Source organism: Miscanthus floridulus, chromosome 1 (assembly GCF_019320115.1).
Source record: "Miscanthus floridulus cultivar M001 chromosome 1, ASM1932011v1, whole genome shotgun sequence".
NCBI lineage: Eukaryota > Viridiplantae > Streptophyta > Magnoliopsida > Poales > Poaceae > Miscanthus > Miscanthus floridulus.
The window spans coordinates 106,982,439-107,054,527 of NC_089580.1; the positions used below are offsets into that span (position 1 = coordinate 106,982,439).

General features: G+C 44.9%; 1 protein-coding gene, 2 long non-coding RNA genes and 1 other non-coding gene across 16 annotated transcripts; 1 reads left to right on the forward strand and 3 right to left on the reverse strand.

Annotated features, from left to right (window-relative positions):
* Nucleotides 1-27,818: 27,818 nt before the first annotated feature.
* Nucleotides 27,819-32,293, reverse strand: LOC136538562 (uncharacterized). Of its 13 annotated transcripts, XR_010779391.1 has the most exons (7): nt 31,747-32,293; nt 31,243-31,343; nt 30,875-31,141; nt 30,435-30,484; nt 30,008-30,082; nt 29,235-29,301; nt 28,068-29,071 (listed from the first exon to the last, which is right to left on the reverse strand). It is a non-coding gene; the product is annotated as an uncharacterized lncRNA (long non-coding RNA). The 13 variants fall into 13 exon arrangements; XR_010779392.1 differs by having other exon boundaries at nt 29,235-30,484; nt 30,875-30,964; nt 31,049-31,141; XR_010779394.1 differs by having other exon boundaries at nt 29,235-30,484; nt 30,866-30,964; nt 31,049-31,141.
* Nucleotides 32,294-32,648: 355 nt separating this feature from the next.
* LOC136461063 (uncharacterized) lies at nt 32,649-33,886 on the forward strand. The gene is made up of 3 exons (XM_066460526.1): nt 32,649-32,661; nt 32,753-33,125; nt 33,502-33,886. The coding sequence occupies exons 1-3, from the start codon at nt 32,649-32,651 to the stop codon at nt 33,884-33,886; spliced, it is 771 nt and encodes a 256-aa protein (XP_066316623.1).
* Nucleotides 33,887-47,131: 13,245 nt separating this feature from the next.
* On the reverse strand, nt 47,132-48,462 carry LOC136490692 (uncharacterized). Its single transcript, XR_010767841.1, has 3 exons — nt 48,192-48,462; nt 47,736-48,100; nt 47,132-47,430 (listed from the first exon to the last, which is right to left on the reverse strand). It is a non-coding gene; the product is annotated as an uncharacterized lncRNA (long non-coding RNA).
* A 4,399-nt stretch (nt 48,463-52,861) lies between these two features.
* Nucleotides 52,862-52,970, reverse strand: LOC136511978 (small nucleolar RNA R71). The gene has a single exon (XR_010772939.1). It is a non-coding gene; the product is annotated as a small nucleolar RNA R71 (small nucleolar RNA).
* Nucleotides 52,971-72,089: the final 19,119 nt, after the last annotated feature.

The window sequence follows — 72,089 nt, forward strand, 5'->3', positions numbered from 1 at the left end:
GAGAGGGAGAGAATAACCGCTTGGAAGGGACTGGGCTGAGTAAATGAGACGGTGAAATGGTGCGGCGCGGTCAAAACGGACGACATGACGGTCAAAACCCAGATCTGCGTCGGAACTCCCGGCTTACGTTGGGACTTTCAGCGGTCGGGAGTTCCGGCGTGAGCCGTGACTTCCGGACGTCGGAACTTCTGGCGTACGTCGGGACTTCCGACGCAGGGAAACAGAAAAACACCTCAACCGCACTCACTCTGCCATGTGGGGCAAAAAAATATATGATGGACACTAACATTTTCACAAGTGACTAGATTTCATTCAACCAACACAAAGCAATAGTCATTCATGAAAATTATAAAATAGATTTTAAAAGTGTCACACAATGTTTTTCTTAATTCTTTTCTCCTAACTAAATCAAACAAAATATGTGTGCAAGGGATCAAGCCACATTACGAGAATCAATGATATTTAGTTGACTCCTCAAAGCACAAAATCTTGACTTATGTAGGGGCTTTGTGAAGATATCGACTAATTGCTTTTCGGTGCTCACAAGATGAATGGAAATATCTCCTTTGGCTTCGTGGTCTCTCATAATGTCGAATGTCTATGTGCTTTGTTCAAGAGTGGTTTACAGGGATGTTTGCCAACTTAATGGCACTCTCGTTGTCACACAAAAGTGGAATCTTGGTTAACTCACATCCAAAGTCCTTTAGTATTTGCTTCATCCAAAGTAGTTGGGCACAGCAAGCGCCGACCGCCACATACTCGACTTCGACGGTGGACAAAGCAACAAAATTTTGCTTCTTAGAGCTCCAAGACACCAAGGATCAACCAATAAATTGGCAAGTCCTGGTAGTACTCTTTCGAGTTACTTTACAATCGGCATAGTCCGGATCGGAATAGTCAAGTAACTCAAAAGTGGAGCCCTTAGGATACCACAAGCCAAGATTAGGAATGTGCACTAAATACCAAAAAATTCTCTTAACAGCCATCAAATGACATTCTTTCAGATTAGCTTGAAATCTTGCATACATGCACACACTAAGTATAATATCGGGCCTAGATGCACAAAGGTAAAGAAGTGATCCAATCATGGAGCGATATACCTTTTGATCGACGTCCTTTCCTCCTTGATCAAGGTCAAGATGTCCATTGGTTGGCATGGGTGTCTAATGGGCTTGGCCTTGTCCAAGTTAAACTTGTTCAACATGTCGTTGGTGTAGTTGGTTTGACTTATAAATGTGCCATCCTTGAGTTGCTTGATTTGAAATCCAAGGAAAAATTTCAACTCTCCCATCATGGACATCTCAAATTTATTTGTCATAATCCTACTAAATTCCTCACAAAAAGCTACATTAGTACTACCAAATATTATGTCATCGATATATATTTGGTAAACAAAGATAACATTATTGACTTTGCGAGTAAACAAAGTAGCACCGGCCTTTCCTATCTCAAAATCTTGTTTGAGTAGGAAATCCTTCAAACAATCATACAAATCTCTAGGGGCTTGTTTGAGCCCATAGAGCGCCTTGTCGAGCTTGTAGACATGGTTTGGATACTTGGGGTCTTCAAAGCCCGGTGGTTGCTCTACATACATTAACTCGGATAGGGGGCCCTTGAGAAATACACTCTTCACATGCATTTGATAAAGCTTGAAATCATGATGGGCAGCATAGGCAAGTAGAATGAGAATTGATTATAGCCTAGCCACTGGTGCATAGGTCTTCTCAAAATCCAAGCCTTCAATTTAAGTGAATCCTTGAGCCACCAACCTTGCCTTGTTCCTTATTACCACGCCATGCTCATCTTGCTTGTTGCAAAAGACCCACTTGGTTCCAATAACATTTTTCTTGGGCCTTTCTACCAAGGACCAGACTTCATTTCGAGTGAAGTTGTTCAACTCCTCTTGCATGGCTATCATCCAATCCAGATCATCAAGTGCCTCTTCCACCCTACGAGGTTCCAAAGGATAAACAAACGAGTAATATTCACAAAAACTTGCTAAACAGGAACGTATAGTTACCCCTCGTCGAATGCTCCCCAATATGTTATCAACGGAATGATCCTATTGTATGGATTGATGCACTCTAGGATGTGGCACTTGAGTTGATCTTTGGATAGGGCCATCATCATCATCATCATGGTCATGATCGATTAGAGGATCATGATCATGAGCTTGTGGAGGGTTGACTTCACTTCTTTCTTTATTGTTGAGTTGAGGTTGAGCTTGCTCATTGTTGACACAATCTTCATGAGAATGACCTTGTGCTTCATTTGATCTACCATCTTGATTATTTCTTGTTGTAGAAGCTTCACCATGTTCATTGGATGAAACATGATGAATGGTTGGATCAAGATCATCATACACAACATTGTCTTCATCTTTGTCTTCGACGGGCTTTACTTCACCAATGGCAAGCTTCTTGATTGCTTTGTGTGTAGCTTCTTCATTACCTACAATCTCAACACTGACTTGCTCCTTTTGAGAGCCTTCGGTTTCATCAAAAGTCACGTCTACCATGATTTCAATCAAACCGGTGGTTTTATTGAAAACACGATATCCATGTTCGTTAGTACCATAACCAAGCATGAAACCTTCATCAACCTTTGGTGCAAACTTAGAGCTTTTGGATTTTTTGTTAAGTATGAAACACTTGGATCCAAAAACTCTAAAGTAGTGCACCTTAGGCTTTTTACCGGTTAGAAGTTTGTAGGTGGTCTTTTCTCTTTTCTTGTGAAGATATAAGCGGTTGATAGCATGGCATGCCGCGTTGAACGCTTCCGCCCAATAGTTGGTTGGAGTCTTGTACTCATCCAACATTGCTCTTGCGGCTTCTATGAGCGTTCGGTTCTTCCTCTCCACAACACCATTTTGTTGTGGAGTATATGGAACCAAAAACTCATGCTTGATTCCTTCTTCATCAAGAAACTCTTCAATGTTGGTGTCCTTGAACTCCGTCCCATTGTCACTTCTAACTCTCTTGATTTTGACTTCAAACTCATTTTGGGCTCTTCTTGCAAACTTCTTGAAGATACTTTGGACTTCACTCTTTTCACACAAAAAGAATACCTAAGTGAAACGAGAATAATCATCAACAATTACGAAACCATATTTGTTACCACCAATTCTTATATAAGCGACGAGTCCAAATATATCCATGTGAAGCAACTCCAATGGCCTTTCGATTGTCACAACATTCTTGATGGGATGTTTAGCTCCAACTTGTTTTTCCGCTTAGCATACGCTACAAATCCTATCTTTCTCAAAAGAAACATTTGTTAGTCCAAGGATGTGTTCGCCTTTTTAAAGTTTGGCCAAGTTCTTCATCCCAACATGGACAAGTCGACGATGCCATAACCAACCCACGCTAGATTTTGCCATTAGACAAGTCTCGGGATTTACTCTATTTGATGTGAAATCAACTAGATAGAGTTTTCCTTTTAAATGACCCGTAAATGCAATAGAGGAATCATCCCTTCTATAGACTTTCACACCATTATCCGTAAAGAGACAATTGTAACCCATCTCACAAAGGTGAGAGGCGAACAACAAATTGTATCTCAACAAATTCACAAGTAAAACATTTGAAATGGAATTATCATTTGATATAGCAATTTTACCCAAACTGAGGACTTCTTCTTTTCCATTGTCACCAAACACAATATTTTTCACTTTGATCATGACTTGTTGGAATGATGCGAACATGTCATCTCCGGTCATATGATTGGTGCATTCACTATCCAACACCCAACTTGTTCCACCAGAGGAATATTCCTACAAGGACAAATTAAGCTTTTGTTTTAGGTACCCAAAGATATTTGGGTCCTAGGGGGTTAGTCACATAAAGCTTGGGCACCCAAACACTCCTCATAATTTTCTTTCTTTTGGGCACCAACATACTTAACCATAATCTTACCATCCTTGCCCCAACAACACATATAGTCACTAGCATAGCACCGTGGAAGTGATGCTTGTGGCTTTAGGGACATCAGATTGCTTCATCTTGATTGTCTTGTTACTTATAGGTTGGATCTTTGGAATGTAGACCTTGTTTTTGGCCTTGCATATTAGTTCATCAAGAGAAACGCCCTTGTTGAACTTCACACAAGGCACACCATTGATCATGTTCCTTCCATTGGCCTTTCCATCATACCTATGGTAGCCAATGCCTTCCTTGATTGATGGGCGCCTTGATAACTTGTATATAGTCTTGTTGGATTACTCTTGACACTTGCACCCATTCTTCAATATCATCTTCAACCTATGAATCTCCTTGTCTTTCTTCTCTAACTCAATAAGGTTAGTTGTATATGCATTCACATCAATTTTATAGCATCTTTTACAACCATCACTAGTGGAGACATTAGAGTCTTCGGTTGCCTTAGGAGAAGTTGAAGTGCTAGCCCAAAGAGTACTATAGTTTAACTCAAGATTTTGGTATTTTTCTTCCAAGCTTATGAGGCTTTCTTGAGCTATACTCTTCTCATTCTTAAGGCTAGCTACTTAATCATTAACCGAGGAATATTCCTTAGTCAATTTTTCAATTGAGTTATTGGCTAAAGACAATTTTACGGTTAAATTCTCAACCTTCATCTTTTCCTCGGCAGTAGATGCTTCAAGTGCAAGGTTTTTCTCTCTCTTGAGTGATTATATCTCCTTGCATCTATAAGCATCTATCGATCTTCTCTAATTTCTTCATTAGCATTTTTATTTTAGTGAAGGCCTTTTTACAAAATTTCTTTATCATAGTTGCTTTAATTTCTTCTATGTTCTCATCACAACTATCATTCTCATCACTTGATGAAACAGGTGTAGTATGTACCTTCTCCCCTTTTGCCATGAGACAAGTTGGGGTGTAGTAGTCGTTGTCGATGAGGTTGGAGAAGAGCTTCGGTGGTAAAGATAGATTGGGAAAGAGTTTTGGTGGTGAAGTTGAGTCAAAGAAGATCATGGTCGGTGAAGAAGTGTGGTGAATGGCGATGTTTGCGGCTCCCTTCTTCTCATCATCACTTGAGTCACTATCACTTGAATCCCATTCTTACCTAAGATGAGCTTCACCTCTCTTCTTGCCTTTGTTCTTCTTGTCTTCATCCTTGTCGTGCTTGTGCTTATTTTTCTCATTAGGACAATCAGCTATGAAGTGACCGGTTTGACCACATCCATAGCAAAATCTCTTTTTGAATCTTCTCTTTCCATCACCATAGGTCTTGCAGTTGCTTTTCTTCTTCATAAATTTTCTAAGATTTCTAATCACAAATGCAACCTCCGCATCGAAATCTTCTTCTCCACTTGAGGAATCATCCTTCACTTTCTTCTTCTTTTCTTGACTTAAACCTTGACCTTCATGTTGTTGAGTTGCTTTAAGGGCTGTGGGGGATATACCCCCGGGTACCACAGGATGGTACATGGGCCGCACCATCCGAGGTGCCCTGGCCCGTAAGATCGAGGCGTGCATGGCAAGATTACAAGTTGTACTAGATATTGTAATAGTACCAAATAGGATACTTTACTTGTAACCCTCCTCCTCTAGAGTATACAAGGAGAGGCAGGGGTCCCCCTCAGAGATCACCTCAATCAATATAGAATAATGAGACACAGGACGTAGGTATTACGCCAACATGATGGCCGAACCTATATAAATCTTGTGTCTTATGCCTCTATAACCATCTGGTTCCTGATTACATGCACCGTCTACCGACAATCTACCATTATGGGCATACCCCTAGATGGACTGCCGACCATATTTCGTCGACAATGGCGCGCCAGGTAGGGGTCCCCTTTAGGGGTCATGCGTGCTGATCCTTTGGCAAGCCAGATGGGAAATTTCTCTTAACATCTGCTAAAAATCGGGTGAGTCGTTCTTAGCAACGTTGTTGATTAGATCCATCTGTTCTTCGAATATATAATACAGATTAATTGTTTCTGCATGTGCCAACCCGTCTCTCTCATCCGCGATCTGATTCATCTTCGTCGCTCGGCGGTGAGTGTTTTTTTCATGTCACACGCGGCAGCACGAGGAGACGGAACTTGACGCAACATGCACATGTCCATGGTGGACCGGTGGTTACTGCGTTGATGATCAGGCAGCATGGCTTCAGATCTCGTGGCCACTTCACGGTGGACAGCCAGATCGGCGCACCCGTCTTCGGCCTCACGGTGTTCGTGCAAGCGACAGACTCCTATTCTTGTACGGTTCGATCATGCATGCATGAAGATTTCAATCCGAACAGAAGAAGATTCGATAAGCCAACAAGCGAGGATGACGTACATCTTACATGCAAGATGATTAGCAAGGTACTACTAGTACGTGTTTATATGAGACTCGTCCGTATGGGATAATCTCCCTTGCCTGCTCGTTCGAGCCTTTTTTCGACCATGCCAAGACAACAAGCCGGAACCAAGCAACTACGTGAGCCGTACAAGCTATCTGGCGAGCCACGTCGAGAGCCATCAAGCCGTCTAGCGAGCCACATCAAGCCAAGCGGGCCGATTAAGCAAGCTGTCCGAGCCCACGTCGACCACGGACCACGTCGACCACGTCCTGAGCGGCTCCGCCGATCTCACGTCGACCACGTCCCAAATGGCTACACCGAGCTCCGACCACGTCGACCACAGACCAGGTCGACCACGTCCCAAGCGGCTCCACCGAGCTCACGTCGACCACGTCCCAAGCGGCTCCGCCGAGCTCCGACCACGTCGACCATAGACCACGCCAACCATGTCCCAAGTGGCTCCACATAACTCCGACCACGTTGACCACCAGACCACATCGCAATGATGATCGCCGCGAAGAACAGCGCTACAACAACCGCGACCACTGTCATGACGACAGGTCGAAAAGCTCAAGGACCGGACAACTTCATCACCGCCGACCAGATTTCTATCCAAAGATAAGTACACTTCTAATATTTATATTTAATATAATTTTTCATTATGACGTTTCTCCACAAACGTCCTCGTCATGATTATTCTTCAAATAACGTTTGTCCTTGTATACCATCTTAAAGATAACATACAGCTATACTTAACGCAAATCCTCGACTAGTCATGTTGACGCTCGATGTCTCCAAAAACGGCCCTGTCTACCGACTCTCTCTACACGTGTATGAGCGTCCGCCCTCTACGTTATGGGTCGTCGGTAGCGGCTCCTTAGCGACGCCTTCCTACACACACACAGCCTCCGCGCTCCACGCTACAGTGAAGCTAGCTAGGGCTAGAGGCTCAGCTACATACTAACTGGTCGAACGATTTATAGTAAGTATAAACACAAACTTCACATTAACACTGATGTTTACAAAGCACCAACTACTTTATCACATCATGCTCATTTACAAGTGACTGCTGAGCGTCATACACTATTTCTTCACCACTGATTTTTCTCCATAATTTATTATTTTATGCATCATGTACTACCATTCTACATATTTATATTGTAGGAATTTCGAGCTATGCTCGGGGACTTCGTCGCTCGCTTCTCAACCTACGCTCGGGGACTGCCTCGATCACTCTCCGACCACAGCTCAGGGACTTCATTGCTCGCTTCTCGACCTACGCACGGGGACTACCTCGATCACTCTTCAATCACAGCTCGGGGACTTCGTCGCTCGCTCCTCGACCTGTGCTCGGGGACTGCCTCGACCACTCTCCGACCACAGCTCGGGGACTTTGCGTCTCGACTACATGCGACTGGCAACTCGCATACAGTTGGGATATTTTTTCTCCTTTAGACCTTACTATAAGGCTCATACCTCACCTTCTAGCAAGCTCGGGGACTACATCGATACGATGCACCTGCCAGTGCATCTCGTATCGCCTGTACGATGATTGGATTCTCAACTTAACTGGGAATTCTTTTTAGACCCTGGCACCACGTGCCTATGTCACCTACTACTAGGCTCAGGAACCAAGTAGGTACACTTCACCTTGCGGTGAATGTGTTTGTTTTTCGACCCCTACTCCTCTGATGATCAAAGATGCTACGCTTCAAGACACCCTTATGTTTCTTCACAGAAACCCAAGTGGGCACACTTCCCAGGATAGAAATCTTTTTCTTTCTTCTTAAGAGCACCATACATTCTTCGGACAACCTACTTCTCTAGCGACAACGGTGGTTGGAGATGTCAAGAACTCAAGCCTCACTGTTCGGAGAAGGTTATAATGGCGTGTTGCATCAGAATACATGGCGCTCGGGGACTAGCTATGGGGGATATACCCCCAGGTACCACAGGATGGTGCATGGGCCGCACCATCCGAGGTGGCCCGGCCCATAAGATCGAGGCGTGCACGGCAAGATTACAAGTTGTACTAGATATTGTAATAGTACCAAATAGGATACTTTACTTGTAACCCTCCTCCTCCAGAGTATACAAGGAGAGGCAGGGGTCCCCCTCAGAGATCACCTCAATCAATACAAAATAATGAGACACAGGACGTAGGTATTACACCAACACGGTGGCCGAACCTGTATAAATCTTATGTCTTGTGCCTCTGTAACCATCTGGTTCCTGATTACACGCACCGTCTACCGATAATCTACCATCATGGGCATACCCCTAGATGGACTGCCGACCATATTTCGTCGATAAGGGCTGCACTCTTGTTGAATCCCATTGCATTAGAATTTTGATTATGAGTATTGATTGTATCTTCATCTAGACACTCATGATGCTTGAGTTTTGAAAGAACTTCTTGAGGTGTCATCTCATCATAACCGGGCCTTTCCATGATCACGGACGCTAGCATGTTGTTCTTGGCTCTATAGGTTCTCAACATCTTTCTAGCAACATTGTTGTCATCCCATTCGGTGCTTCCAAGAGCTCTTATGCGGTTGACCAATGCCATGAGCCTATCAAACATGGATTGTATTGTTTTATTTTCCAAGAATACAAATCTTTTCTAATTCACCATGAAGTAACTCAATATTGCCTTTTCTCACACTTTTATCTTCTTCAAATGACACTTTTAAAGTATCTCAAATTTGTTTTGCACTTTCCATTCCATTCACTTTTCTAAACTCATCCGAAGCTAGCCTTGACACAAGCAATGCTACGGCTTGCGTATTTTGATAGAGGTTGTGCACTTCTTCCAGAGTTATCTCTCTATCTTTATCGGTAGGAATCATCACACCAACATCCACAACTTTACAAAGTCTTGCGGCAATGAGATGCATCTTCATCTTGTAAGACCAATCGATGTATCTTGTTCCATCAAAGTGAGGTGGCTTGCCAATGTTGACAGACGGAGTATGTAGTGTTGAACCTTTTATGAGTTGTCCATAGTCAAAGCTCATGTTTGAATATATTCCCTTTCCATGAGCATGCTCACCGGCTCCAATATCACTAGCGACATCTTTGTTTGCTTCATTCTTGTCACTTGTATCATTCTTGCCACTTATTGCATCAACCTTCTTGCTCAATTCTTCCTTCATCTTGCTCATTTCACCTTGCATCTTTTTCATTTCATCTTGAAAGAACTTGACTTGAGCACCCATCAACTCTTCAGCTATTTTCTTGGCCATCTCGGTGGCAACGGCTTGCATTTTATCGGACTCCGACATTGTTTATTCTCACGCAGTGAAGCGCAAAGAGAAGACCTTGCTCTGATACCAATTGAAAGTATCTAACAATGCCTAGAGGGAGGATGAATATGCGTATCTAAAAATTAACTGCAAATGCTAAGTTCAAATTTGTCAGTCAATGTCGGAAGTCCCGTCGTTTGGGTCGAAACTCCCGACGTCGTCAGAAGTACCGACGCAAACATCAGCAGTTTCGACGCCTACGTAAACTACAAAAGCAGTGCCAAATTTAACTTTGTGGATAAATAATCTTACAACCTCACTTCCTAGTGATTCAGTGAAGATGTTTGTAACACCTCAGGTGTTAGCCTTGCATAACTTGACTTGCATAACATAAGCATGATCATCAAGCATTCATAAACAAGCAATTACAATTGAAACATTGGATTGAAACATCTGCAACGTTTGCTTGTTATCGCATGTTTCTTAAACATATGCAACTTTTCTTGTTATTTCCTGTCTCCATGTGTCTATGCATATGATCATGAGTGGATGCATGTACTTGGTGGATGTGAGTCACACAAACATATAGCAACACCTAGGTTAGCAAATAGGACTTTGTTCATGGTCACATTTCATGAACCAACACTTAAGCTTCATGTGATTACACTAACTAGCCCTATGAGTGACTACTACATGAAATGATTTAATGACCTTGCAAATTGCTTAAACATGTTTAGAGTATCATTATGAACAACTTTGATATTCATGGTTAGGGGTAAATAGGTCATTAAGCCATGCTTTGATGTGTATCATCATTTAAATGTGATATGTTTGACCAAGTTTGAACTAGGTGTTAGAGACCTTGCATGGAGGAGATCACTAAAGCAAAGTTGTAGTATTTGACATAAGGAACAACTTTTATTTTTGGGTCATTAACAGATTTAGCTTCTAACAGGCTTGAATTGGTATCACAAGAATCAGAAAAATCAACATCTCATGACATTAAAAAATTTTCTAAGTCGTGTTCACTGACCGACTGACAGGCTGACTTTGGGGGTGATTTTACTCAGTCTCGGTCGCGATTTAGCACAAGTTCACTGAAAGAAAATTGTAGCTGGTACATAGGGCTATGATTGTTGTTAAGACGGTTTACGAGTTGGAGCCAGGGATTAGCAGCTGCATCGCCATGAAAACTCGCTGTCAGGCTGTGATCGCATAACTGAATCGACTAATCGACGTCGTTCGGTGGCCGACCAAAGCAGAGTCCGCGCGCCACGTGGACGTCGTGGCTGGCCGCGCGTCGCCGGTGTCCTACCCCACGCGGCAAAGCCAGGCCATAGCGCGCCTTCAACTCCCCAGCGTCTGCCCGCACTCAGCCGCGCCCTCATTTTCAACCGTCTGCTTCCTCCTTCACCCGCCGAAGCACCACCGCAGCCATCGAGCACATCCTCGCCTCCGTCATCGCCATAGCCAGCTCAAGCTAGCGCTGAGCCGCCCATTTGTCACCACAGTAGCACCACCAGCTCCCTAGCAACCCACCACGTCCACCTGTGCCCGCTGATAGCAATCAGTAAGCCACCGCAATGCACAACGCCTCGCCGGAGCATCACCGCGAGCCCCGTCGTCGTGGCCACCTCGCGACCGTCCACCTCGCGCCACGCTAGTTGATGCGCTAGGTTCGCCATAGCCCGTAGATGCTCGGCATAGCATTTGATTGAGCCGCCGTAGCTTCCACCGGTGTCTCGCCGTTGGCCCGTACCTCCACCCCGCCATGGCCACCGCCGCCGTTGCTAGCACCGACGAGAAGTCCCACCAAGTAGAGCATTGTGTGCGCGAAGTCGAGTAGAACATCTGGTGATGATGTCACCGCCGGCAAGTTCGCCGTCGGCGAGCTTTGGCCGCGCCACCGTAGCGCAGCGTAGCTGCCCTGTTTCGAGTCAATGACATGTGGGGTCCCCTGACTGACGGGTCCCACCGGTCAGCGACTCCGTATTTGAAAGCTAGCTCATTTGATTCCAGTTTTTGAATTCTTTTGTGATTTTTATATCTTTAGTTTGGTAGCTTCAAAAATTGGGAAATAAATTTGGTTATGTTCCTTAGGAAGGGTAGTATTTAGGAAAAATATATTCTTGACATTTACAGTAGAAATTTTTGGAGATTTAAATAGAGATTTGAAATGTGTTTTTGAATGCATGCAAATTTGTTTATTTTATATCTAGAGTTCCTGTGCTCCAAAAATTATGAAATTTTTGTGGTAAGCTATTCTTGTCACGTATGAACTCTGGTAAAAATTTGAGGATCAGTGCATGTGTAGATTTATAGTTATAGATTTTTCTTTTATAAATAGTTAATCCTTGTATGAATTTTTATAAATTATTTATGAATCCAAAATTCATGAAATTTGTTGCAGATGGCATTGTGTATCATAGTTATTGCAAGAGTTGCTTCTATCCCGCCGTGGATGAAGAGTAAGCCTTGGGCAGGCTTCTTTATTAATCCCTATCCTTGCTTTTGTGGACCGTGATCCTACTTGGCACTGTATCAAACTATATTGGAAACTTTATTTTCAAACTTAATTGCTTCCGCTTTATCTATCAAACTTGGTTTGTAATAACTTTTATTCATACTCTGATGATGAAATATATCTGTGAACTTTATGTAATATGTGGCATGTATGTTGAATCATGTACGATCTTGGTTGTTGTAAATCATTTATCGAGACCCGTCGTGGTACTCGACAGACTACCAGGTTTATATGGGTTCAAGTATGACAGTGCGACCGCTTGCGGGCTGCCATTGTACTTGTACTCTTATAAATTGGTCGGTTCTACGACAGCTGGCATCAGAGCAAGATTCAACGTTAATTGTCACATGTGTATTTAAAACAAAAGTTTTTGTGTTTCAAAAACCCTTCTCTAGCAACTAATAGTTATATAATAGGTATTTGAAATCTAAAGTGTGCCAATGATCACTTTCCTTATGCCCAAATTAAGGACTACTAGGTGGCTATTTAAGTACTAACATGGGGGTTTTTACTTCGTCGTCCATACGGCATGCTATTGTATGGATGCCATTCACTTGAGTGGTAATGTATAGATCAAATGCCTCTACGCCAAGGTAAGATGAGAGTGTATGACTGCAAGATGTGAGCGTGCGGTCGGGGAGAGTTAGCTTTGGTATGGCTATGTATGCATGCTTGCATGTGTATATGGTATGTATTTAATTGTGGGTTTAAATTATTGGCGGGTAGATTGATACGGAAGTATATGTATGGGTATACATATATGGAAGTATTTACAATTACATTCTGCATATTTCATTATGGGTTTAGGGCTGAAATGAAATTCTTATGCAGGTACACTAACAATGAGACGTGTAGCTCAACTAGTTACGCTAATTATGAGAGAACGTATGTATGCCACCGTGTCTACCGTTAGAAACAAAATTTTCCTAAGTTTGTGAGGACGTACGGAACGAGCATGCATCATGATAATTACCATTCACATAATTACATTGTTCCTCCCCTTATAAAATTCTTACTCGGTTATGTAACTCTTATCCATTATGGCATTGTCTCACCAAGTGGTACATGTTAATGGTGCAGATGGCACGCACAAAGCAGACCACTCGTAAGTCCACCGGAGGCAGAGCTCCTAGCCGTCAGCTTGCTTCACGTACCCGTCAACGCCACACGTTTCTTGGAGAGTTTGGGATGCCTACACTCTTGTGGAGAGTGCTTAGCTATGTAGGCTATCCTGATGAAATGGAACCCCGCTACTTTTGGGCGAATGAGCAGTTGGGGGAAGGTCTCTTGGTTACTGTGGAGGCCGTTGTTCGTCCCCAAGGTGATGATTCTGAGTGGACAGGTTGGTGTTATGAATCAACTGGCAAGACTGCTGAAGAAGCAGCTAGCAGGGCAGCCTTTGGGATACTGAGGGATATCATGGATCGTTTTCCTCAGGAGCTGGCAGCCGCTTTGGTTGGAGTCTTTCCGAGGGGCAACCCCTCCACTGACTCATGGCAGCAAGCAAGAGTAAGATCTTTGGAGATTTGTGCAGCAGAAGGGCAGAACAGTGATAACTCTGCCATGAGCGCCATGTTCGCAGTGATGATGGTGTTAGATGGAGTAGAAGGTAGCCTCAGACATGTGTCTGGTGCTCTTGGTCATGCCCGCGAGGACCGACGTCAGCTTCAGAGGGAGCACGACGCCGAGATTGAGAGGCTCAATATAGAGATGGCTTAGTTAACTCACTAGAGGAATGCAGCCTGGTCCAGGGAAGATGTTCTGAGAGCTCGACAGTTTGAGCTAGAGCAGCAGCTGGCCAATGCGGAAGAATACAACGATAACCTACATGAAGAGGTTCATCAGCTGAATAACCAGCTCCACCCTTATGTTCCGCCTAGAGCCGCAGAGATGGATCCAGAGGAGGACGAGGAAGAGGAAGAAGTGGAGCCTGAGGAAGGAGATGATCCTACGTCTGACCTCGATAGTGATCATGATGAGGATTAGATCGCTTAGTACTTAGTGGAAGGACCAATGTATCACCTTTATTCATGTAATGGACCTATAGCTCAAATTTGGTAGTAGTAATCCGACTATCATGTAATGTTGTTAATCGCACGACTATCGCACGTTTGGTTGAACATCAATGCAATTACAGTCCTTTGTTGGTAATCACGATTTAAATTTGCATGCGTTATGAGCGCGATAAGTGGTCAAATTGGGGATGCCATGTTGCGAGAATGAATTGTTATGCCTCTATTTTTATTGTGATTTTGAGAATTTTCTCCAGTAATTTCAGTTTGGTATGAGTACATAATTCATCTGCAATCTCTTGATATCAACCAATAATCGCTTATTGTTGCAACTTCGCAGATAACGCGCACCTGTGCTGGAGCTGATGGCAGCCAGGATGGCAACCATGATGACTTGCCACCCCCACTGCCGCCGTCCGCTCAAGAGTTCTTTACCCAGTTCTTGGGGAGCCAAAGGACAATGGAAGAAGCTTTGCGCCTCATCGCGCAAAACACCGCTCGGGGCCACCCACATCAACCAGGGGCCGAGCCAAATCAGCACAGCACATTCAAGGAGTTTCTAGATACGAAGCCTTCAATCTTCAAGGTGGCTGAGGAACCACTGCAGGCTGACGAGTGGCTAAATACCATTGAGCAGAAATTTCGTCTGCTGAGGGTCACAGAGCATCTGAAAGCTGAGTATGTTTCTCATCAGCTGCAAGGACCAGCAGGGATCTGGTGGACACATTTCCTATCGTCTTTGCCTGCTAACGCGCGAGTGACCTAGGAATAGTTCAAGCTGGCTTTTAGGGGACATCATATTCCCCTGGGCCTGATGCACATGAAAGCGGCCGAATTTATGAGGCTCACTCAAGGAACAAAGACTCTCACAGAATATATGCAAACATTCAACAACCTATCCAGATATGCTCCAGGTTTTGTGGATACCAAGGAGAAAAAGATAGAGAGTTTCAAGCAAGGTCTGGGTACTAAACTGATGAAGACTATGGCAAATTCTAGGTGTGCCACGTACAATGAGTTTATTAGTGATGCCTTGACCCAAGAAAACCATAACAACATGCATGCCGTTGCTAAGGGTCGCAAGAGGGCATATGAGGCCGGTGCCTCCGGATCTTTCCAGTCCAAAGCGCCTATCACAGCTAGGCCACAATCCCGTCCACCTGCACCCAAGTTTAGGCCTCCACCACCTAAAGCTCAGAACGGCAGACCATAGAAACCATTTCGTAAGGCGTTCACTATTGCCTTACCAAAAGGGACTGGTAGTCAGGGAAGCTCCACAGGACCCCGGAATAATCAACCATGTTTCAACTGCAACTAAATGGGTCATTGGGCCAAGGAATGCCCCCACCCCAAGAAGAATGGCAACCCAAATCAGAACAATCAGAGGCAGGCGAACGCAAGGGCACATCCGGGATACGTGCATTATACCGCTGTTGAGGAAGTGCCCGCTGGAGAAGTTGTCACGGCTGGTATGTTTCTCGTCAACAAGCATCCCGCTGTTGTTTTATTTGATTCGGGAGCTTCTCATTCATTTATGAGTCAAGCATTTGCATCTAGACATGATCAAGAAATAATTGAAGTAAGCAAAGGGGGTTATAACATACGTTCAGCAGGGGGTACTGTTACTACCAAAAAGATAGTTAAAAATGTACTCATCTCTATACAAGGGAGGGAGTACACCACGGATTTGATAATATTGCCTGGGTTATCGATAAGTGTAATCTTAGGCATGAATTGGATAAAAGATCATGGTGTTCTTATTGACACTAGCACCCGCACTATTATGTTGAGGGAACCCACGGGAGGGAATGCTTTTCTAGTACCACTCTCCCGCAATTTTGAACTTCAACATTTAGCTTGCACTATCCAAACCACCACACTATGTGATATCCTAGTGGTTTGTGAGTTTCTGGATGTATTTCCAGAGGAATTACTAGGCTTACCACCTGATAAGGAGGTGGAATTTAAGATTGAATTAGTGCCAGGTACGGCACCCATATCTAGAAGGCCCTATAGAATGCCACCCAATGAGTTAGCGGAACTTAAGGTTCAATTGCAAGATCTATTGGACAAGGGTCTTATCCAACCTAGCTCATCTCCGTGGGGATGTCTAGCCTTGTTTGTGAAAAAGAAGGACAAGTCACTGAGAATGTGTGTAGATTACAGACCACTCAATGCTGTGACCATCAAGAACAAATATCCATTGCCCCGCATTGACATCTTGTTCGATCAGCTAGCGAAGGCAAAGGTATTCTCCAAAATTGACTTGAGATCGGGCTACCATCAGATAAAGATCAGACCGGAGGATATACCTAAAACTACTTTCTCTACTAGGTACGACTTATATGAGTATTTGGTTATGTCTTTCGGACTAACAAATGCTCTAGCCTAATTCATGTACCTGATGAACTCGGTATTCATGCCCGAACTCGACAAGTTCGTGGTCGTGTTTATCAAAGATATATTGATTTATTCAGAAAATGAGTCAGATCATGAAGAGCATCTAAGGATTGTTTTATCCATATTGAGGGAGCATAAGCTATATGCGAAGTTTAGCAAATGTGAATTTTGGTTGAGCAAAGTACCTTTCTTAGGTCACATCTTATCAAGAGATGGAATCGCTGTAGACCCATCAAAAGTACAAGAGGTCATGGATTGAAAAGCCCCAACTTCGGTTCATGAAGTTCGGAGTTTTCTAGGGTTAGCAGGATATTATCGTCGTTTCATTCTAGATTTCTCAAAGATAGCTAAGCCTATGACCAGACTACTTCAGAAAGATGAGAAGTACAATTGGACACCAGAATGTGAAGCAGCTTTTCACACCCTCAGAACTTTGTTGACTACCGCACCTGTGCTAGCACAACCAGACATTGAAAAGTCTTTTGATGTATTTTGTGATGCATCGGGAATAGGTTTGGGATGTGTGCTTATGCAAGAAGGAAGAGCTATTGCATATGTTTCTCGGCAATTGAGAAAACATGAAGTCAACTACCCTACACATGATTTAGAACTTGCAGCAGTTGTTCATGCATTAAAGATATGGAGACATTATTTGTTGGGTAATGTATGCCATATATATACTGACCACAAAAGGCTCAAGTATATCTTTACCCAACCAGAGTTGAACATGAGACAACGAAGATGGTTGGAATTGATTAAGGACTACAATTTAGAAGTGCATTACCATCCGGGTAAAGCTAATGTAGTAGCCGATGCACTTAGTTGAAAGTCCCATTGCAACACTATGGAAGCATTATTGGAAGATGGATTCAACTTGTTACATCCTGCTGTACTACACAATATCACGATCAGTTGTTCACTTGAGAGCAAAATCATAGAGCTACAGCAGACAGATGTAGGAATAAGTCACATCAAGAGAAAAATGCAAGAGCAAGAAACCAAACATTTTAGATTGGACGAAAGAGGTGTATTATGGTTTGGGGACCGACTTGTGGTACCAAAAGACCGTGAGCTAAGGAATCAAATTTTAGATGAAGCTCACTCATCCAAATTGTCCATCCATCCGGGTAGTAGTAAGATGTATCAAGATTTGAAAACCCATTTTTGGTGGACTAAGATGAAGAAAGAGATCGCAGCCTATGTTGCTAGGTGTGATAACTACAGTAGAGTAAAAGCTGTCCATATGAAATCTATCGAACTACTTTAGCCATTGCCTATTCCAGGATGGAAATGGGAGGAAATCAGTATGGACTTTATCATAGGCCTTCCAATGACGCCACAAGGTCACGATTCAATATGGGTTATTGTTGATCGTCTCACCAAGTCAGCACACTTTATACCCGTGAACACACAGTATATAGTTGGAAAATACGCTGAGATATATGTTTCCCAGATCGTGAGACTGCATGGAGTACCCAGGACTATAATTTCAGATCAAGGACCACAGTTCATAGCTCGTTTCTAGGAGCACTTACACCAGGCTTTGGGAACCAAGCTAATCAGAAGTTCGGCATACCATCCGCAAACTTCAGGACAGATAGAGCGAGTGAACCAAATCCTAGAAGATTTACTTAGAGCTTGTGTTATATCTTCAAAGGGTTCATGGGAGAAATGGTTACCTTTAGCTGAATTCTCCTATAACAACAGTTATCAAGCGAGTATCAAGATGGCTCCATTTGAAGCCTTGTATGGCAGAAAATGTAGAACTCCATTGAATTGGATTGAGCCCGGTGAAAGGAGATACTTTGGTATTGACTTTGTAAATGAAGCCAAAGAGCAAGTACGTATCATCCAACAACATATGAAGACAGCTCAATCAAGACAAAAGAGTTATGCCGACAGAAGAAGAAGACCACTGACTTTTGAAGTGGGTGACTATGTATACTTGAGAGTATCACCCATGAAAGGTGTGAAAAGATTTGGGATGAAAAAGAAGCTTTCACCAAGATATGTAGGGCCATACAAAATTTTGAAACGAAAAGAAAATGTTGCGTATAAGTTACAACTTCCACCAGAGATGAGTGCAATATTTGATGTGTTCCATGTTTCTCAGTTGAAGAAATGTCTTCGAGTACCTGAAGAAGCTATTGCACCCACCAACGTGCAGCTTCAATCGGATTTAACCTATGAAGGAAAGCCAATTCGAGTATTAGAGGAGATGGAGAGAGTAACACGGAGTAAGATTATTAAGTTCTATAAGGTGGTGTGGAACAATCATAGTGAACAAGATGCTACGTGGGAAAGAGAAGATTATCTACGAGAAGTTTATCCTGCCTTTTTCCAAGAATGGTAGGTCTTGCAAATCTCAGGACAAGATTTTTATAAGGGGGAGGGGCTGTAACACCTCGGGTGTTAGCCTTGCATAACTTGACTTGCATAACATGAGCATGATCATCAAGCATTCATAAACAAGCAATTACAATTGAAACATTGGATTGAAACATCTGCAACGTTTGCTTGTTATCGCATGTTTCTTAAACATATGCAACTTTTCTCGTTATTTCCTGTCTCCATGTGTCTATGCATATGATCATGAGTGGACGCATGTACTTGATGGATGTGAGTCACGCAAACATATAGCACCACCTAGGTTAGCAAATAGGACTTTGTTCATGGTCACATTTCATGAACCAACACTTAAGCTTCATGTGATTACACTAACTAGCGCTATGAGTGACTACTACATGAAATGATTGAATGACCTTGCAAATTGCTTAAACATGTTTAGAGTATCATTATGAACAACTTTGATATTCATGGTTAGGGGTAAATAGGTCATTAAGCCATGCTTTGATGTGTATCATCATTTAAATGTGACATGTTTGACCAAGTTTGAACTAGGTGTTAGAGACCTTGCATGGAGGAGATCACTAAAGCAAAGTTGTAGTATTTGACATAAGGAACAACTTTTATTTTTGGGTCATTAACTGATTTAGCTTCTAACAGGCTTGAATTGGTATCACAAGAATCAGAAAAATCAACATCTCATGACTTAACAAAATTTTCTAAGTCGTGTTCACTGACCGACTGACAGGCTGACTTTGGGGGTGATTTTACTCAGTCTCGATCGCGATTTAGCACAAGTTCACTGAAAGAAAATTGTAGCTAGTACATAGGGCTATGATTGTTGTTAAGACAGTTTATGAGTTGGAGCCAGGGATTAGCAGCTGCATCGCCGTGAAAACTCGCTGTCAGGCTGTGATCGCATAACTGAATCGACTGATCGACGCCGTTCGGTGGCCGATCGGAGCAGAGTCCACGCGCCGCGTGGACGTCGCGGCTGGCCATGCGTTGCCGGCGCCCTGCCCCACGCGGCAAAGCTAGGCCAGAGCGCGCCTTCAACTCCCCAGCGTCCGCCCGCACTCAGCCGTGCCCTCATTTTCAACCGTCTGCTTCCTCCTTCACCCGCCGAAGCACCACCGCAGCCATCGAGCACCTCCTCGCCTCCGCCGTCGCCATAGCTAGCTCAAGCCAGCGCTGAGCCGCCCATTCATCACCACAGCAGCAGCACCAGCTCCCCAGCAACCCACCGCGTCCACCTGTGCCCGCCGATAGCAATCAGTAAGCCACCGCAACGCACAACGCTTCGCCGGAGCATCACCGCGAGCCCCGTCGTCGTGGCCACGTCGCCACCGTCCACCTCGCGCCACGCTAGTTGATGCGCTAGGTTCGCCGTAGCCCGTAGATGCTCGGCATAGCGTTTGATTGAGCCGCCGTAGCTTCCACCAGCGTCTCACCGTCGGCCCATGCCTCCGCCCCGCCATGGCCGCCGCCGCCGTTGCTAGCACCGACGAGAAGTCCCACCAAGTAGAGCATTGTGTGCGTGAAGTCGAGTAGAACATCTGGTGATGATGTCACCGCCGGCAAGTTCGCCGTCGGCGAGCTTTGTCCGCGCCACCGTAGCGCAGCGTAGCTGCCCTGTTTTGAGTCGATGACATGTGGGGTCCCCTGACTGACGGGTCCCACCGGTCAGTGACTCCGTATTTGAAAGCTAGCTCATTTGATTCCAGTTTTTGAATTCTTTTGTGATTTTTATATCTTCAGTTTGGTAGCTTCAAAATTTGGGAAATAAATTTGGTTATGTTTCTTAGGAAGGGTAGTATTTAGGAAAAATATATTCTTGACATTTACAGTAGAAATTTTTGAAGATTTAAATAGAGATTTGAAATGTGTTTTTGAATGCATGCAAATTTGTTTATTTTATATCTAGAGTTCCTGTGCTCCAAAAATTATGAAATTTTTGTGGTAAGCTATTCTTGTCATGTATGAACTCTGGTAAACATTTGAGGATCAGTGCATGTGTAGATTTATAGTTATAGATTTTTCTTTTTATAAATAGTTAATCCTTGTATGAATTTTTATAAATTATTTATGAATCCAAAATTCATGAAATTTATTGCAGATGGCACTATGTATCATGATTATTACAAGAGTTGCTTCTATCCTTCCGTGGATAAAGAGTAAACCTTGGGCAGGCTTCTTTATTAATCCCTATCCTTACTTTTGTGGACCGTGATCCTACTTGGCACTGTATCAAACTATGTTGGAAACTTTATTTTCAAACTTAATTGCTTCCGCTTTATCTATCAAACTTAGTTTGTAATAACTTTTATTCGTACTCTGATGATAAAATGTATCTGTGAACTTTATGTAATATGTGGCATGTATGTTGAATCGTGTACGATCTTGGTTGATGTAAATCGTTTATCGAGACACGTCGTGGTACTCGACAGACTACCGGATTTATATGGGTTCAAGTATGACAGTGTGACCGCGTTATGAGCGTTTGGTTGAACATCAATGCAATTACAGTCCTTTGTTGGTAATCACAATTTAAATTTGCATGCGTTATGAGCGCGATAAGTGGTCAAACTGGGGATGTCATGTTGCGAGAATGAATTGTTATGCCTCTGTTTTTATTATGATTTTGAGAATTTTCTCCAGTAATTTCAGTTTGGTATGAGTACATAATTCATCTGCAATCTCTTGACATCAACCAATAATCGCTTATTGTTGCAACTTCGCAGATGACGCGCACCCGTGCTGGAGCTGATGGCAGCTAGGATGGCAACCATGATGACTTGCCAGCCCCACCGCCGCCGTCCGCTCAGGAGTTCTTTACCTAGTTCTTGGGGAGCCAAAGGACAATGGAAGAAGCTTTGCGCCTCATCGCGCAAAACACCGCTCGGGGCCACCCACATCAACCAGGGGCCGAGCCAAATCAGCACAGCACATTCAAGGAGTTTCTGGATACGAAGCCTTCAATCTAAAAGGTGGCTGAGGAACCACTGCAGGCTGACGAGTGGCTAAATACCATTGAGCAGAAATTTCGTCTACTGAGGGTCACAGAGCATCTGAAAGCTGAGTATGCTTCTCATCAGCTGCAAGGACCAGCAGGGATCTGGTGGACACATTTCCTATCGTCTTTTCCTACTAACGCGCGAGTGACCTAGGAACAGTTCAAGCTGGCTTTTAGGGGACATCATATTCCCCCGGGCCTAATGCACATGAAAGCAGCCGAATTTATGAGGCTCACTCAAGGAACAAAGACTCTCACAGAATATATGCACGCATTCAACAACCTGTCCAGATATGCTCCAGGTTTTATGGATACCGAGGAGAAAAAGATAGAGAGTTTCAAGCGAGGTCTGGGTACTAAACTGATGAAGACTATGGCAAATTCTAGGTGTGCCACGTACAATGAGTTTATTAGTGATGCCTTGACCCAAGAAAACCATAACAACATGCATGCCGTTGCTAAGGGTCGCAAGAGGGCATATGAGGCCGGTGCCTCCGGATCTTTCCAGTCAAAAGCGCCTATCACAGCTAGGCACAATTCCGTCCACCTGCACCCAAGTTTAGGCCTCCACCACCTAAAGCTCAGAACGGCAGACCATAGAAACCATTTCGTAAGACGTTCACTATTGCCTTACCAAAAGGGACTAGCAGTCAGGGAAGCTCCACAGGACCTCGGAATAATCAACCATGTTTCAACTGCAACCAAATGGGTCATTGGGCCAAGGAATGCCCCCACCCCAAGAAGAATGGCAACCCAAATCAGAACAATCAGAGGCAGACGAACGCAAGGGCACGTCCGGGATACGTGCATTATACCGCTATTGAGAAAGTGCCCGCTGGAGAAGTTGTCACGGCTGGTATGTTTCTCGTCAACAAGCATCCCGTTGTTGTTTTATTTGATTCGGGAGCTTCTCATTCATTTATGAGTCAAGCATTTGCATCTAGACATGATCAAGAAATAATTAAAGTAAGCAAAGGGGGTTATAACATACGTTCAGCAGGGGGTACTGTTACTACCAAAAAGATAGTTAAAAATGTACTCATCTCTATACAAGGGAGAGAGTACACCACGGATTTGATAATATTGCCCGGGTTATCGATAAGTGTAATCTTAGGCATGAATTGGATAAAGGATCATGGTGTTCTTATTGACACTAGCACCCGCACTATTATGTTAAGGGAACCCACGGGAGGGAATACTTTTCTAGTACCACTCTCCCGCAATTTTGAACTCCAACATTTAGCTTGCGCTTACCAAACCACCACACTATGTGATATCCCAGTGGTTTGTGAGTTTTTGGATGTATTTCCAGAGGAATTACCAGGCTTACCACCTGATAAGGAGGTGAAATTTAAGATTGAATTCCCGACACCGACAGTCGGGAGTTCTGGCTTACGTCGGGACTTCCGACACCGACAGTCACAGAAAAATAATCTACGTGCTCATAGAGTGCTAGAGTGTCTCTCTTTTGATTTTATTTTAATGCTTGAGCACTCTATCTTCATCAGACCAACTAAATTTACATCCCACTTTATAGTGTGGCAGATTCTAAACTCAAAAAGAAAATTAAAACTTTTGGAGAGCGTTTTGAGTTCGTCCGCCTTTTCAACTTAAGAATTGAGGGATACCATTTCATCTTTATCAACTCTTTGAATCTTTCATGAGACTAATAGCTGCGACATATCTCATTAAGTTCACATTAGTCCCTAATTTGGATGTCATCAATACACCAAAACCCACATAGGAGGTAAATGCACTTTCACTTGGACAAGGGTTGTGGTGGTGGAGTTTGACACTCATGGACAAAGTGGCCTTCTTGTCCACACTCAAAACACCTCTTTGGCTTTGGCTTTGGCTTTGGCTTTGGCTTTGGCTTTGACTTGTGTTGTCTTTGTTGAGCTTGAACCTTCTTCTCTTGATTTGCCAAGTATCCAATTCTACTTCTATCCATCTTTATGATGGTGTTCATAAGTAGCTTACTTTGAAGATGTTGTCCTCTTATAAACTTGCTCAACCCGGTCTTGAGATGCTCTTTTTCTAGTTTGAGCTTCTTGTTCTCTTCTGAGCTCATCATGATTCTTCTCCTTCTTGAGTCTCTTGTTTTCTTCTTTAAGCTTCTCATTCTCAAGAGCTAGATCACTATCATGGTCAAGGTTCTCTAACACAATAGTGTTGGTGGTTGATAGCTTTTCAAGATCTTTCTTTAGCTTCTCATTCTCATTCTTGATCTTAACATACTCACCATAGTCATCGAACTCAACCACTTGCTTGCCTTTGCTACTAGAATCTTGCTCAATGCTCTCAATAATCAAGTCATCACATGATGTAGCTATATCAATCTTAACAACATGGTTAGTAGCATCATGTGGCTCATTGGATAAAAACTCTTGAGAGATAACAAGATTATCATGATTGATCTTAAGATTTGTACTCTTCTTTTAGCATGTTATAGCTAGTGATGAGCTCATTATGTATCCCCTCAAGTTTATCATGTTTATCTTTAAGCTCTTTCTTAGAAGATTTGAGCTCCTTGAGTTTGAATGACATAGCATCATTTGCTTCTCTAAGCTCAACACTAGTCTTTTCCGCTGTCACGTTTAGCTAAAAGAGAATCATTCTTAAGTTCTACCTTTTCATTCTTAGCTCTTGACTTTCTAATGATCTTAGTGTATTGATTTAGCGATTTAACAAGATCATCCTATGAAGGTGATTCCAATTCATCATCATCACTATCACTATCATCATTGCAAGCATTTTCATCACCACTACTTTTATCATCATTTGATACCTTTCGTTCACCCTTGGCCATAAGGCATAGGTGTGTAGAGAATAATGATGATGGTGTCGGTGAAGATGATGAAGAGTCAATCACAATAGCAATCACCTTCTCATTGTCACTATCATCATCGGATGAGCAACTTGATGAATCAATGTCCGTGAGCCAATCATCGACGATGTATGCCTTGCTATTTTTTTTCTTGTGGAAGTCCTTATTCTTGCCATCCTTCTTCTTGTATGGCTTATTTTTCTTCTTCTCATCTTCATCTTCATCACTTGAGTCATCTTTCTTGCCCTTGTTCTTCTTCTTATATTTGTCTTTCTTAGGCTTGGGGCATTGATGTGCTAGATTACTAAGTTCTCCACAATTATAGCAATCCATCTCGGAGATTGACTTCCTTCTGGTGCTAGTTAAGAACTTCTTTTTCTTGCCATCAAACTTTGACACCATTCTTATTGAGTGTCTTTAGCATCTTAGCGGTTCTTTTCACCATGAGAGCAAGACTTCATCATCAATTTGATCATCACTTGAGCTCACATACTCAATTCTTGCTTTGATCATCACTTGAGCTCGCATACTCAATTCTTGCTTTGCCCTTCTCTTGGCTAGCATTGAATGCCAAGTCCTTGTCTTTCTTCTTGGTAGAAGATGAGATATCTTGTGGTGTGATGTGCATGTATATCTTATGAGCGTATCTTTCCCAAGATTTGAGTTGGTGTAGCGGTAGAAAGATCACCATGATGAAACACGGTCACAATATGCCCATATTTGTTAATAGAGAGGACACTCAAGATTTTTCTTACAACATCGGATGGTTGTATTTGAGTGAGTCCAAGCCCATTGACTTCCTCTACAAGAATATTTAAGCATGAGTACATTTCATTAGCACTTTCTTTTGGAAGCATCTCAAATGAATTAAGCTTTTTCATAACAAGATAATATCGATCCTCACGCTCGCTCTTAGTTCCATCATGGATCGCACAAATATCCGACCATAGTGCATGGACGTCTTTGTGTTCCTCACCCGATTAAACACATCTTTGCAAATGCCTCTAAAGATGGTTTTTCTAGCCTTCACATTCTATTTTTTGTAATTCACTTCATCGCCTTGAAGGTGCGTGGGATCCCTAGGTTTTAGGAAACCATGAGAGGCGGCTCTAAGAATTTCAACATCTAGAGCTTCTAAATACGTCTCCATATGGATTTTCCATAAAGAAATTCATCTCCCTCAAAGATAGGAAGAGGTTCATCCCCGTGAGACATATTTCTCTAGGCGGTTAAGCCTAAATACGTGAGCACGAGGCTTCGATACCAATTGAAAGGATCAAGATGCCCAAGAGGAAGGATGAATTGGGCTAATTCTAAAATTCTTCACAACAATTAAACCCTACACTTAGCTCACTTCACCCCTTTTTGCCTATAAAGTGATTCTAATGATCTATCACACAAAAGTTTAGCACCCTAGGTTCCAATCCTACTCTAGCATGTCAATTTTAAGAATGTAAAGACAAGATTTGAATTGCTCAAAAGTAAATGCTCAAAGTAAAGAGAGAAGGAACGCGACGATGTTTTGCCGAGGTATCGGAGAGTCGCCACTCTCAACTAGTACTCGTGAGAGCACCCGTGCAAGAATGTAGCTCCCCCTTGATCCGTGCAAGGATCAAGTGCTCTCTACGAGTTGATTCTTCGACACTCTGTCACGGTAAATCACCCACAACCGCTCACAACTTGAGTTAGATCATCCACAAGCTCCTCCAGATGATCACCAAACTTCCAATCACCACCAAGCCGTCTAGGTGATGACGATCACCAAGCGTAACAAGCAAGAACTCTCACTTGACCACAACAAGTCTAATGAGAAGGGTGCATGCACACTTGCTACTCTCTTTTCACTAATGAGGCCTTAATCTTAGATTTTCAAATCTCAATCACCTCATTATACTCTTGCTCTCCTTGGCACTCTAAAAGGTGTTTCTCAGCTGTTGAAATGGGCAAGAGTACTCCCTTGAATGAATAAAGAAAGTATTTATACCCCCTCATTCAAAATAGACTGTTATGTGACTGTGTCAGCACTCTGCAGGATGACCGGACGCTTCGGTCAAAGTGATAGGAAGCTCCAGTCAGTTCTCCCCGCCACTGAGCCGTTAAGTTGTGACCAGACTCGTCCGGCAACGAAAACTGCTTTATGGAACCTTACTGATGTTGATCGTACTCTGACACCCAGCGCTGGTCACATTGTTGTTCAGCGTCCGATCAGTAACCGGAACCTGACCAGCGTCCGGTCAGCACTAACCAAACGCGTCCGGTCATAATTCTCCCTCTTAGGAACCTTACTGGAGTTGACCGAATTCTAGCACCCAGCGTCCGGTCACATTTCACTCAGCGTCCGATCGCATCCATACAACTTCACTTGATCAAATGAACTGACCAAACTCTACTGCCAGCATCTAATCACACCGAGACCAGTGTCCGATCAACATTTGACCCTCCATTCACTTCCAACTCAAAAATCACATGTGAGTGAAGTTTGCTCCAATTGATCTTAGGGCTACTTAGGAGCTACCTAATGCTAGATTTGACAAGTGTGTACCACATTTAACCCACTAGACTCACCTAGGTCAAGCTACTAGTCTATACCCCCCTTAATAGTATGACCAAAAGAAAAACAAAGTCCTAAACTACTCTAAGTGTCTCTTCAACACCAAACAATACTTAGAACTAGTCCATCATTAACCTTGTCGTCCATCCTTTGAAAACCGAAACAATTTTCATCATAGGGGCATGACAACCATGATTGCCCAATCAATTGTCATTACCATGACCTAACTTAATTGCATCTGTAAAACATACATTAGTCATAGTAATCTCGTATTGTCATTAATCACCGAAACCCATCTAGGGGCCTAGATGCTTTTAATCTCCCAATTTTTGGTGACTGATAACAATATAACTTCAAGTATGTAAAAGAGATGAGGTTTTCAACATGCTTGGTTCATATAAGCTTTTGATAATAAGAACAAAAGAGTTAGGCAAGCTTATATGACCCAAGTCAACATGATATACTCAATAGATATGAAATAAACATAAGTACAAGAAATAAAGCTCATTTGCATCGAAGTAAAACGCAGAAGCAAAGCAAATGAGCATAACCAATTGACATGACATATATAAAGATCAAAGTAGAGCACACATGTCACTTATCAAATAAATATCACATTAATATCACGATCACATAAATATCACGATCACATGTATGTAGTTCAATATATGAAAGTAATATAAATGCATAATAATGTATCACACATAAAAAGACAAATATAATAGATAAGCTCTCCCTAGATATATCACTCCCCCTAAGTCTGTCATAGTTGATCCCTCTCCCCCTTTGGCGTCAAACACCAAAACCTAAGGGTTGGTCGGTGGGACCGGAGCAGAAGAGTCGAGCGTTGAGTCGCGATGAGCGATCTGAAACTGGGTAGCATCATCATCTGATCATACATCAAATTCACAAAATTGCGAGCTATATACTCAGGTGCGGCAAGAACAGAATCCAACTGAGATAATCAAAGAACAAGGGAAAATACATGCAGAAATGTCAAGGAACAAACTGGATTTGCAAGGTGGAGAGAGATGGATAGGAATAAATACATCATTGGCAATGGGGTGTGCTCAGTAATAGGACAACCAACAAATTATGTGAAGCAAATACATCATCGACAATGGACTTATGGTCAGTAACAAACACACAAATTGTAGCAACTAACGAAAACAAAACAACACATGGAAAACACAATTGCTAAGATATAATGGCATAGTCATCACAAAACTAATGCAAATAGAAAGAATTATGGAAGGATGAATTAATTAATCATCATTGCACAATTACATTGTCTCAATCTAAAAAAAGGTCATCATTGCACATCCCCAAAACCTCAGTAGATAACATGAAGAATGAAACAATTAAGCATCATTGTATAGTGAAGGATATCAGCTGTGCGCACGATCCGCACATTTAGAAACAAGAGAGCGGCAGGAGCCGACGGACTTCTAGGATAGGGGGGCCAAGATCCTCGCAGTGAGGAGAGGAAGCTGAGGGAAGGGGTGGGGGAGAAGGGGAGAGAGCACACCTCCGCCATGCGCAACAGACAAGATGAAAATGGGAGATAAAATGAACTGAACATGAGAAGATAAAAGAAATGTAATCAAAAGAAAATACAACAGTTGTGGATCAATGAGAAGCTGGAACAGAGAGAAAACTAAGATTAGGACTACACATGCGGGTGTTTAAGTAGCAAGAAGCAGCAACATCCATAAATATAGGACCAGAACTCTTCAGTGAGCCATCAAGGCCAGCTTTCAACATACAAACGAAAAATATGAAGCATGTTTTCCTATCACTGCTGCAATCCGCTACAGATCATGAAATAAGCACCTTCAAATAGTGCTGCATGTGGATATAGTATTGTTGTATCAAGCCAATCACTGTATCAATAAAACAAGAAGTTATAACTCTACAAATCAGGCAATGATCACCATCAAATAAAAAATTACCCTTTTTCAATTCATATTCAGAGGAAGACATTAATGACCAGCAACAGGGAAACTGGAAATATGAGATGCTAACGTGAACTGGGAGCTTTCTAACCTTTGTTTAGGAAACAACACATGGTGCGATAGTATAGAACAGAAAGCCAAACATGATACCGGGACATCTGGCCAAAGGAAATAAAAAGGCATCAAGACAGAAATGGAAATCAAGCGAACGAACCTAAGCAAATAAAGCTGTCAGCAATTTTCAGAAAAGGAACCTAGGAGGAGGAGGCAACAACGGCATAAGCATAGCTGCCACTAGATGTATGTTTCATATGATATGTGATCCACTGAACGAAATCGATGCTAAATTTGTAGATGGCTAGTTCAAGGCAAGTCTATATATTAAACATAGGAGTAAGAAAAATGAATAACACATCAAGTTACATGTACAGGTAATAATTGCCTAAATCTCATTGAGTAACATCTGAGAAGTTTCCTTTTGTTCACGTTAATAACCTGATTAGGCTCATTAAAATATGTTTCCTGCCTCAATTCGGAACACAGGAAAACATATTTTTACTAAGGGAAACTAAACATAGTTTAGCTATCAGTCCGTGTCACCCCACACGTGGGGAAAAAGGTTGTGTGGATCCTTATGGGCAATATATACCGATTATTAGCCATTGAAAGGCACCAAAAAATAATTCTAATGAATTCGAATTTATTTTACACAAGAACTTTACCCCCTCCTGATCAAGATCAACACCTATAAGTAGCAACAGTTATAAGATCAACACGTGTGGTAGAGACACACCACCAGGCACCACGCCACACATCTAAAAAGGCAGGAAGGAAGATAGACCAGGCATAAGCAAAGGAACTCACCAACACACCTTCCAATGTTATCAGTCTGCACAGATGGATTTGCTAGAAAAACAACCACTCCTCTTAATTGACTCCCTTCACCACACAGCACAGAGGAAACAAGCATCAGGAACCATGAAACAGAGGCAAGATATTCGAAAACCCCGAAGAGCACAAGATTGCGCAAGAAATAAGCAGAACAAGGGATTTCTTGGTGGCAACAAGGCCCAAAAGGACTTATGTCTTGCAGCAACAGATGCGGAAAGGAAATCAAAGTTTTTCTTGTTTGCAATGTAATCCTTTAAAGCAGGAAAAAACACAGAAGAAGCACAAGAGCAACCAAAAGGCGAAAAAAATATAAGCTATAAAGGTGACCATTTTTTTTAGTCCAGGTACGAAACCAACATATGGAGAACTAAAATGGAATAGGAAATGGATACAGGCTTACCAGGCACCAATCACTGTGGTACAATAACTCTGATTTCCCTAACCTATACTCTGCACAAGACAAGGCAGGAATGTAAAATTTAATTGGAGATCAAAGCACCAAGACAGAAAAACCAAAAATAAAATAATACAACCAAGAAAGTGATGTATGTTACTATATCTATATATGTGTAGACATATATGCAGGTACATAAGCTGCAACTAAGAAAGTGATGAAAAAACTATCAATCTTGCATTAGCTCCTATAAGGAAACCAAATAAATAGCTCAAAAACTGTAGTACGTGTACATGTCTCAGGCAATGGATAGTTGAAATTCTGAAAACGATGTATACAACATTACTGATGTAAGATTATAGAGGGTCCAAATGATCATGGAGGTAGCACACTACTCACTATGAACTGGAAAAGCTAATAGGAAAAGGCTGGCTAACCACTGTCACCTCAGGTTACTGATTGGACAGTGAACTGCAACGAACAGAGTAGTTAGCCCCAGATGACCTCAAGAAGGAACTTGTATAAGGGCATGGAACCTGCAATGCAAAGAAATATGGCACTGCACTGAACAAAGGCATGGAACCTAAATTGTGGAGTAGCAAAAGCAATAAAAGATATACCAAAATGCACTCGTCTGTGGCAATTGTCGTTCCCTGACGTCTCATTGTGCAACCCAAAAAAGTGGAGTAGAAATTTAGCACTAATGCATGGTCCTGCTCCAAAGAACAGAAAGTCAGCAAAGCCATGTACAGAGCAGGTTATAACAAATAGGCTGCACCAAAATTGTGAACCCATAATAAATTGTATACTTCACCATGAACTGAATCTAGGTACTCCATAACAATGGGTGCCAAAGCACATCCTGTGGCATAGCATGAAGGTAAAGAACTTCACAACATGATGTACTATGCAGCACTGGTTGTCGAGTAAGCACAAAGGGCACATGCATGTAAACAACAAAGGCACCATTAGCAGTTAGAGGGAAAAAACATCTTACATAGAACATGTATTCTAAAGAATAGAAAAGAAAAATAAAGCTGTCTTGGAGCATCAAAAAAAACTTTTGAGCATGAAGCATCCAAAAATTTTCATTAGCCCAATAGCGAACTCATTAATTGTTCGAAGAGGATACATGATAAGAGCCAGCATCTTTGGAACGTATACCACCACAACAGGTGAAAAAGAAATCATGAACCTATGAATGCTTGCCACTACAATAATACTCAAATTGCCAGCTGAAGACATTAGGCATTGCTGCTGCAATATTTTTTTAGAGCAATACATTTTCTCCGAATTGAAAAAAAAGAAAGGAAATTACCTTGGTTGACCTGAACTTGATTTCAGCAGGGTAATCGAAGGAGGCGAGGGAACCCTTGGTGAGGCCATTGGAGCCCATGAGCAGGACCAAGAGTCGCATGTAGGCCCGCCACGGGTTCACCATGTACTTCACCATAAAACCCTGCAGGCGTATCGGCGCCAGGTACGCGAACCCCTGCACGAACGTGAAGTACCAGCAGCGTGGGGAGGGGGGGAGAGGCGGAGGACGACGCGAGGGAGAAGCGGAGGAGGCAGAGCCTGGCACGAGGAAGAACCGCTGTCATCATCAGAGACGAGGTGGCCCCGGCACGGCCACAGCCGGAGCGCCACCCCTCGCTGCCGTCGGCTCCTCAGGAGGGCACTTGCTGTGCCGCCCCCTTCGGGCCCGGCATGCCCTTGGGCGGGCTGCCGTGGGGGCCCCGCCGTTGGAGGGCGGAGGGCGGCGTGGGGGAGCTGGGAGAGGTGGAGGACGGCGCGACGGAGGAGCCGAGGAGGCAGAGGGCGGCGCGAGCGAGGAGCGCGGAGTCGTCGATGCGGGAGGAAGAAGCGGAAACGACGGCAGGGGTGGGGGGAGGGGGGGTTTAAAGTCAAATCTGCATCGTTAAAACAAGATCAGACGCTGTAAATTGTCTTTGCTACCGTGGATGCCCTGAGAGGTCGCCGAGCTTCGGAAGAAATTTATTTATTTATTTATCTTGCCATCTTTGCATTGAGTTCAGATCAAAGTAAAAACAAATGCGAGAGGCAGCGGAGACCCCGAAGTGAAATCTTGCACGAACATTGGAGGCAGACAATGCAAGCTGCACCCAGGTATACACAAAAGTACAAAGTGCATACAACAATGTAATAATCAATGCAACAACCATGGTCGAGCTAGCTCACTAATACTATACTATCCGTATGATGCATGGATGTAGTAAGCCTGCGTGTGGAATGATATGTATATCAGAGAGCGCGCAGTAGTACAGCGAGAATCTTCTAAGCAGACGAAGCGTCGAGGAGTTAAGGTGGGCACGTAGTAGCAGCTGAGTCGACGACGACGACGACGGAGAAGAAAGGCGGCGTCATCATGCGGGTGCACGTCGCGGTGGTGTGCTCTGCAGTGGGCTTCCTCGGCTTCGTCATCCTCATCCTCGGAGTCGCCGGGGAGGCCGCCACGGCGCAGGCCTACGTCTGGGGGCCTTATGACGATGGCAGCGACGGAAAGTGTCAGTACCGCAGCACGCCGGCGCTGGCCTGTGGCATCGTCGCGGCGCTGCTGGCGATCACGGCTCAGGTCGTGGTCACCGCCACCAGCCTCTGCTGCGGGTGCTGCCGGACATGGGAGGTACCAACGGAGACAAGGCGCATCGTTGGCATCGTCCTCTCCGCCGTCTCATGGTACGTATACGCACGTGTATTAGTTACCTCCGTCCACGCTTTGGTATTTTAAGGTTCATATCTTTTATTATATACAGAGACATAATATATATCTAGATGCATAGAAAAAGTTATAAATCTAGAAAAGCTAAGACGTCTCGTAATTTGGAACGGACGATGTTTTGGGAAGCTATATATTTATATGCAAATCAGTTAACTTTCCATCCTCTATTAGTAAATTAAACTAAAGCATGTTTTTGTCCACATTGATTTTTTTTTGTTCTATCACGTGTTTATGTATCAAGCCATAAATAAAACGGTGTGTTTTCCGCATTTATATTTTCCATTCCAGTTAAAATTGATACGGAGTTATGCACATCCATACTCTATATTGCAGGATAACTGTGCTTCTAGTGGTGGCACTGTTTATCGCGGGCGCTGCGCTTAACGTGGACCAAGAGAGACAACCCGACGCCGACGGCCATTGCTACCACGCCCCAGGTAGCTCACTGTTCGCGGCAGCGACAGTCCTGACTGTCGCCGCCACAGGCATGCAGATCGCGTCCTACATCCTGCTCCAGGTGACGACGACGCCCACAAGCTCCACCAAGCCCCCGATGGCAACGCAGCAGCCGGAGTTGGCCATGGGGCAGCCGGTGGTGGAGCCTAAACCGCAGCAAACTACAGAGGAGGTGGCTGCGGTCGTAGTTGGTGGCCAGAAGCCGCCGCCGCCTTCGGCTCCTATACCGTCTCAAGCCACAGAACCTACATCCCAAGTTTGAAGTTTGGAACCTATGGAAGGACGTTTAATTTGCTTCAGGTGTTCATTCATAATAAAAAACACGATGCCAACTTCTATGTATGTTATCGTGATGCCAGCTTCTATATATGTGCAATATATGCATGGTTTGTTTGTTCAGAATCAGTCAGGATTTTTGTATGGCGTTGTTCGATATAGGATGATAAAAAAAACATACATGGGCAAAAAGCACTCTTCTTAAAACATTCGCAGGCTCCCGTGTCGCTCCCAAAGGGGCGACTCGGGCGGCGGCACTCCCGTCTGCGGCCAGCTCCCTCCCGCAGGGCCCTCTAGCCTCGCCACCGCTGGAGTAGCCCGCTAGACCTAGGTAGCCACGAGGAGGGCGGCGGCGGGTCCTTCTCTGTCGGAGCTGTGGGATTTATCGGAGCAGTGTGGCATCGGCGCAATGGGCTGAGGCGCACGGGCTCCCAGAGCTGCAGGGGCGTTGCTCTAGATCTCCTGCGGCCCTAGGGACGGTGGTGGAACTCCGGCGGACAGATCCAGTTCTCCCCTGGCCGGATCTGCGAGGGGCGGCCGGATTTGGTGGGGGCTACGGGTGGACAGTGGGCGCTGAGGGCGGCCCCCTAGCAGCCTAATCTGACACTCCTGGGGTCAGATCTAGTGCTTCTGAGGTGGCAGCGGTGTGTGGCACCGACGTTGGAGACGGAGGTTGGCGTCGGCTTCGGGGACGGCAACGGCTTGCTGCAGGCATGGTGGCTTGGTTGCTAGCAACGGATTATGGCACCTAGACCTGCTTGATAGCGGCTAGTGCGATGCAGGATGAAAGGATTAAGATGCTCAAGACGGTGGTGAATTGGGCTAATTCTAAATTTTTACAATAATTAAGTCCTACACTTAGCCCATTTCATCCCTTGTGCCTAGAATATGTTTCTATTGTTCTCCCGCACAAAAGTTTTGCACCCTAGGTTCCAATCCTACTCTAGCATGACAATTCTAGGAATGTAAAGACATAAAATGAATTGCTCAAATGTAAATGCTCAAAGTAAAGAGAGGGAAAGGAACACAGCGATGTTTTTCCGAGGTATCAGAGAGTCGCTACTCCTCCCTAGTCCTCGTTGGAGCACCCGTGCAAGGGTGTAGCTCCCCCTTGATCCGCGCAAGGATCAAGTGCTCTCTACAGGCTGATTCTTTGACACTCCGTCGCGGTGAATCATCCACAACTGCTTACAACATAACTTAGGTCATCCATAAGCTCCGTCAGATGATCACTAAGCTCCCAATCACCACCAAGCCGTCTAGGTGATGGCGATCACCAAGAGTAACAAGTACAAACTCTCACTTGACCAAGACAAGCCTAATGAGAAGGGTGGATGCACACTTGCTACTCCCTATGCACTAATGAGGTCCTTAATCTTGGATTATCAAATCTTAATCATCTTACTAGGCTCTTGCTCTCCCTTACACTCCAAAGGTGTTTCTCAGCTGAACAAATGGGCAAGATACCTCCTATGGATGACTGGAGTAAGTATTTATACCCCCTCATTTAAAACATAAAGTTTGGAGGCTGAGTCACCACTCTGCGGGCTGACCGGACGCTCCGGTCAGGGTGACCGGACACTCTGGTCAGTTATGCCCGCCACTGTGTCAGAGAGAGCAGTTAAGCTCTGACCGAACTCTGACCAGCATCCGGTCAGCACCAACCGGACGTGTCCGGTCAAGAAAAGTCCATTCTGGAACCTTACTGGAGTCGACCGAACGCAGGCACCCTAGCATCCGGTGCTTCTCCACTCAGCGTCCGGTCAGTACCAGACGACTACAGTTGATCAAATGAGCTGACCGGACTCACCCTCCAGCGTCCGGTCACAACCAGATCAGCGTCCGGTTAGTCATTTGACCCTCTATTCACTTCCAACTCGAAATCCTATGTAAATGAAATTGACTCCAATTGATCTTAGTGCTATTCTTGAGCTACCTAGTGCTAAGTTTGACAAGTGCGCACCACACCTAATCCATTAGACTCACCCAAATCAAGCTACCAGTCCATACCCCCCTTAATAGTATGGCCAAAGGAAAAACAAAGTCCTAAACTACTCTAAGTGTCTCTCCAACACCAAACAACACTTAGAACTAGTCCATCCTTAACCTTGTCGTTCATCCTTTGAAAACCAAAATGATTTCCATCGACAGGGGCATGACAACCATGATTGCCCAATCAATTTCTATTACCATGATCTAACTTAAAATTGCCTCTACAAAACACACGTTAGTCATAGTAATCTCGTGTCGTCATTAATCACCAAAACCCAACTAGGGGCCTAGATGCTTCCACATGATAACGTTGGTTGACAGCGCTAGCGCCAATGGAGACATGTTTGCATCTGCAAGAATAGTGTGGCGTCTTCATGGTGATGGCATTGGTGACGATGAAAGGTCCTAATAGCTAGAGGGGGGTGAATAGCCTATTAAAAAATTTCTACAACAACACTTAACAAACCGATTAGACAATTATGAGGCAAAGCGAGTGTTGCGCTAGCCTATTAAAAATGCAAGCCACCTACCACAATTTTAGTTTATGTAGTTTCAATCCACACAATAACTATATCACTACACTAAGTTAGTGTGCTCTCAAAAGGCTAACTAAAGAGTCATACTAACCAAACTAATAAGCTCTCATAACTAGCTACACTAAAGAGTTTGACAACTAGTTTACGGTAATGTAGATAGTGAGCGAGATAGTTATACCACCATATTGAGGAGTGAACCAATCAATCACAAGGATGAATACCAATGAAAACCAATCACCTCGGAATCAAATGATGAACACACTGATTTTTACCGAGGTTCACTTGCTTGCCGGCAAGCTACTCCTCGTTGTGATGATTCACTCACTTGGAGGTTCACGCGCTAATTGACATCACATGCCAAACCCTTAATAGGGTGCTGCACAACCAACACAAGATGAGAATCACACAAGCCACGAGCAATCCACTAGAGTACCTTTTGGCTTTCTGCCAGGGAAAGGTCAAGAACCCATCACAATCACCACGATCAGAGCTGGAGACAATCACCAACCTCTGCTCAATGATCCTCGCTGCTCCAAGCCATCTAGGTGGCGGCAACCACCAAGAGTGAAAGGTCCTAATGGCTAGAGGGAGGGTGAATAGCCTAATAAAAATTTCTACAACAACACTTAACAAAATGGTTAGACTATTATGAGGCGAAGCAAGTGTTGCGCTAGCCTACTCAAAATGCAAGCCACCTACCACAATTCTAGTTTAGATAGTATCTTTTCACACAATAGCTATGACACTACTCTATGTTAGTATGCTCTCAAAGGCTAACTAAAGAGCCACACTAACCAAGCAAGCAAGCTCTCACAACTAACTACACTAAAGAGCTTGTCAACTAGTTTGCGGTAAAGTAAAGAGAGTGATCAAGAAGGTTATACCGACGTGTAGAAGGATGAACCAATCAATCACAAGGATGAATAACAATGAAGACCAATCACCTCAGAATCAATGATGAACACAATGATTTTTTACCAAGGTTCACTTGCTTACCGGCAAGCTAGTCCTCGTTGTGGCGATTCACTCACTTGGAGGTTCACGTGCTAATTGGCTTCACCCGCCAAACCCTCAATAGGGTGCCGCACAACCAACACAAGATAAGGATCACACAAGCCACGAGCAATCCACTAGAGTACCTTTTGGCGCTCCACCGTGGAAAGGTCAAGAACCCCTCACAATCACCACGATCGGAGCCAGAGACAATCACCAACCTCCGCTCAACGATCCTCGCTGCTCCAAGCCGTCTAGGTGGCGGCAACCACCAAGAGTAACAAGCAAAATCCATAGCGAAACACGAACACCAAGTGCCTCTAGATGCAATCACTCAAGCAATGCACTTGGATTCACTCCCAATCTTACTATGATGATGAATCAATGATAGAGATGAGTGAGAGGACTTTGGCTTAGCTCACAAGGTTGTTATGTCAATGAAAATGGCCAAAAATTGTGAGCTACAGCCGGCCATGGGGCTTAAATAGAAGCCCCCACGAATTAGAGCCGTTATACCCCTTCACTGGGCATAACACGGGCGGACCAGACGCTCCGGTCCAACTGACCGGACGCTGCTCCTCAGCGTCCGGTTGCCCGATGGCGTCCACGTGTCTCCTGCGTTCAACAGTGAACGTTTGATCTCAACGGTCGACATGTTGATCGGACGCTCCGATAGAGCTGACCGGACGCTGGACCCTCAGCGTCCGGTCATTTATAGTAAGGGTCCAAAACATGTTTTTGCCGACCGGACGCGTCCGGTCATGCTTGACCAGACACAGCCCAGCGTCCGGTGCTTAACCCTAATTACTGTGCCGACCGACCACTCGACCGGACATAGCCCTTCAGCGTCCGGTCGCAGAGCGACCCAGCGTTCGATCAGTTGACCGACGCATGCATCATTGCGACCAACTCTATTTCACATCTAACTTCTCCACCCTTGCTCAAATGTGCCAACCACCAAGTGTATCACCTTGTGCACATGTGTTAGCATATTTTCACAAACATTTTCAAGGGTGTTAGCACTCCACTAGATCCTAAATGCATATGCAATGAGTTAGAGTATCTAGTGGCACTTTGATAACCGCATTCCGATACGAGTTTCACCCCTCTTAATAGTACGGCTATCAAACCTAAATGTGATCACACTCTCTAAGTGTCTTGATCACCAAAACAAAATAGCTCCTACAAGTTATACCTTTGCCTTGAGCTTTTTGTTTTTCTCTTTCTTCTTTTCAAGTTTAAGCCCTTGATCATTGCCATGCCATCACCATTGTCATGTTATGATCTTCATTAGCTTCTCCACTTGAAGTGTGCTACCTATCTCATGATCACTTGATAAACTAGGTTAGCACTTAGGGTTTCATCAATTCACCAAAACTAAACTAGAGCTTTCAAAGAGTAACAAGCGAATCCCACAGCGAAGCACAAACACCAAGTGCCTCTAGATGCAAACACTCAAGCAATGCACTTGGATTCTCTCCCAATCTCACAAAGATGATGAATCAATGATGGAGATGAGTGGGAGGGCTTTGGTTAAGCTAACAAGGTTGCTATGTCAATGCAAATGGCCAAGAGAGTGAGCTTAAGCCAGCCATGGGGCTTAAATAGAAGCCCCCACGAAATAGAGCCGTTGTACCCCTTCACTGGGCACAACACGGGGTGACCGGATGCTCCGGTCATATTGACCGGACGCTGGACCTCAGCGTCCGGTCACGCGATGCATGCCACGTGTCCCCTCTCTTTAAATGTTGATCGCCCGATCTCAACGGTCAAGTGACAACCGGACGCAACAACTCAAAGTGACCGAACGCTGAACCCCAGCGTCCGGTCGTTTCCAGTAAGCATCCAGAGATGACTTTTCATGACCGAACGTGTTTGACCAGACACATCCAGCGTTCGATCAGTTACCTACAACACTGTGTGTTGCCACGTCAGCAGGACCGGACGCAGCCTTCCAGCATCCGGTCAGTTTATGACCCAGCGTCCGGTCAGAGACCGACGCTGTGCGCCCTCAGCTGCCACTGACCGGACGCACCGGTCCAACCGAGAACAGCGTCCGATCACTTACAGTGACCTCTGTCTTTTCTGTCTAGGGCGCCGGTGGCACCGTCGGACTGTCCGCACACTACGGACGGACACTCCGCTGGTGAAGTTCCTATCCCTTGCTTAAATATGCCAACCACCAAGTGTATCACCTTGTGCACATGTGTTAGCATATTTTCACAAACATTTTTAAGGGTGTTAGCACTCCACTAGATCCTAAATGCATATACAATGAGTTAGAGCATCTAGTGGCACTTTGATAACCGCATTTCGATATGAGTTTCACCCCTCTTAATAGTACGGCTATCGAACCTAAATGTGATCACACTCTCTAAGTGTCTTGATCACCAAAACAAAATAGCTCCTACCATTTATACCTTTGCCTTGAGCCTTTTGTTTTGTCTCTTTCTTCTTTTCAAGTCCAAGCACTTGATCATCACCATGGCATCACCATCATCATGTCATGGTCTTCATTTGCTTCATCACTTGGAATGTGCTACATATCTCATGATCACTTGAAAAACTAGGTTAACACTTAGGGTTTCATCAATTCACCAAAACCAAACTAGAGCTTTCAGACGACCAATCTTGGAGTTGGATGGAAGGTTTGGTGGTGGCGTCTTCGATGCTCGCATGTTGCGGCCGTTGGGCACCTTCACGAGGCGTTTTGCTGGGGTTGGTGACTTTAGGTTGGCCGCGGTTATCTTTAACCAGTGTCACAGTGGCTAGCCACGTATGCCTACGGTCGGTTCTTTGTGTCTGTGACAACTTTTAGAAGGCAACTCTTGGCGGACAAGAACATGGAAACGGTGCTTCGGCATCTTATGTGTGGTGTCACGAGACTATCTTGGCTCATGCAGCAACATGGTGTGGTAACCCGATATGTTTTGGTGCTTGGCGAGATGGCAGCGGCTGTGAGGCTGGCGCCACATTATCGAATCACGCTTGCCGTGACTCGGTTGTTGTGGCTGTGACATCTCGTTGGTGGCGGCTCACTTCAGTTACATCCATGTTTTGGGCTTGTGGTTTAGGGTGGGGCATCTGGAGAAATCCTTGCTCGGCTACGCTCATGCTGACAATGATGATTGTCATATACCTCGGTGGAGGCATTGTCATATACCTCGGTGGGGTTCTTTTCCTAGTTGAAAAACCCATACCGGTATTCCGGTTGGCTTTGTCGGCGTTTGCGGATGCCGTTTCCTCCATGGAGGCATCGCTCAGTGAACCCCTTGGTGGTTGTTGCTGCAATAGGTAGGGTGGCCTTTGGTTTTGAGGGCAGCTTTGATTGTGGTGGTTTTGTCATGCCATTGCTAGAGTCGTGTGTTGGTTTTCGGTGGTGCTGTTGTACAACGTATGCTGTTTTCTTTTATGTACTTGTTTACTCCGCCTTTATTAATACATAGACCGGAGGTTTAATTTGCTGGCTTCTCTTAAAAAAAGATATAGGATGATTCTATGACATTGTTGGTATTAGATTTGTCAGGACTACCTAGCTCTCTTAAAGAACATGTTACTGCTTCAATTTTTTTAATCATAATACCATGTACACTATGAAGGACTGAACAAACACATCTTCATCAAGATTAACAAAGACATCATAGGAATGCGAGTCAATATAATGGTGGGTTCTGCATGGCACGATCGGTTTTTGGCCCCTGTGGACAACCGGGCGCAGTAGAAGCTGAGGGCGCGGCGCGATGCAGCAATGGATCTGGCCCAACTCGCTATACCCACGAGCCAGCGCCCCCCTAGGGCCCAGGTCCACTGGAGGCCACAACATATTAAGATCTTAGACCTAACTCAACTCAAAAGACTAGTCTAATAGGCGAGGGTTGTCCCTGCCTTATATGTTGTGCTTCTCCAACATCAATTACCAATGTGGGACTAAATCTAACGTCGTAACCTGAAGTGAATGCAGGGCATCGAGTCGTTGACTGAATGAGCGCGCACATCACGTAAATGGGCCTCCTGCCCAGCGTGAAATATAGTGAAAAAGTAGAAAAAAAAAGATTCAACCTTGAGACCTCTTATATAACAGGTGAGTAGAATACCATTGGGATCCATCCATGTTCCAGACATCATCCCAATTATCTAGGGATCATGATCCCCTCTACGAACCAATAGTTCTGAAGAGGTATACCCCTGCAAAACGGGAACTTAAAATTATTGAACCACGTCCGACGTTCCTGGTACCTTACATAGCGGGGACTTTGTGACTGTGCCATAGATGTCTTGCTCTTGATGGACACTTCGTCTATTAATGAAAGAATAACACCATTAAAAATACTACCATGCGTGTATGTTCTTTTTTAGAACGTGCAACTCATGTTTTTTCATTATCCTTTAAGCGAGAGGAGAAAAGGTCAAATTACTAATCTCATCCACTAGATTATTAATTACTCCCTTCATTCCAAAAAAAAAAAAGAAAGTTGTTGATACTCAAAAGTTTCAAAGGTGGATTTTGGGCACCTCAATAAGTTCTTGATATCATGGACGTTCGCTACCGCCTCAGGAGCACTGACTTGCTTCCCAGCCACCATTGTTTACTCCCAAAATGCCATGATCCGCTGACGCAGCACTGATGATACATGTTTTTTTTTATGATGACAACACTGATGATACAGGGTCGATTGCTATTGTGGCGCAAGCTGGATTCCTACTGCCGAACGCCTCTTCTCGTATTCACCGGTTAAAGACAGAAAAGCACAACAATCGTGTATTGTCTTAACAATTTGTATAACATAACATCTGTATAATGTCGTATTCACAGGACGACAGAGAACTCCGATATAGCCCATCGTACCTGTTCAAATGTATGTAGAAAAAAAAAAGAGATTAAAAAAACAATCAAAGATTAAACATTACGGCAATGAGGCAAATGTTGATGCCACCAAAAACCATATTTATAACAAGCCGTATATTAGGCTTTTGTTGGGCTCGTGCTACGACATTTGCCAACAAGAGATATTTGAGTTGATGAAAACGAGTGATAAATAGCTATATCACCCATCAAAGTACCTTTTTTTGTTCTGTGTCGGGGCCATGTTATGGCACAAGAAGCAAGGAGGAGGGAATGGCCATGGAGGTTCCAGGCCTGGTCTTAACACGGCTCCTCACGGCGTCGGGCAGAGCTGATACGCCAGCACCCACAGCCTATACAAGATGAGGAGCGAACTCGTCCAGTATTTCGGTCCAGCGTATGAAGATCCCGTATGATTCAAATCATTGTTATTGTTTGATCTTGTCTCTCTCTATTCTCGTCTTTCATCTAACATGCAGGATGATGAACTCCGCCTTTATGAGCTTATCAACTTTAGCGATCACTTGAACATGAAATTCTAATCGCAAGCGCACATGCGGCTGCTTTACAGGGTGGAATTGTGGATCAATCGCCAACTTGTGGGTGGTGACACGAGTATCTAACCCCGACATCTCCTTGTAGTTCTATGCAAAACAATCCCGATACTCCGTCAGAAAGTTTTTATAGTCTTCTCGCTCCTCTTCAAAAAGTGAGGTGCTAACAAAGATGGGGCGTGGATCATCCTTCGTTCCTAGGTAGATCTCTACGATTTCATCAATTGTGGGTTACCCAGGTCGTCAAGTTCTCGAGGTGTTGATACATCATCTAGGGCCAACGCCCTACACGACGGTTCTTTCTCCAAGGTTACCCACGTTCCATGTAGCGGCAACGGCACATGGCGTCTCTCACATAATTCAATGCCCGGTTCGTCTCGCCAAGTTGAGAAGGATTGATCCTCACGCGCACGGTATGTTGTGCAGCATGAGGTGGTTTACGCCCTGTCTTCTCCTAGCCCACCTCGAGATGCAAGCAACTGCCGTCGCCTTTGCTCGCTTGCGGTGTCCGGAAGCTTGGGGAAGAATACACTATCCACTGCTACGACCAGGTCGGAAGAAAAGGACCTGGACAATGTGCACTTTGATGGAGTTTACAGTAGTGATGGATGCGTAAGTAGCTAGTCCACTTTCTCTTATTCATGTATATATTTTCATGCAGTTAATTCGCTCACCATTATGCAGTTCTATGTTGGCCTCAATTTTCACAATTTCCCACCCATTCCGAACAACATTGAGTCTTTCACTGATGTCAATCTTGACTCCATCCCTAACGCCGAGCTTGCCCTCAAAGATTCGAAGAAGGCAAAGCAACCCAGTCTCGAAGTTGACATTCAAGGAAAGATAAATCAGCCTTAGTCACATGGTAATTCAAAAACTATTTCTTACGATGTTCATTTTTTTGTTTTAACATCATGATGATTAACACATGCATTGAAGACGATGATCATCTTTCGCTTTTAGATGGCTGAACCACCATATGGGAAAAAGCCGTGTCACGACCCTCGGAGCCCACCAAGGAGCCGGAGAGTGCGACTTTGTGCCAAGAGGAGTGAGGGGTGGAGAAGGGGGCACTGGCACTTTTGGACCGGGTGCGGAAGCTGAAGGAGAAGACCGGTGCCTACATCTCTCAATTCATCTCCAATAATGGATCACAATCTGTACTTGACTAGGTGTGCTCAATCGATAGACTCGCGAATCCACCAAGGCTTGCCCTTCTGATAAAGACCCTAGAGGAGGAGCATTCCTCCGACATAGTGCACGTCGACTTGGCTTGCCTTTAGAACCTATTGAATACGGTAGGAATGCTCCTCCTCCAGGGTCTCCATCGAAGTGCAAGGCCTAGTGGATTTGCAAGTCCATCGACTGAGCGAACCTACTCAACTACAGATTGTGATCCATTGGAGATGAACTGAGAGATGTAGGCACCGGCCTTCTCCTTCAGCTTCTGCACCCGGTCTAGAAGTGTCAGTGCCCCCTTCTCCACCATGGACTCCTCTTAGCGCGAAGTCGCACTCCGGCTTCCTGGCAGGCTCCTAGGGCCGAGACACGCCTTTTCCCTTATGGTGGTTCAGTTGTTCTGAAAGTGGAAGATGATCATCGTCTTCAATGCCTGTGTTAATCATCATAATGTTAAAAAAAATGGACAACATCCTAAGAAATAGTTTTTGAATTACCATGTGACTGAGGGTGATTTGTCTTTCCTTGAATGTCAACTTTGAGATGGGGCTGGTCTACCTCTTCCAAATCTTTGAGGCCAAACTTGGTGTCAGGGATGGAGTCAAGATTGATATCAGTGAAAGACTAAATGTTGTCTGGAACGAGCGGGAAATTACGAGAATTGAGGCCAACAAAGAATTGCACAACGGTGAGCGAATTAATTGCATAAAAATATATACATGAATAAGAGAAAGTGGACTAGCTACTTACATCTCCATCACTGCTGGAACTTCCATCAAAGTCCACGTCGTCCAGGTCCTTTTCTTTCGGCCTAGTCGCAATAGTGGATAGTGTATTCTTCCCCGAGCCTCTGGACGTCGCAAGTGAGTGAAAGCGATGGCGGTTGCCTGCATCTCTAGGTGGGCTACGAGAAAGACAGGGCGCAAACCACCTATCGCTGCACATTATACTGTGCGCGTGAGGATCCTTCACCAATTTGGCTAGACGAATCGAGCAGTGAATTAAACGAGAGACACCCCACGCCATTGCCGCTAGATGGAACGTGGGCACTGTGCAACCCCGTAGGAAGAACCGCCTTGTAGGGCGTTGGCCCTAGATGATGATCAGCACCTCGAGAACTTGAAGACGGGGGGCAACCCGCAATTGATGAACTCATAGAGATGTACCTGAGAAAGAAGGATGATCCACGCCCCATCTTTGTTAGCGCCTCACTTTCTGAAGAGGAGCGAGAAGACTAAAAACTTTCTGATGGAGTATCGTGATTGCTTTGCATGGAACTACAAGGAGATGCCGGAGTTAGATACTCACGTCATCACCCACAAATTGGCGATTGATCCACAATTGCGCCCTGTAAAGCAGCCGCCTAGGCGCTTGCGACCAAAATTCCAATTTCAAGTGATCGCTGAAGTTGATAAGCTCGTAAAGGCGGAGTTCGTCATCCTACGTGTTAGATTAAAGATGAGAATAGAGAGAGACAAGATCCATGAGACCAGGTCTAGAACCTCCATGGCCATTCCCTCGTTGGTACTAATAGATAAGTCCGGCGTGGTGAGAGCAGCCATCTGATCCCCTGTATCACATCGACGTCTCTTCAGGGGCGAATCTAGGATAAATTGTCGCTGGGGTTGGCCTAGACTTAGACCCAATTATAGTTTATAGTAAGCTAACACCATGCATAAAAAGAAAAATATACTGCAAGTAGTAAGCATTCATATAGGGATAAATGTAACAATAACATAATGCGACAAAAGAAACTATTTATAATAGTGGTTACCTCTTATAATTTCATCATGCGCGTATCCATATTCTGAAAACGAACTATGATACCATCATTTGGTATTGCATCAAAAGCAAATATATGATCATTCAATGTGCTTTGATTGCCTATAATTATCAGATGGGGTTAATTTACTTTTCAAAAAATGTTCCAGTGTACTTTGATTGCCTATCAAATTATTTAATCAACAAAATCAAACATACAAGTAGATATTGGCCCTGTTCGCTTCTCTTATAATCTATATTTTTCAGCTTGTTTTTTCAACATGAACAGTGTTTTTCTCCTACAACAAATCAGCCGGAACAGTATTTCGGCTTATTTTTTCAGCAAACCATTGAATGCACAATTAACTATACTAAAGTCACTAATTTACTATTTTACTTACGTGACATGTTTGCTGGCAAGATGAACATATGAACGTACTCTCTGGTATCCACTTTGTTGGAACGCAAGCAGATTGCCTTTTGCTTATAAAAAGATAAAACAAAAAAACAATAAGCTGCAGGCATCTCACGACTATAGATTGGGAACAAACAATAATTTTGCGATAAGATTTGAGATTTTAGGTTACCTCTTAGACTACAGGCAGCAGGTATTCCGTACTTGAGCAGGGCCACGGAGAGTAGCAGCGGTGCGGCCGTTCGCCTGTCTGCCGTCGCCGTCGCCGTCGAGCGGCGGCCGTGATCACGGAACGGCAATGAGAACACCGACGCGCCGACGCAGAAGTTTGGAAGGTTGGACTGAGGGAGACGAATCGGCGAATGTTTCTACGGCAAGCTACCGGCACTGACTGCGACCTCGGCCTTCTCGCTTGGGCCGTGGGCTCTTGGCTCTTGCGTAGGCCTTTCATGGTTTCACAAACTAGGCTGCCTATTAAATTTAGTTGTGTTGGGCTGCCGTTGGTGTCGGCCACCGGGGTCAACGTATTTTTCTACTGGGGTCATGGCTGGTGAAAAAATACATGTACAAGGCACTCCTAGCAAACCGTCGGGGTCAAGAGCCCACAGTACTGTAGTGTGCTGCAGTCAAATAACACATACATTAGTCTCTTACGGTAAATAGGATCAGTAACTCAAAGAAAATATGTTTTGATGCTTGACCTACTTTTAGCGATACCTAGGGTGTTCGGCTGGTGCGTGTAACAGTGGATTTTAGATGGTTTTGGATGATTCAATAGTGTTCTATAAGAGAGAATAAACTGAAACAAGCTGAAACAATCCAAGATCTGAACAGCCGAACGCCCTCGGCCATAGTACGCTTTGGCCTCCAGGATCTGAAGACAATAAATTTGGAACGAATGGAGAATCATATCCATCCAGAATGTGTGAATAAGAACATAGACGGGAATGCCTGTCACCTCCGCTTTAGAAACTGTCGGGTTTCTGCAACCAGAGAGTTTGTTCTTCTGGCAGTAATCTCTAACTTCAGAGCCTGATCCTATACCAACAATTACAAAGCAAATAGCAAAACGAAGGATGCTGTAGTATGCTTTTGGCCTCTATGTTTTTCTGAACAATAGATTTGGAAAGAGTGGGAAATTGTGTGCATTCTTGGATAACTAAATAAGAACAGAAACTTAAGTTCTTGTCACCTCTGCTGTCAGAAAATGCCGGATTTGTACAATCAGAGAGTTTGTTCTTCCTTCAGAGCCTCACCCTGTACCAATAATAAAAATCATGACACCAGTCTAACTTCTGTTAAACTTCTTTTTATGTCTCACTCCACACCTACATTCTATTCTTACACAATTTTCTTACAGAAAGTTCAAGAAACTTAAAGATACTTGAGTACAGACCACATCTACAGAATACAGGTAGTATAAAATTCAATTGATGAACTGAACTACCAAAACGGCAAGAAAGCACAAAGCTATTGAAAAATGACAAATATGTGCTAGTATAAGGTTGTAAGATCAAACACAGAGCATAAATATATCAGACAGCGATGGCATGAAATCAAACCTTTCTTCAAACTGAACTATTTTCTTGTCATGTCGCACAGAGTTGTTTGCATTGTCAAGGCCTTCCAGAAAGTAAATGAGTGAAAGGCCCCAGTTTGATTTGATCTTTAACATCAAGTCGTGAACTCGTGATAGAAGCCAGTTGCTTCTGAAAGGAAGCTTTTGAAGGCTGATGTAATTCTCCTGACTCGATCTGGGTTAGCGTTGCTCTTCCTACTCTGAGATGCATCTGAGCTTGCAGCACTAATATTCCTCCTGAAGTCCTCAATTCTTTACCATAGTAAGGAGACGCTCGGCAAGGTCCCGCACGGAGGATGGGGCTTAGCACTATCCATCATCCATCAACCGCGCATGGGTTTCCAGCACCTGCAGCCAAATTACGAGCCCACAAGTCACCAATGGAAAGCAAACATCACGCCATAAAGCAGGTAGGCAACAAGAGTATCCGGGGGCCGACCCGAGCAAAACAGACCCTAATCCCCCTCCTAGACGGGTAGGAGGATGAATCTACGCGCCCGACTACCAATCGCCGGCGACAAGAAACGAATCCGCGAATCTCCTCAAACCGGTTAACCAGAGGCGGGTGATCTGTACTGAGTGATTGAGGGGCTAGGATGGAAACAGAGAGGGTGGATCGGGAAGGGAGACGTGGGTACGGTGGGGCTATGCCGCTGTGGGCGCTTTCCGCTGCATGCGTGCGCCGCCCCGCCAGTTCGTTGTAGCCGGAGAAAAATCTGGAGATTCTCGTTCCTAGCCGCTCGCATTAGTTATCTCTTCTTTTTTAAACAGCATTAGTTATCTTATCTCTTGTCCAAGAGTTCTCTATTTATCTTTCTAATATTTGTTTTTTTAGAAAAAATAAAAAAAATCTTTCTTCAACAGTTTCTAATCCATTAATTCTTCTAATATTTAGGCATTTAGCAAAACTAAATTAGTTCCACGTAACTTTACGTGGCTCTTGAGTCGCGCGCATCCTTCTCCCGCGCGGTTTTCACCTTCGCGCCTCGGAGTCGCGCGCTTTTCTCCGATGTACACGGGTGCCGGAGCGTCTGACTCGCGTACACCGCGCCAGGCCGAACCAACAATGAAGCGAAGCCACACCGGCGGAGGCCGCGGGCACGGCCGTCGCGAGGTCGCAGGCCGCCGGGGGCTGCTGCTGCACCACCGTCTTTGCCTCCGCCGCCGCAGCGGAGCGCGCGGGCACGACCGCCACGAGGTCGTATGCAGGCCGCCGAATCACACGATCAGATCGAAGGAATCCAATGCGCGCGTAGAAGCCCTTGTAGCTGCCCTAGATGCCACACGGACGAAGCTGCGCAGATTGGAAGGGGATGGGAAACTAATCGGGCTGCTGATGAGGCCGCGTAGCGTCGATGGCTGCCTGCTGATTGCTACCTGCTGTTGCCGCTGATGCGTACCTGCTGCTGCCGCCTGCTGCCTGCAGATAGCCTGTGCTTTTGACATGAATGTTGATTACCTGCATTTTGCATGTGTTGGTATATACACAAGTGGGACAAATATTTGATTTTTTAGAAGGTTAAATATTAGAAATTATTAGAGATGACCTTCTTTTTTTCTCCTAAAACTTTTTAGGAGTTGAAAAATATGGACTTTTTAGAAGGAATATTTAGGAAATTCTTGAAGATGTTCTTAAATATTCGCTAATGCCCAAGAGCGGACCGGACATCGCTTTCCCGGCCTCGGACTGCGCATACCGACCCAACAGGCCTACTTACTCTCCTTGTCTCTCATCTTCTCTCAAAGATACCAGGAGGATAGTTGTTTGAATTTGTGGAGTTTATTCATAAAAATCGCAGAACCAACGGTGAAGCGCATAGACTCGCTAGAAGCTCCTTACAAAGTAGCACCGGTAGACATGTATGGTTTTTATCACCACCAGATAGTGTTTGTAATTCTATTCTTGAATAGTTGAATAGAGGAAGGTGTGTGTTTCTCAAAAAAAATCTCTTCTCTCAAAGATATCTCCCCATCGCTCTCGCCCATTGTGTGCTGCTTTGCGTCGTGCGCTCGCTACCGCCGTATTCCCTGTCGTGCACCCCATCTCGCGTCGCGCCCTCGCTGCTGCGCACCGTGTCCCATCTCCCCTCACCCTCTCCCACCCTTGCGCCAAGGTGCTGCTGGGGTCTGCCGAGGTGTTACCGACGTCGTCGTTCCCCATCAGAAGGTCATGGCCCCTGTCGACGCTATGGCCATCACGATACACGACCACAGCAAGGAGATGTTGCGATAAAAACGCATGTTGTAAGCGTATGTTTCAAGTATTTCAGACGTTTCAGAGGTATGTTGCGATTGTTTCATATGGATGTTACACATGTTGCATATGTTGCAAGTGCTTCAAGGCATGTTGCAAGTGTTTTAGAGGTTTGTTCAAAATATTTCATCTGTTCCAGACATATGTTGCAAGCGTTCTGATTTGGATGTTGCATATGTTTCACACATATGCTGCAACAATATGTTCAAAATGTTTCAGTATTATGTTGCAGTAAGTGTTTTCATGTTGCAAGTTGCAATGTTTTATCTGGATGTTGCATATGTTTCACACATGTGTTGCAAGTGTATGTTCCAGATGTTTCATCTGTTGCATATGTATTTTGCATTCAAGTATTTCATGTTGCACATCTTTTATGTTGTTCGGAGAGTCAGAGGACGCGGGGAGTGATGGTGGCACGACGCGGACACCGGGGAATGGAGCGCGGCGAGCTAGGGGCGGCAGACAAGGGGCTTGACGCGCCGGTGTCCTACTGATGGGGCGCGCTCGGGGCACGAGTGCGGGGTGGGACAAACGGCCTCGAATTGAGGCAGACAGGGTGGGCTGCAAGTGCAAGGCGAGTCTGAAGTCCTTCAGACTCGCGGACATTGCGACGGGACATGATGCGCGTGCAGGGGAAGAACAATCAGCGGATGGGATAGGCTGCGCGAGCGCAACACCTCCTAATATCCTCAGATACAAGCGCGTATATAAGCATGAATCCCTGACGTGTGGGCCTAACAAGATAGATGGCGCTCAATCGCACTGCCATGAATACGCATGCCGGCTGCCTCATATATCTCGCATATTTTAGTTCGTTGTTAATCGTTAGCCTCGTGGTCCTCTCCATTGATAATTTCACTGCTAATCAAATCATTAACCGGTCCGGCCTCCTCCGGGCTCAGCTAGCGTATATACAATATAATCCACAGAAATACGTAACTAACGTACACCACAGCTGACTCAGGGCATAAACACGTTTGCATGCATGGACGGTGCACTTGCTAGCTTCCCTTTCCAGCAAACATGACCAAAAGGAGCACTACGTCTCAAAAAAAAAAAAAAAAAAAAAGACCAAAAGGAGCACTATACATTAGCTCGCCTCAGTCCAGGCATAATGCAGTTTGCTTCCTACTTTTTCTTTATTATTCTAAATAGCACGTACAAACATACATGCAAACTAGAGAAGTTTTGTACAAAATCTCGTTAAACACTAGAGATGGAGTAATCTCCCGTATTCTTACAAGAATAAAAGTGCAATATAAGAAATTTGAATGCTCCTTAGAACACTTATTAAGGGGCGAGCTCACTCTATGGCTAGTGTTTGTGAGACTAGCTAACATTTGAGTAATTGATGTAGTCTCACTGGATTGAGAACGTGTTTCTCAGATAATTGTGCCTGTCTAAATGGTCCTATCCCAAGCACGAAGGTTGCTAGAGACCAAGGCATGAATTTATTTTAAGCATTTAAAAACCGTCGTGCATCTAGGACCTTATATGCTAGATTGTGCATTTGAGTCGTTGAGTCCTTTGTAGTCCACTTCCGAATATAAGTCAAGTAGGATCTAGTTACCAAGGAAGTTATGCTTTGTTCTTGATCTTCCTTAGTAATATCTCTTATGTGTAGATATGAAGTTGATCTTAGCCAAGATTATTAAGTATAATTGTACTAATCATAGTATGCTTTGACTTATAATTAAGAATAACTTAGGAATTATTTCTCTAATTTCTACTTAGTCATGCTAATATCATAGAAAGAAGTACTCTGAGTGATCAATGCTTAGTTATCACTTATTATTCATATATATTTATCTCTTGACTTACCCCTATTGTGAGTAGAATATTGGTTATGTTTTATTTCTCCATCATACGTATGAGTTATCAATATATTCCAACTGCTCATCCTTCACTGTGGTAAAAATATAAATAACGATACCTGAAATACTCACAGATGAAATGCTACAATGGTAAATTATCTGTGCGCTTGTAGATCCCTTCATATTCATATTTGTATTCTATCTAGTCCAATAAAATACTTAAGTACTTCTTAGTGTCATTCTAGAGGTGACGCTAGAAAGTACCAACAAACATTTCTGGTATCATAGCTAGAGATGACAACTTAGCAAAAGTGATGTTAAGAAATGTCAACAACATTAGGTGGCTACTTAAACAAGTGACAAGTTAATAAATACCAACAAGCATTTCTGGTGCCGTTGTCAAGGAAGGTAGTTAGGCAAAAAGGAATATTGATAAACTCGTACTTATTGATGTGATCGAGAAAACCATATACTGCTACTCAAACAGGCTTACTCTTATTCTGTCTATTTTTGTATCTTATGTAGGGTAATGTATGACTGGTTTTGACCTTCTAACAAACTACGTTGAAGATCCAGAAGCACTTTTTAGGAGGACTAAAGCTAAACTCAAGAAAGTTTTAGCTTTAGAATCAAAAGACAACCAGACAAGGCGAAGCTTAACACCAGTTTTCGAAGCCATGGCTGACAAGACTCTCTGTGAATTCTCTGCTCCAACTATGGCCAACATCCATACTAGACCGGCGATCAACATTGGAGACAATGCTTTTGAGCTCAAGCTAGCTCTCATCAACATGGTGCAAGCTAACTAGTTTTGTGGAAAGGCACATGAAGATGCGAGTGCTCATCTCCAACACTTTCTGGAGATCTGCAACACTTTTACCATCAAAGGAGTTACTAGAGATGCAATTTTACTTCGCCTCTTCCCATTCTCACTTTTGGGGAATGCAAAGCAATGGTTCTACGTCAACAAAGATAGAAATACTACATGGGAGAACTGCTCCACTGCTTTCCTAGCAAAATTCTTTCCCACAGTCAAGACCAATGCTCTGCGTGGGAGAATTTCAAGCTTCCAGTATCAACATGATGAATCTGTCCCTGAGGCATGGGAACACTTTCAAAATTATATATCAGAATGTCCTCATCATGGGATGGAGAGTTGGCTACTCATGCAGACTTTCTACCATGGGTGACAAATAGTACCCGTGAGAATATGGATGTTGCTGCTAGAGGTGCTTTCCTGTCACTCACAATCCTAGGTGCAACAACTCTCATGCAGAAGATGGCCTCTAATCAAGGCTGGAATGAAGAATGTCTTTAAACCCACAATAGAGGTGGAGGTATGCATCAACTCAAGGAGGTAGACATGTTGTCTGCCAAGATAGATCTACTGATGAAGAGGCTTGAAGATCGAGCCAATGAGAAGAAAGAAGTCATGCACATTCATGATTCCCGCATGACCTGTGAAGAGTGGCAACACTTGGCATTCAGGGAATAACTGTCCTGAAACCCACAAGGATGTGAACTTCATCAACAACAACTACTATCGTCCTCAACAGAATCAAGAATGGAATCAACAACAAAGGCCAAACTACCAAGGTAATTACTAAGGTAATTATCAAGGTAATAATTTCAATAATCAATCACCCTTGAGCGAATTATTTTCTGGCCAAACTAAAATTATGGAGGGCTTATCTAGAAAACTAGCTTCTAATGATAAAATGTTAGAAAACATAAATAATAGAATGGCTGGCTTCTCCTTAGCCATTAAATACCAGCATAGCTTTAATAAAATGATAGAATTGCAAATAGCTCAGCTAGCGGCTGTTGTTCCTTCGACCGATAAAGGTAAGATTCTAGGGCAACCGAAAGATCTAGAAACTACGAATCTTGTCGATATTCACAATGCATGATTCGACATAGAACCATCGATAAGAGCTTAGAAAGATGAGTCTCTGCCCGTCAAGAAAGGTGATCCAGGAATACCCGTCATCCCCATAGCCATTGGGTCTCACATTTTCCAAGAAGCTGTATGTGACTTCAGAGCAAGTGTTAACATCATGCCAAAGGTAATCTATGATAAAATCAATGGAGATACTTTATTGTACACAAACATGCGTTTGCAGTTTGCAGATCAGTCACTCTGCTACCCCAAGGGAATTCTTGAAGATATCTATGTACGACTAGGACAATCGTATGTTCCTATAGATTTTGTGATTTTGGAAACATGTGGAGATGTAAGGGCACCTATTATTCTGGGTCGACCTTTCCTGAGCACTGCAAAAGCCATCATTTACGCGGACAGTGCCAAGATCTATTTCACAATCAAGGATAGAAAGGAGAAGTTTACTTTCAAAAATCATATACACCACTCTCATAGTCATCCACAGATGGCATCTCTGCCTAAAGAAACAATAGTGACCAAGAAGAGCAATAGTCGAAGAAGGAAGAATAAGGCCAGGCAGCCACAAAAAGAATCAGTCAAGATGATCAACACACTCCGATCAGAATACGACCACCTCCTCGTTTCACCATTTCTTACCAAGAAGGAAGACCCATGCGTATCGATGATCGAGTGTGCCATTGGACAAAGAATCTTCCACAACACTTTCTGCAACATTGGATCGAGTGTCAACATAATGTCCAAGGTAACGTATGACTATTTGTTTGGTGACAAACCTTTGTTCCCTACATATATGCAATTGTAGATGGCGGACCAATCAATTATATTTCCAGAAGGAATAGCAAAAGATATCATGGTAAGAATACAAGATCACTATGTCCCTACCAACTTCATGATTCTTGACATTGGATTAGAAGAAGACATACCTATTATCCTTGGAAGACTGTTCCTCAACACTACCAACACAATCATCTACATTGGATCTGGACAAGTCCATTTCCAATTCCCCAGACAAAAGGTATGTTGCTATTTCAATAGTTATACCACTTATGAACAACCAAAAAAGACCCGCTCCAAGAGAAGACACAGATCGTCCCAATAACGGAGGAATCAATCCCCAAGGAATGAAGATGAAGATGAAGAAGTTGTGAAGAATGAACCTACCATGTTAAAGCTAAGTTCACAGACCAAGCAGGCCTGGAAAGAAAAGGTAGCATCATCATCAGAGTCACCATCACAAGAGGTGCAACCATCAATGTCTCCATCTCCGGGACCGACTGATGCACCCGAAGAATGAACAAGACTGGAGAAGAGTCCTATCTGAAGGACTTAAAAATCTGAACCCTCGCCAGGTAAAATTGGTAGTTATCCATATTTACTCTTTCACATTGCATAAATTATTTTCACTTTAGCATATTTACTCTTTCTACACTTGGCATTGCATTTATAAAAAAATAAAAATACCATGCATACATATAGTTATATTTCATAAAATCTAAAAATATTAGAAAGACATCCTGTTAAAAAGTTCTGCCAATTCAAAAATCTTTTTAAACCTCAAGAATGACTAACCCCTGGACGACTGATCGCTAACCCTTTTATCCTAATCTGTTCCACGAGTTTTGTTGTTCTTATTGACATATCTTGCAGGATGATGCACATGATCACGAGCAAGTTCACCCGGTCAACTTCATCTCATTCCACTAGGAGTATATCCTCCTGAGCCAGCTCCAACATGAACCAATCGTTAGAGCCATTGTAACAACCCAAAAATCCACACACTGAAAATACCAACTACAAAATTTTTCTTAGAACAACCATGTGATGATGAGTGTCATGTATAGTAACCCAACCTAAGAGATGCATTAGGTCTAACCCCAACCCTAGTTAACACATAAGCATGGCATGTCATTAGTTAATTGTGATTATTTAAAATCTAACTAATAAAGTGATGCATACATTGATTATTCAAAATGTGATTTGGATTTCCATTTGAGTTATGATATGCTTAACAACTCCAATAAATTAGGTGCACCAATTTGGAATTCAAATTCTAGAACCAAATTCGAATTCAAACAAAAGAGATGAAATGAAAAACAGAAAAAGGAAACGAGGAAGAAGGCCTCGCAGCCCAGGCTGCTCGGCTTCGCGGCCCAGCCAGCCCAACCGCACCCACCTTGCACCGGCGTGCACGTACGCAGCCCACGAGCCGGCCCAGCGCATCGCCCATGCTCGTGCACCCATCTGCCTCGCTCGCAGCCACTGCCCGCTGGACCCCACATGTCAGCCGCACCCCCCGTCTACAGTGTCGTCTTCCTCACCCACGCCTCAACCGCCTACGCGACCAGCGCCCGACAGCTGTGGCAGGGGCGGGCCAGGGGGTCACGCCCGGGGCATGACCCTGTCCCCTTGCGCCGCACCCACGCAACCCCGCACCACCATCTGATGCGATGCACACGCCTCCACCGCACGATGCCATCCGCCCTGGGAGGCATGGCGCTCGGCTATAAAGCCATCCCGCACGCCGCTCACGCCCGGCGCCCTAGCTTCTCCCTCAGCCTCCGCCGCCGCTTGGTGGCCCAGCAGCCACACCACACCGAGAGTAGAGGGCCAAGAAGGAGATCGTGAGAGGAGGATCGGAGCCCCGCACGCTGCCGAAGTCGTCGGAGCCGAAGGCGACGCCGTCGTTGTCATCACGATCGCGGGTCGGCACTGCACGGCACTGCTTCCAGAGCTACATGGCTGCAACTCGACACTGCACCGCCATCCTTTCTTCCACAGCACCCACGGTGAGCCCCGGTTCATTCCCTGCTTGCCACTGGACCTTGCTACTCCGGCCATGGCGCTCCATACCATGAGCGCGTAGGCCAAGGCCATCCCTGGCCTCTAGGCACACCAGCACAGCACACTCATGTTGACCATGACCATCCCCGAGCCCTAGGACATTGTAGGCCTCTCTAGGTTCCCCGGACGCCGTAGCCGAGCACGCATGCCGTGCTTGCAATGCTGCCGCCATGATGCAGCCACCACCTCCGAGCACCTGACCACCAGTCTGAGCACTAGACCACTGGTCCGAGCACTCGACCACCAGTCCGAACATCAGACCACTGGTCCGAGCACCTGACCACCAGTCCGAGCACCAGACCACTGGTCTGAGCACCCGACCAACAGTCCGAGCACTAGACCATAGGTCCGAGCACCCGACCACCGGTCCGAGCACCGACCGCCGTGGCCAGTACCGATGGGAGCGCCTGGCGCCTCCTTGACTCACCCGTTCCATTCGTTGAAGCCACGGGTAACTCACGCGCACGCCATGACCACCCCGTAGGAGCCCGTAGTGACCCACGCGCCTCGCCGTCGTCACCATGTTGCCGTGGCCACCGGGAAGACTCTACCGGCCACCTAGAAATTGGAAGTCCTGCCCTGAGCTCTGGATGCCCTCGCCGCGTCCACACAGATCCGTAGGAGCCTACACGCCCCACTGTGACGCCCTCCGAGGCCATAGCCACCACACCGACGCCGCCGACATGATCGGAAGGCCGTCCGCCATGGCCAAAGCCACCGGAGGCCCTGGAGGACCCCTCAACCTACCCAACATGCCCGCTGGAGCATTGTGACGCCCATGTGCACCATAGAGCTGGCCAATGCCGCTGCACCCACGCCATTCCCGCACGCCGGTTGTGCTCGAGCCGCCGTTCGCCGTGACCAGTGACTTAGGATGCACCATCCGTCGCCCTAACTCCACCATTGTAGTCGCCATGGCATAGGGAGGCTTTTCCCCACCTCTATTGGATGCCTGAGCCATTGCGGGAGCTCGCCGGTGAGCACATCGCCGACGGGAGCGCGCCGTGGAAGAAACAGAGGAGAAGGGGCAAGGTGAGCAGCGCAGCCCTGCACCCGGTGCACATGAGCCGAGCCGAGGAGAAATGATGATGGGCTCGGTCCACCATGGACCCTGCCTTAGGACCATGCACCAGGAGCGCTGGTCCACCATGAGCCACATGGTGTGAGCCATGCTGCGGACGAAGCCCAATAAGAGCCCACGGCCGTGACGTGGCTGCGCCACAGCACGCCACGTGTTCGGCCCGACCCAAGCCCACCAAAGCCCGTTTGAGACCCGGCACGTATTGACCGTTGACCGATCAATGTTGACCGTTGACCTGGCCCCACATGTCAGCAGCACAGACATGCTGGACCCACACGTCAGATGCTGACGTCATGATGACATCATGAGGGACCCACATGTCTGCGACCCAAGAGCCCCTGGACCCACCTGTCAGCTCGGAACCGAGACGATGATGTCATGCTGACATCATGCTGACATCAGCATGCCACGTTGACCAGTGACACCATGACACGTGTCAGCCCAGGATTAATTCAGCCTTTATTCAATTTCAGAAAGGATTTAAACTTCAGGAATTCATAACTAATTCATACAACCTCGGAAAAATACGAGACCAGGACCAGAATTCATCTAAAATCAAGCTCTACGCAATGAACTCATGTTTGAGTGCATTTGACTCTTTTGAATTTTCATTGCTTCTTTGTGCTACTCTATAGACGTCGCTAACGTGACTATAATGCAAACGTTGCAGACTCGGAGGAGAACCTGACAGACGAGGACTGTGAGTACCGTGAGGAGTACAGAGATGACTACACTGAAGGTGCCACATCCCACCCAATCTCATAGCACCTATTACGCATGGCTAACATAGAACTGCTATCGCTTTACTTTACTGCTACAGTCATATTATGATAGGACTTGCATGGTAGTATGCTTGCTTGAAAGCCTTTTACCTTGGCGCAACCTTACCCCTGCATACCCTGCTATTAGGCTAGACACACGCTTACTACTATACATTTCATTACTTATACTTCTACTACGCTTATACTACGTGCGTGGTGGATACTGGTGTTATTTGGACCATGGGGAGAGTGCTGCGTGTGTGACTTGGGTGTGTGGAGGGTGAGGGTTGTGTCAACCAAGTTGGAGTATACGATGAGCCTGGGGCAAGTCTTGCCATGGGGTGCTACCTGGGCACCCCTAGAATGGGTACCTATGGTGGGTAAAATGGTATATGAGGTGGACCTGGGTGTGAACCTGTGATGGGTGGAGCCCAGGATGGAGGTGCTATGGTGGCACGGTAAATGGAAACCCTAATGGAGACATTCTGGCTTGGTCACCCCTAAGGACTTACTAGTACTCAGATTCACCAGGAAGCCTTACGTACCACTCGCCCTATATGGTGCGGGATGGCTGGACTACTTGGTAGGATACTGCCACTACTGCTAGGTTGATAGCGGACAGTGTAAGGAGGTACGGGGCGCGGAGGATTTTCCCCCCACACCCTTCCGAGACTTCATGGAGACCTTGTGGACCCAGCTCATGACTCACAGTTTCAGCCACCCTAGACTTGACTTAGGGTGAACCAGGGCTGAATGGTAGAGTGGCATTATCCTAGGCTAGCAAGCGGCCGGAATTAGCCTAGTTGACGACGATCAGTGAGGAAGGCGGATCTTGTGGTTATGTAAAACCTCTGCAGAGTGTATGGTTGATCGATCGATACATGTGCCGACTTGTCGGCTATGGACCTTTCTTGGGTTTCGCTTAAACTAGATAGTGAGATGAGTCCTTCTCTTCTTCCCCCCGTGAGAGAGTGTCGGTCATAGCCAGGGGGCTATGGGCCTTGAGACAGTGCCGAGAGGGAGTTGGCCTGTCGACTGAGCGATGGTATGGTTATGGTATGGTGATGGTGTGGAGATGGTGGTATATCGATCCCAGGATTGAAACCTGGCTCTGGAATGGGAATGGGTGGAATAGGTGTGGAAATGGTGTTAGAACTTGACTATACTATTATATACTTGATGTGCCAAATGCATAGGACACCCCAGCCTTATAGGTTCCTCTTGACTATATCCAACTTGCATCCAATTTCCACAAAGCAATGCTCATAGGGTCGGGAGTGGCCAGTACAAATCATACTGATAAATTTTGGCACACAGGTTCTGCTAAGGAGTTTAGCTCTGAGGAGTTTGACGGATGAGGGGTTCGTGCCTACGCTCGAGTTTGGCGATCTTATTTTGAAGCTGTTCTGAGTGAATGCTACTTTTGATTCCGCCAATGCGGCGATGTAATAATTTATGTAATTCCGCACTAATTGTACTCTGATATTATCGTTGTATGGATGTGATATTCGACTGAAATTTGGGTAATATGATCTACAACGGTCTTATTACACTTTGACGCGGTGGATTTCCCTTTGTGGAAATTGGGGTCGTTTCAGCCATTGCATAAGAGGGAACCAACTTCTTGATGGACGAGAAGGACATCCGAGGGTGAAAGCACTCTAAAAAGAATCACTCAACTTCAATATTCAACCATGACAACAACTAGCTTGGGGAAAGGGCATCCCCCATGTATCTAGATAAGTATTTCTTTTCCTTTTATTTTACTATTTCTGAGTTTGCTATATACTCCCTCTGTCCATAAGTCTCCATCGTATTAGCCTTCGGCGCAATGATCAAGGAGCAGCAAACAATGCCGATTTGCATTTAAGGCGAGGAGCAGCCAAGGAGTCAAAGCCAATGAGCAGCCAAGGAGCAATAAATGCAGACAAGGAGCAGCCAATGAACATTAAATGCGCAGCACATACGAGAAGCCAAACCCGTGGTCCTGATCTAATATGATGGAGACTCTTGGATTTTTTTGCTTAGACGATGGAGACTTATGGACGGAGGGAGTAGTTGCTAAAAAAAGATGCATAACTAAAAACAAAATAAAAATTTATCCTAGCTAGTTATATATATTAGTAATGTGTGATCTAAAAATGAAAAACCAAATAAAAAGTGTGTATCTAGTTTTATTTAAGTTTTTAAGAGCTGAATAAATAATATGGACTCCGAAGATAATCTCTTATAATGGAAATGATGAATAGTTGCTCTATTGTAATTTCTTTCAAGTACCTAGTTTTTAGCCTTGAATTCTCCCGAGTTTTGGATAAGACTGTTTTGATATAAGAATTTACTCTGAACTGGAAACTTGTGGGTAGCATATGCTTGATCTAAGTCTAGGTAATTGATTGATATGATATGAGAAGGTCTGAGCCGCTGTTTATCTTGTTCCAAGTGATACTAAAGTTCTAGAGATTTCTTTTGAAAAATATAAAAATGCTAAATGATGAGTTCTTGTATGATAAAGCTTGAATTCCTACCAGAGACAAACATGATATTTAGACTAGGAAAACTTCTAGTCATATATGCTGCTTGTTTTGCATTGAGTTTAGTCAGGCTTTGTTGACCCTTATGACAGGTTTGTCATGCTCTTAAAATCAAGATCTTGTACACACCACCCACATATGCACTACTCCTTGTCGGTGTTTTGAACAGCCGACTAGCAAATTTGTATATTGCGTATCTAGCTCGGATAGTGTGCTAAGAGGACACGAGGATTATACTGGTTTGGATAGAATGTCCCTACATCTAGTTTTAGGCTGCTCATGTTACCAGCACTGAGTTTGTAGTAGGGGGTTATAAACTAGCGAGAGAGGGATAGGTCCCAAGTCTCTGGTGAGAGGAGCGAACGGGTGCCGAGAGCTCGGTTGCTGCTTAGCTATGTGTTCGAGGTTTGAGTGTGATGTGTTGTGATGCTCGTGGATTCAATCCCTTTAGTGGGGTGTTGTGCTTTCTCTTTTATAGGCCAAGGGAAAGCATGGGTTACAGCAGACGAAGAGAGGAGAACAAGAGGCAGATGAAGTCCTTCATGGTCACTGGGCCTTTCTTTTCCTTTATGTGGGTCCCGCTGACACTGTAGGCGGTGACAGGGATGGCTCCCTACCGGAGGCCTATCCGCCAACGATGCCATGCCCTAGCATTATCAGTGGGTCATGATGTCCCACTCTGCCCCGATGGGCGGCGTGGCGAACTAGCGTGCTGATCAGCGGTCGTACAAGGAGTAGGCAGCACAGTGACAACACGTCCGTCACTATGGGCGATGTGAGTTCCTAGAATGAAATGTCATGGGGATGGGTCGTGTTGAGACGTGACCGCTCCCTACATGATGCCAGAAGTTTGACCTTGGGTCGTACCTTCTGACCCATAGTGGTTGGTGGCAGCATGGGATTTCGTTGGGAGCTATGCCTAAGGGGTCGGGCGAGACAGAGCCCATGGCCTTGGTGGCGGGCGATGCGGAGCCCTCCCTCAGATGTCGGGCGAGGTGGAGCTAGCCCTTAGACATCGGGTGAGACGGAGCCAGCCCTCAGACATCAGGCAAGGTGGAGCCCTCCCTAAGACGTCAGGCGAGGCGGAGCCCTCTCTCAGACGTCGAACGAGGCGAAAACCTCGCTCAGACGTTGGGCAAGGTGGAAACTTCATCCTCAGAGTTAGATGAGGCGTGGCCCGGCCCCTGGGGGTCGAACGAGGTGGAAACCTCATCCTCGGAGTTGGACGAAGTGTGGCCTAGCCCCTAGGGGTCGGACGAGGCCGTAGTTGCGTCCTTAACCATTGGATGATCCGATGTGACGCTCATTAATCCTTTGGCTCGGATACCCGGATATAGATATCCGACACTCCTACAATGGGGGTAGGTGCAAAAACATTCCATTCCATTTAGATCCACCCAAAAATGTTATACTCCTTCACTGGGGGCGAACACAAAAATATGTCTGATAGGATATCCAGCAAATAATGCTCCAAGTTCTTGTTGCTATCTCTCAAAAGTCTTGTTGCAAAAGAAAAGAGACACGGGCTATGCAAAAGTTATTCATGAAAAAAGGAAAATAAAGAGTTGAAAAAAATGGACAAGTGTCCGAGATATCTAAAATAATGGGTACTTAGATACCTGCCTGAAGAAAAAAGAGATGAATAAGATAGCCCATGTTATCTTGTAAAGTTGTTTTCAAGTTTCAAAAGAGAGATATGTTTTCAAGGAGCATAGTAGAATTAGGTTAGCCACTGTTGATATTTCTTAATGACTATTGGAGGATTCTGCAAGCGCACAGAACTATCGCGTAGCACTTCACTCGGTGAGTACCGAGTGTTGAATTTATATTTTCCCATAGGAAAGCGGAAGGCTAGAATTTATATAGGATTAGGATTTGTTAAAGGTAGGTCTTAAGTTGATCCTAGGTAGGTGAACGATAGTGAAGGATGGGTGTGAACTACCTAAACTAACTACTAAATACAAGCTAACCAGAGATAGCTAGGTGGGAGAGCGAGTGATATATCTTTCTAGTAACTAAGGGTAAACAAATAACTAGGAGAAATATGATAGTACTTTGGGGCACAGCCCACCTACCAACTAGGAGAGCTAAATAGACAAGGTCTGCCACGAGCCCTACGATTTAATAACTAGACTTATCGTGGTGGAATATAGAGGATGGATGAGGCTATCACCACTTGCCACCTACCACAATCTATCCGGAGGCCTAGCCATATCCACAAGTAATCTATAGCCTAAGCACCACGCTTAATCTATAAACTTACTACTTTGATCCGAGCTCCGATGAAATGAGATCAAAGCACCCTAACTAGATGGTGGAACTGGTACTAACAAAAGACTACTAATGATAAGATAACATATGCTGCTAATGCCAAACAATAAGCACCTAAGCTCACTAATGACTAAGTACTTAAAGTAAAGCAAGCAATACTAGAATAAAGTACAGAAATAAATACTAAATAAAGTAATGCAAAAATGAAAGAATTACAAAGGAGCTATACCAGACCCAGAAGACTCTTACAGACTTCGAGATGCTCTGCTCTTGCTCTACTCCACTAATAGACTACTACTCTATAGTTAATGCTAAGCTAGAAGGCTAAGAGAAGCTTGGAGAGCTTCAAAATGAATGGGGCATCGTTCCACCGAGCTCCACACCCACTATTAATAGTGTAGAGTGAGGGGAGGGGTACTTGTAGGCAGCAGGGAGGTCGGTGGTCATAGGGGGTTGCCAGACGGTGGCTATGGGGTGCCGCCCGGCCCTTGGATGCACCGCCTTTGCATCCAAGGGCACTAGTTGCTCCTCCAAGGCGGTTGTGAAGACAACACGTGGGTGAAACTTGGTCGGTAAGTCAGTTGGTGAAGCTCCAAGTCTATGACAATGGGCCCATGGATCCATGGCCTCTCCATCATGACCATCGGTTGAAACTGACTTTGATCAACTCTTCCTATTGGCTGTGGAAGAGCTCCCACGGATCGGTGACGTGGCAACATGCCAAGTTGGCACCAGGTGGGGCTGGGCATTGCCTAGGTGGCATTGTGCAGCGCTGGCCTATGGGCCTAGGTAGCCCTGCCATGTCCACTTGCTTCCTTGGTCCATGTTTGTCACCATTTTGGCCAAAATTTGCCATATTTCCTGCATACAAATAATTCTACAAGCACAAGTGGAACTAGGTGAAATTTAAACATACTTCTTCACATGTGATGATGATATACCTCACTTTACTATGCTTTTGGGTGGAATGTTGATGGTAAAAAAGGTGTTTGTGACCGTCAACAAGCTCCCCAAGCTACCCCTTTGCTATCCTCAGCAAAGATGCGTGTTTAGCATGGAATAGGTTGTTGGATCAAGAGTTGCTACTATGTAACGCCCTGCAAAGACTTGTATACAAACAAATGCTATCTCTTGAATTGAACATGTTAGCACTTAGAAATTTTACCATCAGTCTTAGCAATGTGGAGCTTATGGCCTTCACCTTGATACAAGTAGTTGCAAGAATGTGTAGCTAGATATATACTTTTTGCCTACTTTGGTTTAGCTCAAACTTGCTAGAGGTTTTCACATGATTTGAAAAGAAAACTTGCATAAGTTCCTCAAATAGTACACTCAAGTCACTCAATGGTGTTTGAAATCCTCACCAAGGCCATGAATTTTCACCTTAATTTCTATCCTAAAGCTTATGTGGAGCTCAAGGTAGGGATAAAAGCATGACTTACTTGAATTGAATCTATTGCTAAGTCAAACACTTGGATCACAAGGAGCAACAAGTCATACAAATTGATCAAGATGTGCATGTGTGTGGTATATTTGGTGGAAGTGATACTCCTTTGAGAAGTTTCCTTTCTCTAGCTTCTTTTTGAGAGGGCATGGCTACTTTCTTTCTCACTCTCTTTCTTTTTTTTGAACACTAGAGCTTTTTGCTCTTTTGATGTAAGACAACATAGAGAGGTAACTTTGATTCTCATAGAGCAATAATAAATGGAATGCATATGTGGATGCATATCCCCAATGTAGGAATAGCATAAATACTAGCCACTACTGCCCGCGCTTCGCTGCGGGTGATGTGCTTGGTATAGGAAAAATCTTGAGAGATATGGCTCATATGTCTAATATGTTTTCTCATCATGTTGGTACGGAAGGTTGGTCTCAATGTTGTAAACAAACATAGAGGTTGGTTGTCATTACATGGTGCCTATTCTAGGCCAGCAAATCAATGACATGTTAGTGGAAAGAAGTATTTGATGGAGTTGGGCTCAAGCAACTAACACACTTAGATTTAAAGCACAACATTGGCTAGGATTACATTATAGGTGGAAATAGCAAAAACTACAACACAAGTACTTCTCCTAACACGAGGGTTTACAAAAGTGTGAATTAGGATCCACTCCCCTTAGGTGAAACTACAACACATTTCGTAAATCTGGAATTACACGAAAGATTACATGGTGTCGAACACTAAATTACACCGAGATTTAAAGTTACATGGTTAAGAGCAACCTAGTACAACCAAGGCTTACTCTAGAAGTTGGGATAGACGAGGGCAATGGAGAAACAACAAGATAATGATTATCCAAAATATGGCATATGACCAACAGATCTAGAAACAGGAGATTGAGAAGTCTAACATCGTGAACCCTAAGACCAAACTAACCAATGGTAGACTTGAACTTCGAAAACCAGATCCCTTATTCTTAGATTACACCATCACCTATGTCAGACGAACCTAGTTCCACAATGATGACTAGATCTTGTAGCTCTACTTGGATTCGAGAGGGATGGGGATGAAGAACAAGAGCAAGGACCAAGGGCAACTTATAGTGGCGAACGGAGTGGGACGCAGCACACCGGAAGTGGAGACGACATGGATGGGATACACTGCCAGTTCACGCTGTGGAGATACAGCCGGCCATGGCGCGCTCCCTGCTCAAGCAAGCGGAGGGGGGGAATAAAGGAGATGAGAGAGGGTTCGCTCGACGAGGGAGGCTTGTGGGTGGTCGTGTCCCCAAAAGAAGAAAGAAGGGAGGGGGGTTTGGTATGGGGACGAGGATGAGGATCAAGAGCGGACCAGAGGCTAGGAAAAGGAGAAGCGCATAGTGCATGAGGACGGCGAGTGCGACACGATGTTGAGTCCATGTGAGGACAGGGTGCTAATGGGCCCGACACCAACGGTGTCCGTGGGGCATGCGGTGATAGCGACCCGACGTGCATAGCGTGGTCGAGCTGGGCACAGTGCCTGGGACTTGACATCCACTCAGGCTTTTCTAAGCGCTCCCTACTACCCAAGGCTAACTTTTCCCAGGTGTTCTTCTTTCCTTCCTTTCCTTGTCCACAATATGCGCCAAACTTTCTATGAAGTGAGATCGCAACATACATGCTTCCTCCGAAACCACCTCCTCTTATTTACTTTGAGAGAACACTATTTCATCAACCCATTGTGGATTTCTCGTTCAAACACCCGAATATCTGTATCAAAAGTGGTATGGCGGTGTAACTTGGTAAAGGTACTTGGTCAACAACCTCGATACCAGCGTGTGCTGAGCAGCGTCACCATGTGGCAGCTGTTCCACAGGGAGCCCTTGGTTTTGTCATGGCACCATAAGCTATTAACCAGGCAACTACTACCAACTTCATGCCTAGAAGGCGGTGGGGTCATAGACCACAGAATGGGGGGAGTATTGCAAGGGAAGATTCAAACAACAAGGGTTCCCTTCACAACAAGGGACAAGGAATTCAAATCTAGTGGTGGATTTGATTTAAAGAGATTCAAGTGTTCTGCTGGGACATCCACAATTAGTCGATACAATGTCCTATATTATCCAATCATGATTGGTTTGCTGATATCTGGATGGCAACTTCTCTTGTAACCCACCTATCATCGCCCTTGAAAACTCTAAGCATGTTTAACGGGAATTAAGTAGATGGACGCAATAAACACAGGGAAATAAACCAAATGCATATTCCAACGGTCTTATATGGGTACATCATACAGGCATCTAGTCTCCCATTCACGACACAGCATTCACCTTCCCTATGGTGGACAATCTCAATAGTATGAACGAAAAACAACGGCAAGAGTACAATACCGGAAGACAGCAAAGAACAACACTACTACTACGGGTACAGCATCTCAAGGCAACTAATCTACTTGGAACTACGCATCTTCATTCCCGGGCTCAGTGGATTCTTCTATCACCCTAGCTATGGATCTGCATCTTCTCTTGGTGATGGCTGAGTGAGAGGAATCAAGGGCTCTATTCTGACACTTCCGAAGGTGGAGGTGCTGGCGGCACTGCAACACCGGTTCTCCTTTTAGGCGGGTGGACAGGGATCCCTTCCAAGATCGAGGCATCCTACCTTTCAGCAGCCAGCGTCCTTTGCTTGGCCCTAGTGATAAGATAGGTCTCCCATAGCTGATGGACATGCCGATCTTGAGCCTCCTTTAGAGCTTCCAACATGGCAGTCTCCCGACTCTCAGTAGCTACAGCACTGGCATGCGCCTTGGCAAGCTACACCTAGAGCATCCGGGTGAAGATCTTGGCTTCCTCCACCCGCCGGAGGCAGATCCTCAGTTCCAAGGCTTGCCAGTCATACTGCTCATCTAGAGCTAGAAGGTACATGGTCAAGTGCACCACAGTAGGACTATCCTCTTGAGCATCCCGCCCTTGCAAAGCCTCCATGTGAGCCCTCCATGCCCTCCAATTCCTGTCTAAAGGTGGAAAGAACCGCATGGGGGTATGAGCAATGGGCTCCTCATAGATCTGGCAGAGGTACTGCAAGGCTTTGCAGGCTACAACCTGGTAGGTGTCAATAAAGCTAAACCCAGTTGTGGTCACATCTAGGCCCCAGTGAGGTCGGGGAACTCCTCACTCTTCCCGATGTAGACGGTAACCTCACACCGCTCAGTGCCTTGCTCCTCATACTCACAGCCGTCATACTCGGGACAATCTTTGACTCCGAGCTTTTGTAGGATGGTATGCAGGATTCTAGGAAAACCCTCAACGTTCAGGTAGTAACTACTAACCCAGGCTCCTGCCATTTCTAGCGGTGGTTGTGAGGAAGCCTGAGCGAAAAGTTGGCTCAAAGGAAAAGCTAAGCGAGCTAAAGTGCACCGAGTGGTGGTATCAATGGCTAAGCTAGGCTCTGCTTATAAAGGCAGAGCGGTCTATGGTCCTAACGCGGTTCACCAGGGTTCCTACGTAGGATCACTACGAATGAATCGACCAAATTCCACGTGTTTGAGGCGAGCGACATGTGGTGCCATTACTGACTAGTATGACTGCAGAGCAAGGGTTCGACAAGAGCACATAAATGGGGTATGAGGAGACATGGGTCATGACAGGCGTGAACCATAGGCGAACGCGAAGCACGAAGCCACAGTGCAGACCTAACTCTAGAATAGGAATGAGTAGGTCATGCACAATACGACACGCGTGACACCTATGGATGACGTATCTGCCAGCAATACGACACTATAATGCACAAACAGGATATGCATGAATGCATGTCCTATACATCCTTTCACTATTGCCAACATATAGGGCAACCGTTCTTAGTTTTTTGGCACATCGTTCTCTCCCTGTAGCTAGTCGATACTATCAGACTATGCTCGAGTCAGTGTACCTGCAGAAAAGTTGATTAAGCCTATCTAAGTCAGCAGAGTGCTATCTATCCTAGATACATAACCATAATAATAGGGCTACTTATATAACTTCACATAAAATGTCCTAACTTTTTGAAAAGCATTTGTTGTCAAATTTTAGTTTAGAAAAGGTTTTTGAAGCCTTATTTCCTCATTTGCGCTCTGATACCACCTGTGGCAGAACCGCCTAATCTAATGCCTCCTAGGAGTACTTGTCTTCTATTAGACACTAAGCACTCAAGGGACAACACACAATTACTTAGTTCCATCGAGCACACCCCGAGGGAGAACTAAAAAATGCACATTTTTCCATCAGGATCACAAATGAGAGAATAAAGCTTACATCATTCTTAACCATTTCTTACATTACTTTTAATACAACATTAGCACAGAATCAGAGGAGTATTGTAAGGGAAGATTCAAACAATAAGGGTTCCTTTCGCAACAAGGGATAAGGACTTCAAATCCAACAATGGATTTGATTTAAAGAGACTCAAGTGTTTTGCTGGGATATCCACAATTAGTCAATACAATGTCCTATGTTATCCAATCATGGCTGGTTTGCTCGCATCTGAATGGTAATTTCTCTTATAACCCACTTAACATCGCCCTTGAAAACCCTAAGCACGTCTAACAAGACTTAAGGTTGATGGACGCAATAACACAGCGAAATAAATAAAATGCATATTTCAAACGTCCTTATGCTGGTACAACATACAGGCACTTACTCTTCCATTCTCGACACATCGTTCACCTTTCCTACGATCAGACTACCTCAACAACTACGGACGAAATACAATGGAAAGATTACAATACCAGTGGACAGCAATGAAAGACACTACTAACTATGGGTACATCATCCAAAGGCAACTAATCTACTTTGGACCACACATCTTCATTCCCGGGCTTGGTGGATTCTTCTACCGCCCTGACTATGGATCTACCTCCTCTCTTGGCAATGGTTAAGTGAGAGGAATCAAGGGTTCTACTTCTGACACTTCTGAGGGTGTAGGTACTAGTGGTACTACAACACTGGTTCTCCTTCTTTCTAGAGGGTGGACAGGGATCCCCTCCATGATCAAGGGATCCTGCCGTTCAGCAGCCAACATCCTCCTCTTGGCCCTGGTGACAAGGTAGGCCTCTCCCAACTAATGGGCATGTCGATGTTCAGCCTCCTTCAAAGCTTCCGACATGGTAGTCTCCTGACTCTCAGTGGCTGCCACACTAGCATGCGCTTCAGCAAGCTACACCTAGAGCATCCTGGAGAAGATCTCGACTTCCTTGGCTCGCCGAAGGCACTTCCTCAGCTCCAAGGCTTGCTGGTCATATTGCTCTTCTAGAGCAAGCAGGTATGTGGTCAAGTGCACTATGGTAGGACTATCTTCTTATGCATCCCGCCCTTGCAAAGCCTCCATGCAAGCCCTCCATGCTCGTCGATTCTTTTCCAAAGGTGGAAAGAACCTCATGGGGTACGGGCAATGGGCTCTTCATAGAGCTGGCAAAGGTACTGCAAGGCTTTGCGGGCCACAACCTAGTAGGTGTCGACGAAGCGAAACCTAGTTGCGGTCACATTCTAGGCTTCAGTGATGTCGGGGAACTCTTCACTCTTCCCAATGTAGATGGTAACTTCACACCGCTCAGTGCCATGCTTTTCATACTAACGGCCCTCATACTAGGGATGATCTTTGACTCTGAGCTTTTGCAGGGTGGCATATAGGATCTTAGGAAGACCCTCAATGTTCAGGCAGTAACTACTAACCTAGGCTCCTACCATCGCTGGCGGTGGTTGTAAGGAAGGACTGAGCGAAAAGCTAGGTCAAAAGGAAAAGCTAGGTGAGCTAAAGTGTATCAAGTGGTGGTACCAATGGCTAAGCCAGACCCTGCTTATAAATGTAGAGCGGTCAGTGGTCGTGGCGCGGTCCACCAAGGTTCCAGCATGAGATCACTATAAATGAATCGACCGATTTTTTCACACGTTCGAGGCGAGCGATGTCCGAGGACATTAATGACTAATACGGCTGCAAGCCAAGGTTCTGACAAGAGCCTAGAAAAGAGTACGGGGAGACGAGGGTCACGGTAGGCGTGAACCATAGGCGATGTGAAGCACAAAGCCACAAGGAACGAGCGCCTCTGCATGCATGGGTGTAGATGCAAGTATGGTAGCTGTAGTAATGGCGACCAACCCTAACCACCGACCATCTTGGGAGCAACGTGCACACAACCCAAGCTGTGTCTTAGATGCATGGATGCATGTGTAAGTACCAATGGTCCTGCATGGTCAGTGAATCATTTTTATCTGATGGTAAGGAGGAGAGGCATTAAATGTGTCCACTTGCCTGACTTGTTTTTATCTGATGGTAGCATGGAGGGGAGGCATTAAATGTGTCCACCTGCTGTTGACCCACCCTGCATAGGTGAAGGTGTCTAGTGCTTTCAAATTTACTTAGTGAATTTCTAGATAGCTTAGGAATGGCCTCGGACACTGCTCATTTTGTGCGCGTAAAAATCCTGCCGCTTTCCTTTTATTGGTCTCCACGCCAGATTAAATAGTGGACTGCGCCAGGACCAATGACTGCTTTGCTATTACAAAAGGCCTAGCCTAGCCACTTGGTACCACCACTCGGTGAGTCTTAGCTCACCTAGCCTTTCTCTCGAGCAAGCTTCTCGCTCGATCCTTCCTTGTAACCATCATCCACCAAGGATGGCAGGAGCCTGGGTTAGCAGCTATTGCCTGAACACTGAGGGTTTTCCCAAAATCCTGTATACCACCTTGCAAAAACTCAGAGTCAAGGATCACCCCGAGTATGAGGGTTGTGAGTATGAGAAACATGGCATTGAGCGATGTGAGGTCACTATCTACATTGGGAAGAGTGAGGAGTTCCTCGATATCACTGAAGCCTGGAATGTGACCGCAACCGGGTTCTGCTTCGTCGACACCTACCAAGTTGTGGCCCACAAAGCCTTGCGGCATCTTTGCCAGATCTATGAAGAGCCAATTGCTCGTACCCCCATGAAGTTCTTTCCACCTTTGGAAAAGAATAGACGGGTATGGAGGGCTTGCATGGAGGCTTTGCAAGTGTGGGATGCGCAAGAAAACATCCCAACTATGGTACATCTGGCCACATATTTGATTGCTCGGGATGAGCAGTATGACCGGCAGGCCTCAGAGCTAAGGAAGTGCCTTCGCCGAGTCGAGGAAGCCGAGATCTTCTCTAGGATGCTCGAAGTACAACTCGCTGAGGCGCACGCCAATGTGGCAGCCGCAGAAAGTCGTGAGACTTCCAAGGCGGAAGCCCTGAAGGAGGCTAAAGATCGGCACACCCAGCAGTTGGAGGATGCTTATCTGGTCACAAGGGCCAAGCGTAGGACACTTGACACAGAAAGGTAGGAACCCTTGGTCTTGGAGGGAATCCCTGTCCACCCGCTGGAAAGGAGAACCGATGTTGTAGTACCACCAGCACCTCCACCCTCGGAGGTATTAGAAGTAGAGTCCTTGCTTCCCCTCACTCAGTCACC

Bases quoted from the DNA above. Each gene is read 5' to 3' on its own strand.
- LOC136461063 (XM_066460526.1), top strand. The intron at 33,126-33,501 runs GTACGTATACGC...TCTATATTGCAG, and splicing joins GTCCTCTCCGCCGTCTCATG to GATAACTGTGCTTCTAGTGG.